We start from the raw sequence: 71,112 nt of genomic DNA on the forward strand, positions 1-71,112 counted from the left end.
TCTCAGGATATGTGTATGTACAGGTGGTTGAGCAGTGCCTGCTCAATGTGGTAGGCTGCTAGGCAACCAACTGAACCCCAGCCCTGCTCCACCTGCATTCTTCGAGGCAGAGTTTCTATAGCCCAGGATGGTCTAGAATGCAGCATCTACCTATGTCTTTTTTCCACTAATGCTAGGGTGAGGAGCATATGTCCTCCACACCCTTCTTTCCAAACAATGAACATGCTCATGGTCTGGTTATCACATGGCCATGAGGGAGGTAAATAACACTCAGCCAAAACAGAGGCGCATTCCACAGTCACACAGACAGCCTGGACAGATCTGACACGATCAGCACCAGGTTTGACTGCCACTACTTGAAGCAAGGTCCTCCAGTGTTAGGACAACCATTCAAACAGCAAAGAATGAACCTGTTCCCAGCATCCGAGGAGTGGGAGACCCAGAAACCCATGTGTCAATGTGGCCATTTGGAAAATGGAAGAGGGGAGGCAGGGAAGCAGGCAGAACTGGACACAGTTGCAGGGACCCAGGCAAAGAGGGAATATTGGGGCAGAGTCCATGAGATGTCAGTAGGCAACAGGCCAGCTGGGACTAGTGTGGGTACAGGGCTTCTAGTGTGGGTATGAGAGGAGCAAAAGTAGCAATGGTCAGATTCTGATGCAGCATAAAGATTGGAAGGAGCTTAGACCGTCTCAGTGTCGTATAGGGACATTATAGACACTGATGGGCAGTGTGGGGATTGCAGGGTCCCTTATAGTGGTCTCTGCAGGTGTCAGGACTCTGTCAGACCTATGACTATCAGGCAGGCTCTGAGTGCAAGTGAGAGTCACGGGACAGGCCCTGTGTACAGCCTGGTTTGGGGACATTTCCAGGTGCCCCATGGACTGCAAAATAAAGGCAAAGGACACAGGGAAGCCAGCAGTTCCCATGCACAGGACATAAATACTTGTAGACCTTTCTAGAATTTCCATAGACCATCTGTCACTAGTCCTCACTATAGAAGGCACCAGCATTCTGCCCTCTACTTCAATTGGTGAGACAGCTAGTCTAACTCCAGCAGTAAGGCCTCAGGGAAGACAGTAAGAACTCACAGGTGACCTCTTTTACTATTGAAACAGGCTCTTCCTATGGAGCCCAGAGTGACTGTAGGGTCCTAATTCTCCTGCCTCACAGTGACTGTAAATTCAAATCTACCTTCAAGAGCAATTGATTAATAGTACAGGGGGGAAGATCAGATTAAGGCTATCTAAAGGCCCCAGGGTGGTAGGATTACCAGGGTCCTAGTAAGTTTCTCCAGCCTTAATTACAACCTGAGTCAGTCCTGCTGTATGGGATATCACCTGCTGCCCAGTGATATCACAACTTGGAATTCTTTGTCAAATATAAGCTGTTATGGGAATGAAGTAGCCACACAATAAACACTGGTCTGGATACTCCTAGGTCAAGAATCCCCTGTTGGAAATGCCTTGGACCGCACCATTTTACATTCTGGATCCTTCTGGCTTTTTAGCAGATTTATAAATACAAAAAAGAAAAATGGGCATAGTAATTTAAGCCTATGATCCCAGTCATGGGAAACTGAGTCAGGGTGATGGAAGACTGTAAGTTCCAGGGCAACCTGTGTTTCTAGAAAAAAAAAAGGCATGGTGAAGATTCCACTCAAGTAGAAACCAAAAGGCTTTCACATGGGGCCTGCATTCCACTGGTCAGCACTCCCATCGTCACAGCCACAGGGAGACACTGGGGAATTTTTCCCACTGTCTCGCTTTGGGATGCAGTCCACCCCATGATTCTATGTGAGGAATGCCCCAAAGGTTGCATCATGTGAGGGACCTAGATAGTTCCAGGATTGGGAGAATTCAGGAGTTTATTATTAGGGATGATCTACAGCTTTGGCAAAGCTTTTCCCTCCACATGGCAGCCCCAGGTTTGGCCCCAACAGTAAAAATAAAATCCCCCCCAAAATAATGCCAACAAAATATCACGAAGCCTAAATGTCTGACCAGTCTCCTCAAAAGTGCACAGGAACCTGACTCCACATTTAGGACCCACTATGGCCTCTGTGACCTGTGAGAAGGGATCTAATATGGGAATTAGTACAGTATGACTTATCCTTATGGATATCTTTGGTGACAATCACCACCTGACCCCTGAAAACCCATCTACCTGGGAGGCTCAGCACTCATGTCACCAAAAAAGCCCAGATCCTAGGGCCAGCATGGGCAGGAGGTGAAGAAAGTTTGTCCCTCGTGAACATCAGTTGCTGCTCCTGGCCTGACTCTATCCTCAGGAGACAATGTTGCCCCAGAAAGTGTGGGTGTCAATGGCTATTCCTAGGCCAAGGCTGGGATACTGCTGGTCATCCCCGCAGTGACACCTCACCCCTGCATTGTGTGGTCATCCCTGCAGTGACACCTCACCCCTGCAGTGTGTGGTCATCCCCGCAGTGACACCTCACCCCTGCAGTGTGTGGTCATCCCTGCAGTGACACCTCACCACTGCAGTGTGTGGTCATCCCCGCAGTGACACCTCACCCCTGCATTGTGTGGTCATCCCTGCAGTGACACCTCACCCCTGCAGTGTGTGGTCATCCTCGCAGTGACACCTCACCCCTGCAGTGTGTGGTCATCCCTGCAGTGACATCTCACCCCTGCAGTGTGTGGTCATCCCCACAGTGACATCTCACCCCTGCAGTGTGTGGTCATCCCTGCAGTGATACCTCACCCCTGCAGTGTGTGGTCATCCCTGCAGTGACACCTCACCCCTGCAGTGTGTGGTCATCCCCGCAGTGACACCTCACCCCTGCACTGTGTGGTCATCCCTGCAGTGACTCCTCACCCCTGCAGTGTGTGGTCATCCCTGCAGTGACTCCTCACCCCTGCACTGTGTGGTCATCCCTGCAGTGATGCCTCACCCCTACAGTGCAGACCTTTGGGCCTGTGGCCTTCAGGATCCGGATTATCTGTTAAACTCAGTTCATAATCAGAATGTTTTGTGTTCAGCCTCTGCCTTGACTGTACTCCAAGAAGAGTTCAAGGTTTTCTGTGGCAACATCTAGCGATCAAGCCTGAGCAAAAGGATTCTCACATCACCCTGCAGGCAGATTCCCATAGTCATTTCTAGTCCATTTAAGCTGCTGCTGAAGATGCCTTGAAGGCATAGCCACAGCGACCCTGTGTGTTCAGAGGTGATGTTTTCCTTCAGGAACCTGATGCTGAGTCTTCTAACCCAGCAGGCGGTCCCTGCATCAGGCTGGAGTCTTGAGTTTCTGTGTTGTCCTGATACCACCTGCTGTGTTCTCCTGGGGCAGAATGGATCTCAGAAGGTCTGGGCCAGTCTCACTGGTTGAGGATTCTTGCAAGGCCTCATCTCCAATTCCTGAGGGAAGGTGTAGGTTAGGAGAATGCCTGGATTTGAAATTCAATGTTTTCAGATTTCAGGATTGGATGAGGGGTACTCAGCATGTGCATGTGTCCATGTCTCTGTATGCATGCACATGCAGGCCAGGGATGGACACCAGCAAACTTCCTCAGTCACCCTACCCCTCTCACACAAAGGAGCTCTCACACAGAAGCTGTGGCTCACAGATGAGGTTGCTCAGGCTTAGAGTCCCAGAGATTCTTCTGCTGTGCTTCAAAACTTTGAGAGAGAGAGAGAGAGAGAGAGAGAGAGAGAGAGAGAGAGAGATTCTACCAGCTTGTACAACCATGCATGCACATATGGATGCCAGAGGGAAATATCCGGTGTCTTCCTTTTCGAACAGGGTCCTAATCAACTATCAGGTCTCTATATCTTAATATCTAGAAGGGGTCCCAGCATGAGCATAGCCAGGGCATACACATGCTTGGCTGTCAGTCAGGCAAGAGGCAGAGATCTTGTTCTATTTTTCATGGTTAATGCTCTTAGCACCCTTGAGGGCCTGGCAGAAAGCTGCCTGGAGACTGCTGGATCTGATGCTGGCCTAGACAGCCAGGGCTATTGATGATGGATGTCCAAAGTGGCCCTCATTCTTGGCAAACTTCTCTCTTCTAGTCTAAATGTGCTTGGGTGTTTAATGCAAGGACTGGGTTTTAGTTTTCCTCTTCCATCCTGCTGCCTCCTTGTTTTCTTCAGCGGGTCACCTGCCCTAGTGAGGAAAGAGAAGTGTGTGAGCCACAGCACCACCCTCCCATGCTTCTGCTTGCTGATCTGTGGTATCTGTTGATGTAGAACCGTTCCTGTGGCAGTCCTGTTGATGTTTGTGAGTTTTGAGGATTTACGCCAGTGTAGTAATGTGCATAGTCACCCTGGGAAACCCCACAGGAAGTTGGTCCCCAGGTTTCAGCACACAGAAGCACAGGCCATAAGAGATGCCCAGGTGTTGAAGGAGGTCCAGTAGATGTGCTGTTAGTTTCCTGTGTCTGATGCATGATTGTCCCTTGCTTAATAAAATGTATACACAAAACTCTTTAAGTGTCCCACTGACCTCTGAGAAAGAACATCAGTGGGAAGATGGCTTTGAACTCTTAACTCCCTGTTCCTTTCCTCATAACAGGTTTCTGTAGCAACCAAAGGAGAGAAGCCACCTGAGGGAAGGAAGTCCAAGACAGTGCCTAGGAGCAGAAGTAGGGTCTGGCTGTAGAGGGGACAAGTGGCTGGGTATAGGGACTCTAGGATCAGAAAAGATGTTGCCTGGCATCTCCCACAGCAACGAAGACAGTCACGCATAGTCATGCTCAAAGGCCAGTCTGATCCAGACTGTCCCTCATTTCCCAGGCGATTATAGATGGTGTCAGGTAGCAGTTAAAAACTGGCCATCAGGGCATGATTCAAGTGTTTATTAAGGTATCATGGCATCAAGAGTATATGAGGGAATAGCCATATGTACACAGAACGACTTGCAGATCCAGAGAGCAGGGAGGGAATAGTCAGGAGCTCCTGCTTGCTGCTGCCTTAGGGGTTCTACAGAAATCCCAGTGGCACTTGGGAAGTGGAGGCAATATCAATTAGGGATTGTGGCCACATGGGGAGATTGAGACCAGCCATGTGGTGTGGCATCAGAACACTGACCAGCGATGACAAAATGAAACATAAAACACTGGTTGCTCAGCTTTGATACTGCTGACTGCTGACGTGGCCAGGGGCCATCCGGTTCACCAAAGGCTCAGCCAACAGTTGTCTCTCCACTCAATAAAAGTCAAAGAGTGGCCCAGCTCCACAACCAAATGTGTGCCCACATTGCAATGGCTCCGGTACTGTTTCACCTCAGCTGCGGAGATCTCAGGATCCATGAGTGTCCAGCACGCACACACCCAAAAGAGACAGTCTTAGGGGTCTTAGGCAGCACTGAGGGTGGTGAGCCTCTGCCTCACGGCTCAACGGCCCTGACCTTGGCATTGTTTGGGCACAAGAGAGCAAAGTGCTGGGGACAGACAACCTGCAGTCTACCATGCTGGAAGGGCATGACTAACACTGATTGATCACATCCATGTGACTACTGAAGCTTTTCCTGCTCTCTGTAGTGGTGACCTTACAGAAACCATGCACACCCGGTTTAGACTGTATTAAAGTAGCACACCATTTCAGGGTTCCCTGCAAGGTGCCATGGGACAGTAGTAGCATGAGTCTGCATGTATCTCGACAGTTTTCACTAGGGACTACACACACACACACACACACACACAAACACACACATACACACACACTTACTGACATGGTGCACATTCTTTGCACACAGAAGAAAGTGAGTAGTAGTGAAAACACACCAATCATGGAATTGATGGAGGGAGCTGTGGGCAGAAGCTGGGGTTTAGAGTTACTTAAAGGCCCTATGCAGGCTCTCCTTTTGTTGGATGAGAAACTTCAACTGCAATGTGGTTCTTTATTTTCTTTCTCTAAAGCACAGAGGGCTAGGGTGGATCTCAGGGCTTTGAGCATGTTCGGCAAGTGCAGTCACACTGAATTAAATCCTAGGGCTGGAACCCTATTAATCTTCTACAGAATTATAGAGCAGCCTGGATGAAGACTCTCAACTGAAAATGTGGACAACTCAAGACAGGTACTGGACAATGGCTGTCAGACTTGACTGAACACTAAAATGTTTTGCTATCTCACAGGAAAAGAAGGCCCCTCCCACTACACTGTACTCTAAGGACATTTTATTCAGGATAGGATGACATGAACTATTGTCTCATGTCACAGATGTCAGCACAAAGTATCCAAGGTATTGTATGCCAATGGTAGCATCAACAGAACAAAGCACACAGTGTCATGAAGACATAAATTATGAGTTTGTGTAGCAAGACCCAGGCTTCTTCCAGATTCTTAGATAGCAACTGAGAACCTCAAATACGGTAGTGATGTGATAGTGTGGTGTAAATCTAGTTACAACTAGTTTTGACACTGATGACACTTTTTGTGTCATGGTCAGCTTATAGTGAATGACTAGACCTAAGCATGAGAATAACCAAATACTACATTGCTTCTCTAGCTGCTGAGCTTCTAAAAGCCCTGGGGTGACAGCAAGCTTTTGTGGACATACTGGATTGGTTCTTCTGTACTTTAACACTCTGAGTCACCTCCACTCTCAGTAAGTTAGATCAATTCCACAAATTGGAAATCAGTCACCTGGAAAAAATACATTCTCAATACGATCCCAGATTGGCCATGGAAAAAGGGCAGCTTGAACTGTCCCACCTAGGTCCTGGGCCTGCACAGGCCTGCTCTCCAAAAGAAACCTGTGTTCACAGCTGCAGGCTACATTCACTATGGATGCTCTTGAGGTTCCTTCCTAAACTGCTTAGATTACAATAATTTTCTTGCTAACAATCAAAAAACTGATTATGCCAACCTGGCCTACAAGAAGCTAGTTTCTATTCTGTATTTTATCAGATGTGCAGAATACATATGGTCATCATTGATAACAGGTGAATGATCTGCTCTAATATGGACACTAAGTGATGCTGGAGGACGATCCTGACCCACAATGAGCAGTGGGGACACCAGAGCCCTGTAGGGATGCCTGGCAACCTAACACGTTGAGCACGCACAGCTCAGTAAGTTCCCTGTGAACACACATCTCCTGAGATCTCTCTATTTAATCATAGGTGATCCTTTCCACCTAATACAGCACCTCATGTGGAATAACAAAAGCCACCTGCAGGAGATGTGGTGATGACTCACAGGGTAGAGCACCTGCTGCTCTCTCAGAAGAACCACATGGACCCTAACAATTGGGTAAAGTGTGTCAGTGATTACATCATAAAGTGTGTGTCCGAGGAACAGCCACATTCTCCACACAAAAGACACTGTCACACTGAGTACCCCTTGGTGACTTTGAATTCACTTATTAGCCCAGGATCCATGGAACATGCAGAGATCCATGTGTAGCTGTCAGTTCTAAGTCCACAGGAGGGGACAGAACCCTTGAGTAAGAATGATGGTCTTAAGAGTCAAGAGATAGAATTCAATTTTTATTCATAACAAATACATTTTTACAACAAAACAGGATTAAAATGAATAAAAATATTTAAAAATATTTGAAAGTAAAAATAGTAACAAGAACATATAAATATGAAACAACAAAAAGAAAACTTCAATTAAAATCATAACAAAAATATTTCTAAAAGCATATTCTTAAGGAACATTTAGAAGCACAGATGTATTGCTGTTTCTCCTCTAGCCCACATAATGAAAGGCAGTCCCCCAAGTTGTCTCTCAAGTGCTGTTTTCTGAGAAGAAAGTAAGACTTCAATCAGTCAGGCTGGGTTAGTGGTATATAAATTTAGAGTCTCTAAGAAATGACAAATTAACTCAGAGGATGAATACTCATCCAAAAAATGTTGTTACCATTCAGGATGTTGGTCATCAGGGACTCCTGAGAAAGCAACTTATTCTTCAGGAAGCTCTCTTACTGCTGTGTGTCCAATTCCAGCTCTCTTGCACTTTCTGAGACCTGGGAGAGGAAGGCAGTTTTTCAGACACTGATTTGGTGGGGAAATGCAAGCCAGCTGTCAGAATGCTGCCTTCTACCACCTCAGTTCTATTGGACAGTCGACATGGACATTTTAAGTGATATCATTGTTGCTAACTCTGTGGGCAGGGCAAAATCTCCAGAGAGCCTCAAAGTAATGTGGGCTGACAATATGGGACCCAGACTTATACCAGTGCAAAACAAGAACAGGGCAATGGCAAGAGACCTCATCAGGTTGCAGGAAGAAAGGAGATGTCCATATGTCACCAAGGATAAAGCCAATGACAAGTACTAATTTGACATTTGCACTTGGTTCTTATCCCAAAGGTGCTTCCTACAGAAGAGATCACATGACCACAGAGTGTCATTTGTCAAAGAACCAAGAACTTGTTCAAAACTCTACATAGGATCCAATGTATCACATGGATATGCAATAATATGATATGTTATTCATCTGTCACCATTTCTAGACTGCAGCTTCAAAAAGAGCAGCAAAATATGCTTGCACAATAATTCAGTTTCTGAAAAGTGGTTAACTTCCCAGAATACTTGTGCATAGGCAGAGCAATGAACAATTCCATTACATGAGGTGGTTGGCTGGTTGTGAGTGTAAATTAGAAAGGTGGTAAGAGAAGCAAAGATGTATCAAATTGGCAAATTTTATCAGATATTGTTAAGCTAACAGGTCCCTACCTGATAATGCTGGTTCTGGCCGTTGATGGTCTTTATCTTTCTTGTTAAAGTCAACCAAATATTTCTGGTTCAGTGCACAATCAAGATGTACCTCCTTGCTCTCCTGCTTCAGTGGGACCAACTTCTTCCTACATGTGTTCTCCATCAGGAGCTGGCTGAGCAGGTTTCTGGAAATACAGTCTGCATAGTAAGATCATGCTGCCCCTTTCTCCCATTCCTACTCCCAAGTCCCACTAACTCTACCAGGTCCCAGATACCCATGAAGACTTAATAAAATGCATCTTGATACATATAAGGCTGCTGCACAAAACATAAAGAGTTAATTCGGGGAAGAATAAATTGTTTGCTTGGCCTGACACCAATTAGTGTCCACACCTCTGAGAAAGAACATGGATCCACAACTATCCATGAAAGCCCAATGCATGGGGGCAACATGAATTAGTACTGGGCCAACACCCTCAAAAGAGGTTAGTAGAACCAAGAGAAGGTCATGCTAACCATGTGGTCCACGCACTGAGTGTTGTAAAACCTGGTGTGACACCATAGGTCCAGGTCAGCCTAATAAACTTCTGCTGACTTCAATCAGTGCTGTTCTCTCTAGAGCCTTTTGAAGATGCCTCGACAATCCTGGGATGAGGAACAGTCTTTTATGGAACTGAAAACTGAGTCCTAATGACCCTGGAACACTGATGGGTAAATAGCACAAGAGATAGAACCAGAGCTGAAGACCGTCCAATCCAGAACAAAGAAAGTCAGAAATGGCCATTCCACAAGTGATAGCCTTTCTGACCAGGACTTACCGAGAGAAGGTAATCTCCTTCTTCAGCTTATGGTTGTTCTCATGGACCTCAGTGTTCTCCATCTCTAAGTTGTGCAGAATTGACATGACCGCCTCCTCCATTCTCTCCAGGTCTTCATAATATGGATTTGGCCTGAAGTGTGACCTGGCCCCAAATGATAGAATACAATGAACATCGGCATTTAGGAATATATGAACTCAGGGTGGGTCCTAAATTACCCCAGGCTGCTGCCTGGATCTTCCAGCACTCAGTCACCTGCCTAGCAAGTACAGAGACTCACCATAAACTCACTGCAATTACAATCTTGCAAAGCCACCAGCTGTCAAGGGCTTTGCAAATGCACACTGGGAACTCACTCTCCCTGACTTTATCCCTGAATTCTTCATTCAGACCACAAGTTCTGCTATAAAATAAATGGAAACAGATGAGTCCATTTTCAATCTCACTCCTCAGGAAGGGTCAGGTTCTGAATCTCCACTATATGGGAGGTGAGGTTTAGCACAGGGTGGTTAGGGAGGCACAGCTTTCTAGAACCCAAAACCTTAATAGGATAAGAAGGTGACCTTGCAGACCCAGGAATGAAACAAGAGCATTTGGAGCGATTCATACCTGTTCTTCATGGATCTCTCTGTCAGAAACCTCAGGCGATCTCTCAGGTCATTTCTCTCCTCGGTAATGAGCTGCAGCTCTTTAATCAGCCTCTCCTTTTCCTTCTTGGCCTGATTCTCGCTTAGTTCAGTGCCAGGGGATGATGTTTCTCTCCCAGCGTCTGTAGGTAGAAGAACACAAGTGAACCTGCATGGGGAGAATGCATAGAGTGTTCATAGACCTCAGTGAGGCCTAAACAGGAGAATAAGCCAGGAACCCAGTGTCACTGCTAGGCGATTGGTCTATGCTTAAGAGGCCTCCTCAGTGGATCTCAGTTCTCCCACTACTCTATAGAGACTAAGAGATGTAAGCAGCCAGGTGTGCCCTATGCCGGACATCACGTGCCTACATGTACCACGGAGATGGCTTCTCCAGGATTATCATCAGCTGAACAGGGTACAGCTTGGTTTCAGGACCCTCACTCCTGTGGCTTCAGAACTCAGATGATAAATTCACCATCCAGAAAACTTGAGTGATTGGAGACACTCAGATGCCCTACCCTGATACTCTAAGCCAACAACTTTGGATTTAAAACGCATTTCCGGGGAGGATATGTTCAACAGACTTATCAGTGTCTCTATGTGAAATACCAAATGCCCCAGAAGTGCGAATAGGGTACAGGCTGAATCTTAGTCTACACGATCCAAATAGTTTTGGTATTTTAGAAACATGTTTGTAACACACACTCTAATATATAAAGCTAACGATGACCCTGCCAGTTAGAAGAAATCAGAGAAGGTCTAAGAACATAAGGTTATTGCCTGGAGCACAATCTCTCCCTGTTACTACTGTCAGATACCCACTGTATTTAAAGAAGCAATGAGAGTGAAATACATTGCTGCCCTGTCTAAACTCAGAAAAGGTGGTCCCTCCATGACCACTGATGGTGTTATTATATCAATGTAACAGAACAAATGAACTGAAAAGTAAAGACCAGAAGTCCACAGTATAATAGCATTGGCCTTACCATATCCTCCCAGTGGGGATGGGGAAACTAAAGTTCTGAAATCCTGACTTTCAGGAATTGTGATATTCATGGAAATTCAATTCCTTTTCAGATGCTCCAGTTGTTGTGGCCCATTGCTAGAAAGGTCAGTGTAAGCCTGCAGCCACCCTGGCAGGAAGCTCAAAATACACTGCCCAGAACTTACTCCACATTCCCCAGAAGTGCTGTCTTTGTCCATCATTACTTTGAGATGAAAGGTCAGACTCCTTCACTCTAGTCTCTCCAGAATCGACGTTCCCCCTCCCAAAACGCTTGCGAAGACAGGAAAACATACATGTCTTAGCTTGTAACTGCCAGACTCAGACTGAGAGAAACTAGGGCACTGGTTGTCACTACAACACTGGTGACATCACAGAGGATGCCAGAACTCTCTAGGAGACAATAGAATGTCCAAGAAGGGACAGCAGATGTCATGGGGAGCAGACTTTGCCTCCCTGCTAATAATCTCCCTGTACTGAGCATAAGCTGAGGTGCCCTTTCCAGGAGACTTTCCTGGGGCAGAGTCACTGAGCATCTCCTGCTTCCAAAGCCAAATTTTCCTCAAGGCTTGATTATAAAAAACCTTAGTAATTCCTATGCATCTAAATGAATGTTTCCTTTCAAATCTTTCCCAAAAAATGTCTCATCCTAACTCAAATTGTCCTCATTCACCAATGTTAGCCATTAAAACTTCCTGATATTTCACACCAGCTTGAATATGCAGTCAAAAGTTCTCTTGTCTCATTATGTACAGGTGCTTTATATCACATCAAGAAATAGTCTACATGGTAGGTTACAACATGCGTGTGTATTAGGGGAACACTCATGAAGTCATGTGCTTAGCAATCGACAATTGCCAGAAAATTCCTTAGGAGAAAGAGTTGAAGTCTTTAAGGTGCTAGGAAAAGTGTGGAGACCAGTTGGCAGAGGAAAATGCAATATTGGAGACACCAGTGAAGGGAACCTCATGCTGCTTGTGGGGTTCTGCTCTCTGCACCAATGTCGCTAAAGGAGCACTGATCACAGGCCTGAGTAAGATGTACCATGAGCTTCTATCAGAAAAATAAAATAAACAAGAGATATAGAGGGTGCACAGAAATGTCTAAAATGAGGCTATAAACATCATTAAGTGGATAGAGCAAGGTCCCAGCACCTGTACACTGGGAAATGGCCACCACACCAAACACAAAAGTAGTAACACATTTATCATAGTAAAACACATTTATAATAGTAAAAAATGAATACTTTATAGAATGCACCCACTAACACTGATTGATCACATCCGTAGTTCAAATTTTGGGGGCAAATTCATGGCCTTAACTACCTTTGTCTCAACTTATATAGCAAAAAATAAGAAAGAACGAGAAAAGACAAAGTCAAAACTAAAAGCTCAAGCTTCTCATATGAGGATTGCAGGAAGTGTTATATGGGAGTCAGTTCTGATTAGGCCATTTTAGATAGAACAGTGCATAGTGACCCTTAATGTGATGGGCCCTATATAAAGCTTTTTGCAATATTGGAATTTTAACAAACCTCATCCAGTATGTACGGAAGAGGCAAAGATGTGATCACCATGTCCTTACTCTGTATCAGGTTATTTTTCTGCATCCTTGATTGTCAGGCATAGAACAGCAACAATCTGAAATAGCTGGTAGACATGGAAAAACATGGCTAAAACTATAGTTGTGGGTTACACACCTCAACTGTGAAAGGCTAATGCTGTGTGCACAGTCCTTGGAAGCCACTCTTTTAAGCCTAATTATTTCAAACTGAAAGGAGGTTTATCTGAGCTCAAGGTGATCCTGGCCAGCCAGGTAGAGGGCAACATGTGATACTTGAGACCCTGTTTTAAACCAGCACAGAAATCCACACTTCATTCAAAGCATCATCTACGAATTCTCGATTATTTACCATTCTCTCCCTACCAGTCGTTCTGTTTGGAATGGTAGAAAACAACTGGAACTGATCTTTCTATTTTAAGGACCTTGATCTCTCTTTTTTTAGGTCCACATTAAGAGTGCATACAAATGGACATCACCATCTGAACATCTTAGTATTATCTACTCTGTATATATAGCATAATACTGTGCCTATGACAGTCTTAAGCTTCCTTGAGTGTAGTTGCCCCATCAAGAAGTGTGAAGTTCTGAGTTCAAACCCCAGTGATGCTTTAAAGGGACTAGAAGAAAGCCATCAGAGATACTCCACTTCTTTGTCCTTAGATTAAATCAAGTTGACACAATGTGAACCTGGTGGGCTATTTAACCATGCATCTTTCTCCCAACCCCACTTCCACGAGTTCAGTCCATGGCAGAATTCATCCCCCACCATCCTAAATATTTCTTTATATATTTCTACAAGAGCCAGGTTTCTTTTTTTTTAATAGAATTAGTTGTAGGCAATCAACTGCTGCCCTATGTGAGAAATGATTAGTATCTATTGCAACTTACCACAGTGTATTTGTGTATACAAGTACATTATTGGAAATCCAGCATTACTGAGGGATTGGAAACCAGTGCTGTGGCCTTGCCTTTCTGTGCCTCTTCCTGGCTCACAGGCAGCAGGGGGCAGACCTTGAGTTCCTCTTCAGGGACAGAGTGATGTTGAATGGGCACTGAGCAGGCAGAGAAACACAGCTGAGGCAGCTCCTTTCAGTTATTAAACACATCATCTCCTTCCGATCTTAAGGGCTATTGCTGAGGTCTTGCCCCCATACCTACCTTATTAGCAGTGAATTTGTTACACAGCAGCCAGCTCTTTCCTATTGCTCTGTAATACGCCTCCACATCATGGATGCCAAGAAAAACACTAACAAAGAACAAAAAACTCTGACGTTGAACTGTGTGGTGCTGGTCACATACCCTGTTATGTTCTGTATGTTATGAGGTTTGTTAATCTTAACAAGTTCCCCAAGTGTATTCTTCACATAGGACCCAATAGATTCAAGGAAAATAGGAACAATTATGTGTAAAATGGCCTGAGTCAGGGCCCACAGACCGAAGCATTTCCAACACTTGTGCACCAGCCCATGTGGATTTTGCAATGAGCGGGGCCTAGCAATGTCCAGTACACAGTTGTGAGCTGTTGCTCTGGTTGAACTGTATTGGTGTGTGCATTAATAAACTACACCTATTTACATGAATTCAGTGTCCTGTGGTTTGAATCCAGACCCCTTGACACCAGGTCTTCCCTTCTGCAGCACTCGGGAAAAAGGCTAAGTTTAGGAAAGGTGACCTCTTGTCATAAGTTATGTGACAAGAGGGATGGTGAATGATCCCTTGTGATAAGAATCAAGGTTTCCTCTGTGGTATTTAGGTCTATACTGGCCCTGTGCAACAGCTTCAAGAACCCATTTCTGATTTTCCTTGGGATTCCCGTGATGATGCACTCAGACAGGATTGGAAACAACCAAAACGGTGGTCAGACTTGATTTATAAAATGTAGGTAACATTGCAAACTTATGTTGTAGGATATTTGATCATATTGTCATCCCCAATATTGTGTTATTTACTTAGAAAAATACCTTCTGGCTGTGTAGTTCAGTACTAGCACCAATATTTAACCCTAGAGCTATTTTGTTTGTTTGTTTGTTTTTTGTTTTTGTTTTTGGATGAACAAGTACTTTCCTATTTTGTGGCCCAGCCCTATCTCTTACTTCTTTGCACAGTCATAGAGAGACCTCAAACATATACTCAGACAAAGCCAGGGGAGTGTATAAAAGGGCCTAAGGCAATACCACATAATGACATTGAAAGTGGGCTCTCTTCTTCATGCACGCCTCCAGCTCTCCTGACATCTACATGAATTATAACTCCTAATGCAGTGTAAATGATGTCTGCGCTATTGCTGAAGGAATCATGAGAATAACAACTGTAAACATTCCACCATGGATAGAATTTGTGGAAAGAGGCAACTGGCAGCCAATGAGAGGGCTCTACAGTTAAAGGGGCTTGCTGTCAAGTCTGATGAGCTTGACTCAATCCCCAGGACCCACGTGGTAAAAAGGAGAGAACCAAGGGACAAGCTGTCCTCTGGCTTCCACTCATGTGCTTACATGTATGTGAGTATATATGTATATGTCTGTATGTACGTGTGGATATGAATGTGTGTATGCATGTATGTGTATACGTGTATATGTATATGTGTGTATATGTCTGTCTATATGTGTGTATAGGTGTATTTGTATGTGTGTATATGTATTGTATGTGTGTGTATGTGTGTATGTATATGTGTATGTGTGTATGCATGTATGTGTGTATGTGTGTATGTGTGTGTATGTATGTGTGTATGCATGTAGGTGTGTATATATCTGTGCATGAGCATGAATGTGTATAGTCATGTATATGCATGTGTTTTCAGGTACGTGTATTCGTGTTTATGTACGAATGTATGTGTGTATATGTATGTATGGACACACAAACACACACAATGTTAAAACATAAAAAGCTCCTTGGAGTATTCACCGTGCCTGGATAAGTGGTGACCATGTGGGGGAAACACATGTCCATGTAAGCACACCTGTTCACGTGCACTGAGCAATGCCCAGCCTGGTCTTGAGCTCACTACCTGCCCAACGATGAGTTTCTGCCCACCTGGTCTTCTCAGAGCCAGGCGACGATTGTTCCTGCCATTCCAGTTCTGTTCCAGTTTCTCATGCCACAAACCTTCTAGCTTGAATCGCACCTACTGACGCAGGAACCTAACAGCCTCCAACCCAGTGAAGTAAGTAAACTTCTTCCTGACATCCTCAGGCTTGGTGTCCCCCATGAGTCACAGGGAGGAAGGATGGCATGCACCAAGGAGAAGGGCCATGGGCAAGGAAGACAGGATCATAAGTCAGTCATCCCTGACACCAGCAAAGTGTGTGCTTCAGAGCTGGCTCTGCTCACTCTTGTCCCAGTGGCAGGACTTAAGAGTGGTGCATACCTGTCACCCAGCGCTCAGAGACGTCTGAGGCATGAGAACCAGGAGTTCATGGCCATCGTAACTAATGGTGAGATCAAAGCCAGCCTGGGCTGCATGAGACTCAGTCTCAAAGCAGGCAAGGAGGAACTTGCTATATTTGAGCAAGGAAGCTGCCATCCTCCTGGGTTCTAAACATTCACTGCAATACAGAAAGATGCTAGGGCTAGTGTGGCAGAAAGTAGGAGACAGAGAAGCCAGGTTAACCCTCACTAATCTTCTCATGCTGTGTGAGCTATGAGTAGATGGTGCCCTATACACTGTGGACAGGATGGTCTCTCAGACAGTTCAGAAAGCCATGGAGGACTCCAGCAATTCTCCACTTGGGTGTCACTTGAGTCTTATATGTGTGTGCTTACAAGCCAAAACATAAAATCCATAGGTGACTGTGTGAATTCAACATGGCCCAGCCATGTGCTGGAATATTATTCAGCCTTACATAGGATTCAGATTCTGATCCTTGAACAGGAATGAGAATGGTAGCCATTCTCCTAAGTCAGACCTCCAGGCAGTGCAAAGACAAACTAACACTGTATGACACCACTGAGGGCTGCAGTGTCACCAGTTATATAAAGACAGAAAGCAGGAAGGTTTACAGAGCCCCAGGGGTGACATGGAGGGGGGAGGTTGGAGGGTAGGTGTGTAAGTGGGACTGAGCCTCAGAGGAGTCAGACATGGCTGCAGAATATGCATGTGGTTGCCTCCCATACCTGTGGGTCCTGCCTCCTCAGAAAGGCAAATACAGCAAAAGAAAGGACCAGAGGGGACAGGCTCTGACCTCCTGTAGACACACACAAATGACGTGACAGAATGTGCACACTGCTGCCTTGCTGCAGGAGCAGTTGAGCTTCCAGAAGGGTTGAAAGAGCCTGGAAGGGCTGAGCATGGCACTGAGTTCAAGGACATAGCTTTAGGTCCTGGGGAACCTACGGTGCCCAGGCCCCATCCTGCTGATACTGAGGGACACAGCTGACATTCAGGGTGATGGCTGGGCTGGGCTGGGGAATAGGTGTCCACTCTCACCTGCTCCAGCTTGAAGATGTGCTGGGTGAAGTAGGACTGCAACTACTTGTTGGATTCATTGATGCAAATCTGCTGGAAGCTATTCTGTTCAAAGTCCTCAAATCTGAAAATGGCCAAGACACCAATGGGCAAGCACTGGGAGACAAGGTTTTGATATAGCTGGGGCCTCCTGGGAAGACTAGCCCTCCTGAGAGGAGTTGCAGCAGAGGGGTGTGTTTTCCTGACCTGTTTGGTACCCAGTGTTTTTTTACCAAGGGTTCCTTTATTACTTCTTGATGGAACCAGGCATGCACATATCCAGGAAGCATTGGGGTGGAACCTAGGCTTGGTGCCCACATGCTGGCATCGCTGAGGGTGAAGCCTAGCCTATCACACTTCCAGCAATGAGTGCAGATGCCTGGGTTCCTATATAATGGCGGTTCTTACCGTTCCTGAAATTGTGACTCTTTATTTCAGTTCCTCATGTCGTTGTCATCCCAACATAAACTTATTGGAGAGCTACTTCATAAGTGTCACTTTGTTACTGTGAGTAACTGTAATGTAAATGTCTGGTGTGCAGGAGCTCTGATGTAGAACCCACAGATTGAGAGCAGCTGCTGTAGAGGATGAGAGTCCCCTGCCAGCCCTGGTGTTTGCAGAGATCCCGTGGGTTCCTAGTCTCCATGGCTTTCCCAAGGACAGGGTTTATTCTTGGCCGTCTCAGGGCCTGGGACCTCACAGAAACAGCCTCTCCCATGTCCTTCCTGTTGAGAGTGTGGTTGGTCCTCAGCACAGTCCAGTCAAACAAGGCGCGGTATAGACACTTGGCCAGGGGTCTCCTGCAGTTATGGCCTCTGGACAGAGGGGTTTCTTACCTGGGGTGGGGCAACCGTGCCAGGTACAGGCAGTGATGCTCAGAGTCAAGACCTAGTTTTGTCTTATTTTCATAGACAAAGTTGCCCAGGCTGGCCTCGAACTTGCCGTGTAGCCAAGGATAATTAAACAACTGATCCTACTGCCTCTACCCCCCATGGCCTGGCATTGCAGATGAGTGTCACCAGAGCTGGCTTGTCACAGCTGCTATACGGCTCTAAGTCAGGGGCCTCATGTGCAGGAGTTTTATGACTGTGCCATCCCAACCCCGCAACCAGGGTTTTCACCTTTCTCCTGCTGAAGTCTGCTTAATCCTACCCTGGCCCCAGGACACAGCAGCTGTGGGAGACTCAAAGTCTGGGGCTTAAGCACAGCATGGGTACACAGCATGGCATGCAGCCTACACGGCTGTGAAAAAGCCAAGGAAGTGCTTCTCAGCTCACCCCCTGTAGGAGTGTCTAGCCCATCCTTCTCTCCATGGACGCAGACATCTGCTTCCAACTGCCCGACATGTCCCTCTGGTTTTGACTTTCCTGGATACCATGTCAATGCCACCACACAGAGTGCTGCCTCTACTGGGGACACTCACACAACCTCTCTGGGGGACATCTGAGCCAAGCAGGGATTGGGTGCACTGCAGAGAGGTCAAGTCATGTCGTGAAGTACCTTGTCCCACAAAGGCTCACTGTTCAGGGAGTTGACTGGAAAAGTAAGCTTATGCCCCTGGGCAGGGTCCCCATAGGGAGTGTCCCACACCCTGCTATCAGGTCTATTCCTGGTGCCATGCAAATTCAATTTGCAAGACCCAATGCTCTGGAAATGTCAAGAGCTAACGGATATGTACCAGGAAGTGCACACCACAGCTAAGGGAGAGGATGGCACAGAGACCTATGCTATGGGTTAAGGGGCACGGAAAGGCCACCTCGAGCACAGGGGTCAGTCACCTCTTTCACAAACAAGGCAAAAGGTCAGTGCTCTCAGCTCTGGGAGCCTAAAGGGATCTGTGGCTCCTAAGCCCTGCAGCTGCAGCCAGAAGCAGCACTGAAGAGGATGTAAATGCTGAGTATGGCGATGTCAATAAAACTTTATTTACAAAACCAAATTGGTAGTGGTGGTGGTGGTGGTAGTGGTGGTGGTGGTGGTGGTTGCGGACTGGTTCATTTCAAAGCATGCTGGAGTGGCATGTCCACTGAGCATCGGGAAACACAGAAAGGAATGCGACCGGACGCAGGGCTCCCAACACCCTAGACGTCGACCTATGGCACTGGAACAGGGTCCCTGAAGGTAAGTCTGGACAGTCAGATAAGGTAAGTACTTTTTATTAAAGGAAATGGGACAAGATAAATCTTCTCTTCATCTCGCTATGCTTAAGCATCTTTAAGAGTGCAGGGAATTCATGTCTATCAGTCTGGTTTAGAGAAGTGTTTAGAGACAGCAAGAGTAACCTCCATGGTTCCCTGACAAGGGTTCCAGGGATTCTGATATCTGGGTCAAAGTGAAAGTTAAGGTGAAAAAGGCTGTCAGGCAGGGCAAAAAGATTCCAATTTCTGATCTCTTTGGGCTGTAATTTTTACTGTGTTCAAGGACATGAATGCAGACAGGGTAATAACGAATACAGAACAAGAAGCTAGAGCTTCATTAAGACAAAACGAAAGTAAAAGTTTTGCCCTCTGCTCCACTGCCTGAAGCAGGTTTTTCTAAGTCGTTTCCCGAGGATGGCATGTTGACCATTAGATTCACAGGATGATGATGACGAATTCACCTGCTTTTTCTTTTCCTATAATTAGGCCAGCATTGATTCAAGGTGTGGCCAACCGACTTATTATAAAGGATGATACTGGTTGGTTGAAAAAGGTAGTAGCTTTCTATGAACCATATATTAAGTTTTTATGTATATTAAAATTAACATTGGAAAGAACAATGGTAGGAGAGGAAGCAGGAGGACAACTGCTGCAAATGCTTGCTTTTGAAAATGCTAATGAAGAGTACAGGAGAGCATAATTATCTATAAAGGAGACGGGGGATATTAATGCTTATATGAAGGCATGCAAGGGTATCTTTTCTGAAAATGGAAAGATGCATATTTGGCACGTATTGATCCAGATAGAGTTATTAAATTATATGTTTAAATACTCTTGAATATCCTACAGGCACTTTCGCTCAGGATGAGTTGCCTTTAGAATGGGTTTATATTAAATAAAACTTTAACCAAACATTAACAATTAATGAGGAACAAATTTCTTTAATTATTCAGCAAGGCATACAAAGACCTGTTACTCTGTGGGGATATGATTGTGCTGCTATTGTTTTCCCATTAAGCAAAGATAAAGGGGAATATTTAATGCAGATGTCTGAGGTTTTTCAATTAGCCATGATTTCTTACACTGGAAATGTTGAATTTCATCCTCTCCATAGTAAATTGTGGGATTGCTTTAAAAAACAAAAAAAATTTGATAAATACACTAATTTCTGTTGATCCATTACCATCAGCCCTTACTGTGTTTACAGATGGCTCTAAGACCAAGATGGCTTATTGGACCAAAGATTAATTTTGGGGACAAGAATTTTCTTTTGGGTCAGTACAACAAAATGAATTATTAGCGGTAATTAATGTATTCCAGGATTTTATTCATGATGTAAAAATATTATAGCTGAGTCCGCTTATGTTGTAGGAGTAGTACAGAATATTGCGACTGCTGTTGTTTCTACATCTAAGCCTATATTAAATGTTATTCTCACATATTAAAGGACTATTGTTATTATGAAACTCTAGAATATTCATTACACATACTAGATCACATTCAAAATTTCCAGAATCTTTAACACTTGGCAATCATATGGTAGATCAATTAGTGGCATTTGCTACCCCAGAAGAACACAGTCATAATCATGCCAATACAGGATATTTACATATTAAATATAAGATTCCCTATTCTCAAGCCAAACAAATTATTGCTAATTGCCTATGTGTCAGTCTTCACGTATAAAATGTATTCCATCTCAAATTAATCCCAGAAGGATGCAACTTAATACATCGTGTCAGATCGATATAACCCATATTTCTGAGTTTGGTCGCCTTTCACATATAGATGTAAGCATAGATAATTTTTCAAAATTTATGTGGGCTACACCATTGCCAGGAGTACGCACTGCTCATGTTATACAGCATCTATTGGAAACTTTTGCTGTTATGGGACTGCCTTCTAAAATTAAAATTGATAATGGACCAACATATATTTCTTATCAATATAAACAATTTTGTCAACGATATCATATTGTACATATTACTGGTACAGAACACAATACACAAGGACAAGCTTTTGTTGAAAGAATTCACCATATCCTGAAATGACAAATTATAAAATTAAAAAGGGGGAAAAGAGATGGCCTTATGCAACCTGAATGGAGTTTGCAGACCAGTCCCAGGGCTATATTGGCACAAGCATTATACGTTATTAATTTTCTTAATTTACCACAAGGTGAAGTTATATCAAGAGCCAATAGACACTTTGTTGAACTTCCCCCAAGAAGGCATGGAAAAGACAGTATGGATAAAAATTGCCCGGGATGCTGAATGGCAGGAAAGGACATCATTGTATATAGGGGAGAGGGTTTTGTCTCATTACAGGATGGGAGACTATTCTGGTTACCCGGGAGATGGATCCAAGCACAGAATAATAAGAACTGCTCCCTACCCTCAAAGGAATCCAGTTAAACCAGCTACATTTTCTCCTGATGGATGTTCTCAGGAGATGAGGAGGTGTCCTCCATTACTGAGGCCCTGGCTTCTCTTAGTGTCCACAAACAACAATGGATAAGGATCCGTGCAGTGACAACCCTATTACCTATGTGGGGTCAGGTGAAGCGATTAAGCACTGAAAGGAATAATTTTGTCTCCTTCAGGAAAGTCCTTTACGGCTGAGCACTTATTCTTAGCAATGTGTGTTTTACTCATGGTTTCTTCTGCTGCGGACAATGCCAGTTATCGGGCTTATATTGCTTATCATGATGAAATCCTACTACTTTTCTGTTAGTAAATATATGGATAATGACACAGAACATGATTGGAAGTTAATTCAAGCCTATTTAGAGGGTAATGAAAGTGCTTCAAAAGTAATTAATGCCTTGAAATATGATGTTCGAATGTCTTTTGGTAAACAGCTAGAAGATATGGAATAGCGAAATTATTGGCTGATCAATTGACAGGATTAGATCCCAAGGCTTGGCTTCAAAGGATTTTCCATAGCATGGGAGGAGCTAGTTTTGCCATAATCTTATGTACATTATGTATTATGTTGCTTTATTTTTACATGACTAAACCCCTACAAGGACCTTTAGCTATGTTATGTAAAGTGTTACTTTAAAACAAAAGAAAAAAGAAGGAATTGTTAAGACATAGAGATGCAGCTCCCAGGCAGGGTCAAGAAAGGCCTGGTGCCAGATTCAAGTAGGGGCTGGAATGCCGCCCTGGAGAAGAAAATGTTTTTCTCACTTGGCCTTAAATTATGTTCTGCTGTGTCCCGTTTTGTGGAAGTGGTTCTAACGCTCTCTTGGTAATGGTGAGTATATTTTGATTATAATAAGAGAGGTTATTTGTTATATGAATATTTTTAGAAGAAGCTTTCGTTTATTCGTCTTTCTTTGTTTAATCTTCCCTCATTGTTCCTGGTATCCAGGGAATAATGATCTTATGGTATCTTGACACAATGAAAATTGTAGTAATGCATATTCTTAGCTTAATAAGGATTAATAAAGCTTACAACTGCGTGCAGTTTCTTATGCCTTTGCTCTGCACCCCCTGTGTCCTGGGGGTATGCGACCATACCCAGGGCCCCAACTCACTACACATTGACAATGGGTCACCGCACAAAACACAGAAGCATCTACCTTAGTCAAAAATGGACATTTTATTGAATGCACACACTAACACTGATTGATCACATCCATAGCTAAGATACTAGGGGCAGATCCGTGGCCCAAAATACATTCTTCTAAACCTATGAAGCGAAAGAAAGAAAGAAAGAAAGAAAGAAAGAAAGAAAGAAAGAAAGAAAGAAAGAAAGGAAGGAAGGAAGGAAGGAAGGAAGGAAGAAGAAAAAACACAAAAAACTTAAGCTTCTCATAGGAACTTCGCAGGAAGTGTTGTCTGGCGGTCAGTTCTGATTAGGCCATTTTAGATGAAACAGTGCATAGTGACCCTTAATGTGATGGGCCCTATATAAAGCTTTTTGCAATATTGGAATTTTAACAAACCTCATCCAGAACATACAGCAGAGGCAAGGATGTGATCACCATGTCCTTGCTCTCTATCAGGTTATTTTTATGTGTCCTTGATTGTCAGGCATAGAACAGCAACAATCTGAAATAGCTGGTAGACATGGAACAAAGTGGCTAAAACTATAGTTGTGGGTTACACACCTCAACTGTCAAAGGCTAATGCTGTCCTCAGAGACCTTGGAGGCCCCTCTTGTAAGACTATCTATTGGAAAGTGGAAGCAGGTTTATCTGAGTTCAAAGTGAACCGGGCCAGCCAGGGAGAGGGCAACATGGGATACTTGAGACCCTGTCTAAAACCAGCACAAAAACCAACCCTTCATTCAAAGCATCATCTATTAATTCTTTATTATTTACCACTTTCTCCCTACCAGCCTTTCAGTCTGGAATGGTAGAAAAGGACTGGGAATGTTCCTTCTATTCTAAGGACCTTGATCTCTCTTTCCTTAGGTCCACATTAAGAACACATGCAAATGGATATCACCATCTGAACAACTTAGTATCATCTACTCAGTATATCTAGCCTAATACTGTGCTGTGACAATCTCAAGCTTCCTTGAGTTTCGCTGAACTAGCAAGAAGTATGAAGTACTGAGGCCACACCCCAGTGATCCTTTCAAGGGGTTAGAAGAAAACCATGGGAGATGCTCCACTTCTTTGTCCTTAGATTAAATCACATTGACACAATGTGGGTGGACTATTTAACCAGACATGTTTCTCCCAACCCCACCTTTCTGAGTTCAGACCATGGCAGAATTCATGCCCCACCACCCTAGATATTGAGTTTTGTGATATGTAATTATTATTTAAACCTATGTATTAAATTTTGTCATTTTGTTAATTTTTGTGGTTTTCCCAGTCTTCTTTGATTAACTTTCCTAGTTTTATTAATTTATCCCCTGTGTTCTCTGGTATTTTGTCCTTCCCTTCAAACTAAAGTATTCCTTTTAGGATCCTCTACAGAGCTGTCTTACTGGTTACTCATATTTTGTTAAATTTATTTTTAGTATGCATTCGTCAGCACAGTAGCTGGGCAGCTGCCTGCCCTCCATGGTATCAGATCTACTTTCCAAACAATAACGCTCAACTCTTACAGGCTGTGTAGCATCTTGACTGTTTTTGTTCCACTTGGACAGCCCTCAGGACCAGGCTCTCCTCTCCCTTAACCATGGCTGCTGTCCTCTTCCTCTCTTCTCTCCATCACACATGTTCTTCCTTTATTCTCTGGCAGCTTCTTCTTCCTTCTTCCCTCCTCATGATCCTCTCTAGCAAAGCCCTCAAAGCTCCCCTCCCCCATCTCTCTGCTGTGCAGCTGTTGGCTGTTGGCTTCTTTATAATCACAGTTAACTTGGAACAGGGTCAGTTATTTGGGGTTAACCAGTCCTGAGTTCCACAAATTAGCATTAAAATACAAGCAGAATTAGGCCAATCCACTACAGGGATTTTTGTTTGTTTGTTTGGTTGGTTTGGTTTAATTTTCATTTACCTTTTTACTTGTTATTTTATTTTTGGCTATTTTTTATTAATCGGTTATTTTATTTATTTACATTTCAACTGTTGTCCTGCTTTCCAGACTCCCCTCATCAAACCTTACATCCCGTTTCTGCTCAGCTTTGCCTATGTGACAGTGCTCCTGCACCCACACATATCCATCCCCACCTCACACCTCTAGGATCTGCCTTTGGTGGGGCTACAGGCCTCACCTTGAACCATAGAGCATCCTTGCATACAGTTTGGCTGGCAGTTTGGCCCCTGGGAGCTTGGGGATTAGGGAAATAGATCTGTTCAGATATTAAAGCCAATGTTTGCTGCATTCTCTTCTTTTTCTGGTTATAGGTGAAATTATGTTTGTGTGCTTCTCTTTTTTTAAATTATTGAGAGAAGATTAATTTCTTCGTTTTTCTTGGGTATAGTTTAGTTCATTGTCTTGGAGTTTTCCTCCTATTAGCCTCTGTTGTGCTTTCTTACAGAAAAGAATTCTTTAAATTTGGTTTTGTCATGAAATATCCTGGTTCCTCCTTTTATGGTGATTGATGATTATGCTGGATATAGGAGCCTGTGTCTGTATTACATCTGCCCAAGATTTTCTGACTTTTAGAATCTCTGTTGAGAAGTCTGGTGTAATTCAGATACGTCTCAATTTATTTGTTACTAGATATTTATACCTTACCCCTTTTAATGTTCTTTCTTGATCTGTGCATTTAGCGTTTTAATTATTATGTGAATGGAGGAATTTTTCTGGTACAAGTAGTTTGATGTTCTGTAGGCTTGTTGTACCTTTATTGCCTTTTCTTTCTTTACCTTATGAAAGTTTGCTGCTATGATTTGTTGAAGGTGTTTACTGGATCTATGAACTAGAAATCTTAATTCTCTTCTCTATCTATTATCCTTAGGTTTCAACATTTAATTGTGTCCTGAAATTCATGGATGTTTTGGATTCAGTAAACCATACATGTTTATCTGAGATGGGTGTTTTGTGCTTTGTGGGATGACCTCCTTGACCCCAGGCTGCATGAAGAATCTCAGCTGACAATGGGGACATAAATCATGAGTTTGTGTAGCAAGACCCAGGCCTCTTCCAGGTTCTTAGATATTAACTGAGAACCTCAAATATAGTAGTAATGTGATAGTGTGGTGTGAATCTAGTTACTCTTCTCTATTTTGATATAGATGACTCTTTTTGTGTCATGGTCAGCTTATAATGACTAGAAGACCTAAGCTTGAGAATAACCAAAGACTACATTGCTTCTCTAGCAGCTGAGCTTTTAAAAGCCCTGGTGTGACAGCAACTTTTGGTGGACATTCTGGATTATTCCTTCTGTACTTTAACTCTCTGTGTCACTTCCACCATGAGTAAGTTAGTTCAATTCCATAAATTGAAAATCCATCACCTGGAAGAAATACTCTTTTTTTTTAAAGATTTATTTATTTATTTATCATATACAAGTACACCGTGACTGTCTTCAGACACACCAGAAGAGGGCATCAGATCTCATTACAGATGGTTGTGAGCCATCATGTGGTTGCTGGGATTTGAACTCAGGACCTATGGAAGAGCTGTCAGTGCTCTTAACCACTAAGCCATCTCTTTAGCCCAAGAAATACTTTCTGAATATGATCTGAGATTGGCCATGGAAAAAGGGTAGCTTGAACTGTCCCACCTAGGTTCTGGGCCTGCACAGGCCTGCTCTCCAAAAGAAACCTGTGTTCACAGCTGTTGGCTGGCTAAGAAAGATTTCACGAGACGTGATACACAGCCCTCGGACTTCTGCTCCAGTCATCTGCACAATTTTTCCCGGACGATATCCTCATACCTCCAGCAGGCGGGTGATGAAGCTGTCCACTCTCAGCTCCCCTTCAGCCATCTTGTGGGCACCAGACTCTCCTCCCTGCAGCAGGAACAAAGGCTTCTCCATGGTGGCTGCAGCAGCAGTGGTGGTTTGGCATTCTCACCTAGGAGGCCCTATGCCTTTCTACCCCAGTTCCAACTCACCTCAGGCCCGGGCCTTCCCCCCATCCACTTCCCACGGAGCAGGGAGAGCAGCACCCACTAGAAATAAAAGGGAAGCCCTTGGTCCTGCCAAGAGTGAACCCCCAGTGAAGGGGCTTGTTGGGGGGGGAGGGTGGTAATGGTGGGAGGATGAGGAGGGGAACACCCATATAGAAGGGGAGGGGGAGGTGTTAGGGGGATGTTTGCCTGGAAACCCAGAAAGGTATTAACAATTGAAATGTAAATAACCCAATTTAATAAAGATGGAGAAAAAAATAGAAAGAAAAGGCACACATTTAAAACAGAAGAATATGGACCCTAATTTTAAACCACAGCTCTGTCAATTAACTATACCTTAAGGAAGCTCAGAAAAGCAGGCCAAACAATTAATATTTTCTCGGTTTAAGTAAATAATAATGTTCGTTTCTTGCTATTGTGGAGGGAATTAAATAGATAATATGTAATCATGGAAGTTTTGAAGTACCATCCATTTTTCTGTTCATTAAATCAATCTTACTCATTTCATTGATGAAATATGTATGTTTTCCATTTCACAGTTATATGTATAATAAAACCAGTATAAAAACCTTCAGAATATTCAGTTATTATAGATATTTGTCATTTCTTACAGAGGGCAACTATGATTGACTACACCCAATTCTATAAAAAACAAAACTCAGGAAACCTGGCCCTTGGCAGCAATGAATCAAGAAATATCTCGGATGGTGGGGCATGAATTCTGCCAAGCAATGACCTCAGATAGGTGGGGTTGTGAGGAAGATGTGTGGTGGAATAGCACACTAGATTCACGTTGTATCATCTTGATTTAATCGAAGGACAAAGAAGTGCAGTATCTCTGATGGCTTTCTTCTAACCCCTTGAAAGGTTCACTGGGGATTGACCATAGAACTTCATTCTTCTTGCTGGGGCAGCAACACTCAGGGAAGCTTGAGATTGCCATAGGCACAGTATTAGGCTAGAAATGCTGAGTAGGTGATACTAAGTTATTCAGATGGTGATACCCATTTCATTTGTTCTTAACGTGGACCTAAGGAAAGACAGATCGAGGTCCTTAGAATACAAAGATCATTTCCAGTTCTTTTCTACCTTTCCTGAATGAAAGACTGGTTGGCAGAGAATGGTAAAAATTCAAGAATTGGTAGATGATGCTTTGAATGGAGGGTGGGTTTCAGTGCTGGTTTTAGACAGGTTCTCAATTACCCCATCTTGTTCTCTAAGTTGCTCGTCCTGTTCACTTTGAGCTCAAATAAAGCTGCTTCCACTTTCCAACAGGTAGTCTTACAAAGGGGCCTCCAAGGACTGTGAGGACAGCATTAGCCAATGAGAGCTGAGGTGTGTAACCCACAACTATAGCTTTATCTGAAAGACCCTCAGACAGAGGAGACTCTCGCTCCAGTCCTGAGGACAATCACCACCCCATGAACACACAGGACTCAGTCTTGATGTAAAAACAAGAGGTTTACTTTGGGATACCAATGCACTGGGGCTCGACACGGTCCTCACGCAGGAGGGATGTGAGGAGCCTCAAACAACAGAAATATACAGCTTAAAATGTCAGTTAAGATTACACAGTTTCCTTAGCTCAGCTATTTCGTGCCAAGGATCACTAGGCAGATGTTTCTCGTCCTGGAATTCCTGGGATAAGGCCGTAACCACATCAATGCAGCTATTTCAGTATGAAGGACGTCTGACTTGATATATGTTTTCTTATCCTGGGGTTCCCAGGACAAGGACCAAGGATATCTGTCTTGGCAGGTATTTCTCTTCTGGAGTTCCCAGGACAAGGGTATAGCTATGTCAGCCTATAGCACAGCTGCATTCAGTACCAAGGATATCTCACTTCTATAGTGGTCAGTCAGCTTCCCAGAGATGTTTCCTGTCTTCTAATTGCCCTGCAGTAAATATGTTCTGTACCCTCTGTTCTTATGGTCCGGCAGCTTCCTAGAGAGTGGGTGGGAATGTGCTTTCTGTACTTTCTGGTCTATTGTCTAATGTGTAGGGGCTAAGCGAGGGCCAGCTTAAAAGATTCTCATTCGTAAGAAATGGCTGTACTGATATCAAACGGGGATCTTTCATATCCACTTTCTTCCAAGTCTACCAGCCATCTCAGATTGTTGCTGTAATATGCCTGACAATCAAGGACATAGAAAAATAACTTGATACACAGCAAGGACATTGTGATCATATGCTGTGTTGTTATGTATGTTCTAGATGAGGTTGGTTAAAATGACAATATTGCACAAAGCTTTATATAGGACCCATCAAATTAAGGTTCACTATGCACTGTCATAGCTAAAATGGCCTGGTCAGAAGTGACCACTGGATCACTCTTCTGTAACTTCACATGAAAGGCTTGTGCTTTTTGTGTTTTTTTATTTTTCTGTTTTTTCTTATTTATTCATTTATTTATTTATTTATTTATTTATTTATTGTTTTATATGTTGTCAGGAAGATAGTTCAAGTCATGGATCTGCCCCCAAAATCTGAGCTTTGCTACCAATACTGTAAACAATATTAGTGTATGCATTCAATAAAATAACTTGTTTTTTTTTTTTTTAGTAGGATAGATGCGTTTGTGTTTTGTGGGGTGATCCATGAAACAGGAGTGAAGATGCTTGTTTCTTACTCTGTCCACTGAGTTATGTCTCTAGGCTTGTCCAACTCCTTTGGCTGTACCCCCCACACACACACACACATTGCTGACTATTTTATTTTTCAGATGAAATCAGACGTTATAGCTTAGAGAGGCCTGTAAGCAATCCTGCTTTTGTAACTTAGGTGCAGAGAGGAGAGCCCCACACTCAGCCTGAGGGTGCATCCACTGGTGGATCCAATATTTCAGTTTCCTCTGCTAACAGATCACCACATTGTTGCCAGGACCATAATGAATGCAATTCTTTCTCCTAAGGAATCCGGTGGCAACTGTTAAATGTTAAGCACAAAGCTTCAGGTTGTACCTATAATACACACCCACATCGCAACCTACCCTACAGGCTATTTCTGGGTGTGATTTCATGCACCTGCACATGATGAGACAGGAGACCTCTTTGGCTACTTATAGTAACTGGTGTGATTTCTCAGTAATCTTTAATGGGTAATATTGCTGACTGAGGAGAATTTGAGGTAGGATGAAACATTTCTGTGCAGGGATTGGGGAGGAAGCACTCATTTAGATATATAGCAATGACTTAGGTTTTTCCAATCAAGCCTAGAGCCAAATTTGGCTTTGGAAGCATGTGGTGCTCAGTGGCTATGCCACAGGGAAGTCTCCTGAAAAGGGCACATCAGCTTTTGCTCAGTACAGGGAGAACATTAGCAGGGAGGCAAAGTCTGTTATCCATGACATCAGCCGTCCCTTCGTGGACATTCTATTGTCTCCTAGAGAGACCTTGGAATCCCTGTGAGGTCACCAGTATCGTTGTGACAACCAATTCCCTACTTTTTCTCTTAGTGTCCAAAGGATATATCCACAGGCATGTTTGCCCGTCTTTGTAGGCGCTTTGGGAGAGTTGATGTTGATAGAGAAGAGTCTAGAGTGAAGCAAACGAAACCTAAAGGTAATGATGGACACAGGACATGGGGAATGTGGAGTAAGTTCTGGGCAGTGTATGTTGATCTTCCTCTCAGGGGTGAGTGTGGGGGCCTTCAGCTGGCCTTTATAGCAATGGGCCACAACCACTGGAACATCTCCACAGATATTGAATTCCATGATTATCACAATTCCTGAAAGTCAAGGTTTTCACATTATTAGTTTCTCCATAACCACATGGAGGATATGGCAATGCCTATGCTATTATTGGGTGAACTTCTAGTCTTTACTTTTACAGTGCATTCGGTATGTTAAATTGATATAATAACACCATAAGTAGTCATGGAAGGTATAACTTTTCTGAATTAAACAGGGCATCAATGTACTTCACTTTCATTGCTTCTTTAAATTCAGTGACTATCTGACAGTAGTAAGAGGGAGAGAACTGTGCTCCTGGCATGACCTTATATTCTTAGAACTCCTGTGACTACCTCTGGCTGACGGGGCCAATCTTACCTTCATATATTAGAGGTTCTGTGTGGCAGATATTTTTCTACAGTAGCCAAACTATATGGTGCAGGTAGAGAAAGAGCCTGTAACCTATTGGCACTTCTGGGGCATTTGTCATTTCAGTAGGGGGAATTAATAAATCTGTTGACCATGTCCTCCCCCTACATGACTTTTTAATGCAAAGTTATTGGACTAGAGTAACAGTGTAGGATATCTGAGTTTCCCTGATCAATCAAGTCATTGTGGATGCTGAATTGATGATCTGACTTCTGAAACCAGAGGGGTGAGGGTCCTGAAACCAGGTTGTAGCCTGCGTACCTGATAATAATCCTGGAGAAGGCATCTCTCTGGTACTTGTAAGCCTGTGTGGGCGGGCATAGGGAACACCTGGCTGCTTACATCTCTTGCTCTCTATATAGTAGTGGGGGAACTGTGATCCACTTAGGATGCCTCTTACACATAGACCAAACTCCTTGCAGTGACACTGGCTTCCAAGCATGTTCTCCTGTTTGGACCTCACTGTGGTCTGTGTATGCTCTATGCATTCACCCCATGCGGGTTCACTTGTGTTCTTCTACCTACAGCGGCCTGCAGACAGACGTCATCCCCTGAAAATGTCCTAAACAAGGTGCAGGCCAACGAGGAAGAGGAGAGGCTGAATAGAGAACTGGAGCTAACTACCAAGGAGAGAAATGAGCTGACAGATCGCCTCCTTTATGTGACAGGTGGATCCATGAGCAAGAGGTATGCATTGCTCCAAACAAACGACCTTGTTCTAAACCTCATCTCCCATAGATAGGAGAGTCAGAACCTACCCTTACTGAGGAGTGAGATTGAAAATGGACTCTCTGATTCTGCCTGTTGAAAATCTGAACTTGCAATCTGAGTGAAGATTTCAGGGATAAAGTCACTGGAGCATGAGTTCCCAGTGTACAATTGGAAAGCCCTTGACAGGTGGTAGTTTTGCAAGGTTCTGGGTGCTGTGAGTTTGTGGAGAGTGTTTGTGCTTGCTAGGAAGGTGACTGAACGCTATCATCTCATGGCAGCAGCCTTAGGTGACAGGTCCCACAGTGTTCATATCAATGCTTAAGTAGAAGGCCTGAGGCTCTGGCCTGCTCCTTCTTGTCTCTGTGCCTTACACTCTGAGACAGTAATGGTGCATGCATTTCTACTGATTCTCATTGTGCTCTTTCCATATTTGTCTCTCTTTCTCATTCTCTGAGTCTGTTTACTTTTCTTTTCTTTTTCTTTTTTTTTTTTTTGGTTCTTTTTTTCGGAGCTGGAGACCTTACTTTTCTTTTCTTGTAGGTGTGCCCCAGCTTGTGTGTCTGTGTGTGCACAGCTCTGCATGCCTGTGCACAACCTTTATATGTTTCTCTATCCCTCCACCTTTGGAATTTAGGGGTCTGTTTTTTGACCTCAGGATTTACCTTTATAATAGTTTCATGGAGGTGTAAGTGCTTTATTTTGGAAGCCCCACTTTCAACAGCACAGTTCTTTGCCTGTGTAGTCACATTTGTCTATACATTTGTATGCCTTGGGCAGATTATAAGTTTGTGGCAATATCTGGTCTCATCTCCAGAATTATGTGTACTGTCGGCCTCTAGAATATTAGTTATTCGGCTTGTAGCATTCCACTTGTCAAAACAGGAAAAATGAAATCAGAGGTTTCTGGATGTGTGTGTGTGTGTGTGTGTGTGTGTGTGTGTGTGTGTGTGTGTGTGTGTGTGTGGTTGGGTAAGCTCTGTGGCCTAGGCTCTTGACAGCATAACAGGTTTGAATGCAGATCCAGCCCTCCTGATTGAAAAAAGTGAGCCAGGGAACCCTTTATCTGGGTGCTTAGCTTCTGTTGTCCTGGGCACACAATTCCAAGTTTCTGAAGCTGAAGAAGATCCAAATATGTAGAATTCAGAAAGTGTCCTTCCAGGGCTGGGGTAATACAAGACATAGCCTGAGTTCATATAATCCTAAACCTTGATGTTCATTGGGTTCTATCTTCCTGGGGCCAGCCCCTACTTCAGGCCAAATCCATTTTATGAAAACTTGAAGATAAAGGAGAAAGAGGTCATGTCATTACTGCACAACTTAGACACAAAGAACATTGAACATCGTGAGAAATTTCAGGAGCTCAAGAAGGAGATTAACTTCTATCGGTAAGTACTGGTCAAAAGGGCCCATCACTTGTGGAATATCCATTGCTGCCTCTCTTTGTTCTGGACTGGAGAGCCTGCAGCTCTGGGTCCATGTCTTCTGCTGTTTAAATATCACTGTGCCGTGGGTCTTTTGGACTCAGTTTCAGTTCCATAAGAGACTGTGACTTCTCAGCACAGTGTCTTTGCATCTTTAGAAGGCTCTGGATAGAACTATACTGATTCAGGCATCAGAGTGTTATCAGGCCGACCTGGGCCTCTGGGGTCATACCAGGTTTAACAAAGCTCAATGTGGGGACCACATGGTTAGCATGACCTCCCTTGGTTCTACTGTCCTCTTGTGGTTGTTTACTGCCTACTAATTGATGTTGCCCAGATGCATTGGGCTTTCATGGATAGTTGTAGATTCCTTGTTCTTTTGGAGAGACATGGACTGTTAGGTGCTTGGGTCACAGAAACAATTTATTCTTCCCTGGATTGGCCGTTTGCTGTTTGTGCAGCAGCCTTACATGTATGGAGATGTATTCTATGAAGTCTTTATGGGTATCTGGGTCCTGGTGGAGTTTGTGGGATTTGGCAGTTGGAATGGGAGGAAGAGGCTTCAGGATCTTACTATGCAGAGTTTGTTTCCAGCAACCTGCACAGCCGGCTCCTGATGGACCAGGCATGTATGAAGAAGAAGTTGGTCACATTGAAGCAGGAGAGCAAGGAGTTAGAGCGATATTTGTTTGAGTTGAACCCGAATGCTGAAGACGAACAGGAGAAGACCAGCAACCTCCAGACCCAGCAAAATTTGGTAGGAACGAGCAGCTGAGTCAGATTAACAATGTCTGATACCATTTGCCTATTGGATACATCTTTGCTTCCCCTATCATCTTTCTAATCTCCCCACACCCAATCAGTCATCCACCTCATGTGATAGAGTTATTCATTGCTCTGTCTATGCACAAGTATTCTGGGATGTTAACCACTTTTCAGAAACTGAATTATGGGCAAGTACACTTCTCTGCCCTTTTTGAAACTGCAGTCCAGAAATGGTGACAGAGGAATAACATATCACATGACTGCATCTCCCTGTCATAGATTGGATGCTATGAAGAGTTTTGAACGAGTTCTTGGTCGTGTGACAAAGGTCATACAGGGGTCATGTGATGGTTGGAAGCACCTTGTAGGGATAAGAACCAAGTGCAAATGGCAAATGAGTCCTGGTCATTGGCTTTGATCTCAGTATCATGTGGCCTTCTACTTTCTTCCTGCAACCCAGTTAGGTCTCTTCTCCTTTCCCCGTTCTTGGTTTTCACTGGTAGAAGTTTGAGGAGCAGCTTGTTCTCCCACAGTACTGTGAGGGTTGTTGGTGACTTTCCCCAGGCTGCAGAGATATCAGCAATGATTTCAGTGAAAAGATCAGTGCTGTCTGTCCAATGCAGCTGAAGGGACAGAAGGCAGCAACTTGACACCTGGTATGCGTGTCCCCACTAAATCAGTGTCTTAATAGCTGCCTTCTCCTCCCAGGTCTCAGGAACTGCAGGAGACATGGAATAGGACAGATCCCAAGAAGACAGCCCCCTGAAGAGTGAGTTTCTCTGTCAGGAGTTCCCTGCTGACGACAATCCTCAACAGTCAAAGACTTTTTTGGGGAGAATATTCTTCTTCTCAGTTAATTTCCTCATTGTATAGAGACCCTAAATTTATGTATCCGTATGCCAGCCTGTCTCATTGAGGTCTTTCTCCTCTCTCATACCGACAACACCATTTGAGATTCATCTGAGGGGACTGCCTTGACATCTCCCTAGAGGAGAAACAGCACTACAACTGTGTTTCTAAATGTTCATTAAGAAAATGCTGTTAAGAAATATTTTTGGTTATGATTTTCATTGAAGTTTTCTTTTTGTTATTTCATAGTTATATATTCTTGTTACTGTTTTTCATTTTTTATACCATTTTAGTTGTTCATTTTATGCCTGTTTTTTGTAAATTGTATTCCTTATGAATAAAAATTGATTTGTAACTCTTGACTCTTAAGACCATCTTATTCAAGGGTCCTTTCCCCTCCTGTAGACTTAGAACTGACAGCTGGATATGGATCTTTGCATGGTCCAGGCAGCATGAGTAAATAGGGAATTTAAAGCCACCAAGCTGTACACAGGGTGATAGTGTCTTTTGTGTGGATAATGTGACTTTTTTTATGGACACACACTTTATGATGTAATCACTGACATACTGTATCCATGCTGTCATGTATTCTGCTCATCCTAATCTATATCAGTCTACAACACACATTCCTTATTGACTGTTTGCCCAGATATTGAGTAACACACACTCATGCCTGTAGAGCTGCAGAAAAAATGACAACTTTCACAAAGGAATATAGAATAATCCTAATCGAGAACCATGTGCCTCGGTTTTTCTTACAATACAGCATTAGTATTAAACCACAAAGATAATGACCATCAACGTCATTTTGGGAAATAGGTTTTTATAGGTGCTGTTTCACTTCATCATTCATATGCTGTGTTTTTTATTGTTGCTGATTATATTTATTTTTATCATTTAACTCAATGGATCTTTTTTTTTCAAATGTATGTCTGGGCCACTCCTGAGTGCATTTCCCTCATGATCCAAAAGAGGGAATAGCATTCCCCATTGTAGATGATTGTTAGGGACCATGTGGCTCTTCTGAGAGAGCAGCAGATGCTCTAACCTGTGAGCCATCACCACAGCTCCTGTAGGTAGCTTTTGTCCTTCCAGGGCATGTGCTATACTAGATGGACGCCATCATCTCCCATTAAGGAGAGAGATCTCAGGAGATTTGTATGTACAGGTGGTTGAGGGGTGCCTGCTCAATGTGGTAGCCTGCTAGGCATCCACACCGGGCTCTGGTGCCTCCACTGCTCATTGTGCATTCAGCATCATCCTCCAGCATCACTCAGTTTCAATTCCAAACAGAGCTTTCACTTACTATCGATGATCATATAGATTATGCACATCTGATAAAATACAGAAGAGACTAGCCTCCTTCTACAGGCCAACTTGGCATAATGAATTCTTTTGATAGAAAGCAAGATAATTATCTTAATCTATGCAGTTTAGGGAGGTCCTCAAGAGCATCCATAGTGAATGCAGACTGCAGCTGTGACCACATGTTTCTTTTGCAGAGCAGGTCTGTGCAAGCCCAGAACTTAGGTGGGATAGTTCATGTTTCACCTTTTACATGGAAATCTGTGATCGTATTGAGAAAGTATATTTTCCACGTGACTCATTTACAATTTATGGAATTAAACTGACTTACTGAGAGTGGAGGTGACTCAGAGAGATAAAGTGCAGAAGACTTATTCAGTATGTCTGCAAACAGATGCTGTCTCATTAGTGCTTTTCAATGCTCAGCAGCTAGAGAAGCAAGGGAGAGGCATTGGTGACTCTCAAGCTTAGGTCCTCTAGTCATTATAAGCTGAGCATGACACAAAAAGTCATAGGTATCACACTAGAATCTAGTAACTAGATTTAACCAACCTATCACATTAATGCTATGTTTGGTGGTATTTTTTGGCCTCTTAGGACCTGGAAGAGGCTTGGGGTTTTCTAATCCTACTCATAATTTATTATCCTTCCCAACACTATGTGCTTTGTTCTGTTAATGCTAACAGCGGCATCCAATACCTAGGATATTTTCTACTGACATGTGTGACGTGAGACAAAACAGTCCCTGTCATCCCTCACCTGAATAAACTTCCTTAGAGGACAGTGTAGTTGGAGGGTCCTTCTTTCCTCTCCAAGATCGAGAAACATTTCCAGTCTTCAGACAAGTGTGTCAGCCATTGTCCAGTGACTGTCTTGAGATGTCCACATTGTCAGCTGAGTGTCGTCATCCAGCCTGCCCTGTAATTGTTGTCGATGATTAATAGGGTTCCAGCCCTAGGATTTAATTCAGTGCTACAGTACTTGCCAAACACACTCAAAGCCCTAGCTGCCACCCTAGTCCTGTGTGCTCTAGAGAAAGAAAATAAGAACCACATTGTCTATCCAGTTTCTCCTCCAATAGAAGGAGAATGTGCATCGGGTCTTTTAAGTAACTCTAAGCCCCAGCTTCCCCACAGCTCCCTCCTTCGATTCCATTATTGGTGCATTTTCAGTAACGCTCACTTTATTTTTGGTGTGCAAAGAATATGCACCATGTCAGTAAAGTGTGTGTGTGTGTGTGTGTGTGTGTGTGTGTGTGTGTTCATCCATGAACTCACTATAAATTATTATCAAATGACCCATAAGACTGTGGAGAAACCTGTCGATGTGCATGCAGAATTATGTTACTACTGTTCCATGGCACCTTGCAGGGAACACTGAATTAGTGGGCCGCTTTAATAGAGCCTAAACAAGGCTCTGCATGGTTTTCAGTGAGATTGTGATGTGCAACACCACAACAGAGATCAGCAGAAGCTTCATTTATTCCATGCTGCTGTTACCAAGAGGAGGCAAAGCCTCATCCCATAGAGAGTCTGGTAGGATCTGATGAAAGGAAATAAACTCAGGGTTGAAATCAAGCCTTTAGAAACAAAGAGAAAAATACAAAGTCAAGGAAAGCAAGAGCTGTCTTTTCTTCCTCTTTTTTTTTTTTTTTGAGAAGATCCACAATAGAGACAACCCCTTCCTCAAACTAACAATGCACAAGAGAGACAATACATGAATTAAAAATCAGAAATGAAATGAGGGACATAACAATAGACACCGAGCAAATTCCAAAATCATTAGTTCTTACTCCCTAGGACTTTATGCCAGAAAACTGGAATATTTATTCGATATTGTTGATTTTGTAGACAGATAACAATTACCAAAGTTAAATCCAGATCTGGGAAGGTATCTGAATAATACCCCTAAGAAAATAGATACACTCATTAAAGGTTGCATACATTATATATTATATTGCTTTCTTTTTGCATGATTAAACCCCTTCAAGGACATTTAGCTATGTTATAGAAAGTGTTACTTTTAAAACAAAAGGACAAAGAGAGAAATTGAGGAATCATTGAGATACACTTCCCTGACAGGATCAAGGAAAGACGGCTGAGAGATGCAAGCAGGGGCTGCAATGCCGCCCTTGAGAAGAAAATGTTTTTCTCACTTTACCTCACACTATGCTGTACTGTGTCCGTTTTTTGTGGAAGCGGCTCTCATGCTCTCTGGGTTATGACAAGTATATTGTGATACTAGGAAGAGGGGTGATTTGCTATACAGATATTTTAAGAAGAAGCCTTTGCTTAGTCTCACTTCTTTGCCTAGTCTTGCCTCGGTCGTTCCTGGTATCATGGGAATAACGATCTTATTATATCTTTCCAAAAGGGAATGTGAGGTAATGCATATTCATGCCTGTATAAGGGTTAATAAGCTTGCAGCTGCATGCAGTTGCATCTGCCTTTGCTCTGCATCCCCTGTGTCCTGGTTATTTGTGACCATACCTGGGCCGCTAACACACTAGATGGTGACACGCATCACCCTTCTCAGTGTCAGGTTTATTTTCTTTCTTTTTTGAAATCTATGATGTGGAGGCGTATTACAGCAACAATATGAAATAGCAGGCGGGCATGTGTGAAAATTACTGTGTTTAAGCTAGGTGTGGGGACAAGTCCTCAAAAGGAGCTGTTAAGATGGGAAACAAATAATGCATTTATTGCTGGAATTGAGTTGCCTCAGCTGTGTTGCTCTGCCTGCTCAGTGTCCATTCAACATCACTCTGTTTCTACAGAGGAACTCAAGGTTTGCCCCAGCTGCCTGTGAGCTGTGATATGGGCAGAGAAAGGCCAGGACACAGTGGTGATTTCCCACTCCTCAGTTATGCTGAATTTTCCACTACTGTACTTGTATACACAAGTCCAGTGTGGTCAGTTATTATAGATATTTGTCATTTCTTACAGAGGGCAACTATGATTGACTACACCCAATTCTACAAAAAACAAAAACAGGAAACCTGGCCCTTGGCAGCAATCAATCAAGAAATATCTAGGATGGTGGGGCATGAATTCTGCCAAGCAATGAACTCAGATAGGTGGGGGTGTGAGGAAGATGTATGGTTGAATATCCCAATAGATTCACGTTGTATCATCTTGATTTAATCTAAGGACAAAGAAGTGCAGTATCTCTGATGGCTTTCTTCTAACCCCTTGAAAGGTTCAGTGGGGTTTGACCTCAGTTCTTCATTCTTCTTGCTGGGGCAGCAACACTCAGGGAAGCTTGAGATTACCATAGGCACAGTATTAGGCTAGAAATGCTGAGTAGGTGATACTAAGTTGTTCAGATGGTGATACCCATTTCATTTGTTCTTAACGTGGACCAAAGGAAAGACAGATCAAGATCCTTAGAATAAAAAGATCATTTCCAGTTTTTTTCTACCTTTCCTGAATGAAAGACTGGTTGGTAGAGAATGGTAAAAATTCAAGAATTGGTAGATGATGCTTTGAATGAAGGGTGGGTTTCTGTGCTGGTTTTAGACAGGTTCTCAATTACCCCATCTTGTTCTCTACGTTGCTCGTCAGGTTCACTTTGAGCTCAAATAAAGCTGCTTCTACTTTCCAAAAGGTAGTCTTACAAAGGGGCCTCCAAGGACTGTGAGGACAGCATTAGCCAATGAGAATTGAGGTGTGTAACCCACAACTATAGCTTTATCTGAAAGACCCTCAGACAGAGGAGACTCTCGCTCCAGTCCTCAGGACAATCACCACCCCATGAACACACAGGACTCAGTCTTGATGTAAAAACAAGAGGTTTACTTTGGGATACCAATGCACTGGGGCTCGACACGGTCCTCACGAGGAGGGATGTAAGGAGCCTCAAACAACAGAAATGTACAGCTTAAACCGTCATTTATGATCACACAGTTTCATTAGCTCAGCTATTTCGGTGCCAAGAATAACTAGGCAGATGTTTCTCGTCCTGGGGATAAGGCCGTAACCACATCAATGTAGCTATTTCAGTAGGAAGGATTTCTGACTTGATATATGTTTTCTTATCCTGGGGTTCCCAGGACAAGGATCAAGTATATCTGTCTTGGCAGGTGTTTCTGTTCTGGAGTTCCCAGGACAAGGCTATAGTGATGTCAGCCTATAGCACAGCTGCATTCAGTACCAAGGATATCTCACTTCTATAGTGGTCAGTCAGCTTCCCAGAGATGTTTCCTGTCTTGTAATTGCCCTGCAGTAAATATGTTCTATACCCTCTGTTCTTATGGTCGGGCAGCTTCCTATAGAGTGGGTGGGAATGTGCTTTCTGTACTTTCTGGTCTATTGTCTAACGTCTAGGGGCTAAGCGAGGGCCAGCTTAAAAGATTCTCATGCTTACGAAATGGCTGTTCTGATATCAAACGGGGATCTTTCATATCCACTTTCTTCCAAGTCTACCAGCCATCTCAGATTGTTGGTGTAATATGCCTGACAATCAAGGACACAGAAAAATAACTTGATACACAGCAAGGACATGGCAATCATATCCTGTGTCGTTATGTATGTTCTGGATGAGGTTTGTTAAAATGACAATATTGCACAAAGCTTTATATAGGACCCATCAAATTAAGGTTCACTATGCACTGTCATAGCTAAAATGGCCTGGTCAGAAGTGACCACTGGATCACTCTTCTGTAACTTCACATGAGAGGCTTGTGCTTTTTGTGTTTTATTATTTTTCTGTTTTTTTCTTATTTATTTATTTATTTATTTATTTACTTTTTGCTTTATATGTTGTGAGGAAGATAGTTCAAGTCATGCATCTGCCCCCAAAATCTGAGCTTTGCTACTAATACTGTAAACAGTATTAGTGTGTGCATCCAATAAAATAACTTGGTTTTTGTTTTTTAGTACGATACATGCTTTTGTGTTTTGTGGGGTGATCCATGAAACAGGAGTGAAGATGCTTGTTTCTTACTCTGTCCACTGAGTTATGTCTCTAGGCTTGTCCTACTCCTTTGGCTGCACCCCCCACATCTGCTGACTATTTTATTTTTCAGATGAAATCACACGTTATAGCTTAGAGAGGCCTGTAAGCAATCCTACTTTGGTAACTTAAGTGCAAAGAGGAGAGCCCCACACTCAGCCTGAGGGTGTATTCACTGGTGGATCCAATATTTCAGTTTCCTCTCCTAACAGATCACCACAATGTTGCCAGGACCATAATGAGTGCAATTCTTTCTCCTAAGGAATCTGGTGGCAACTGTCAAATGTTAAGCACAAAGCTTCAGGTTGTACCTATAACACACACCCACATCGCAACCTACCCTACAGGCTATTTCTGGGTGTGATTTCATGCACCTGCACATGATGAGACAGGAGACCTCTTTGGCTACTTATAGGAACTGGTGTGATTTCTCAGTAATCTTTAATGGGTAATATTGCTGACTGAGGAGAATTTGAGGTAGGATGAAACATTTCTGTGCAGGGATTGGGGAGGAAGCACTCACTTAGATACATAGCAATGACTTAGGTTTTTCCAATCAAGCCTAGAGCCAAATTTGGCTTTGGAAGCATGTGGTGCTCAGTGGCTATGCCACAGGGAAGTCCCCTGAAAAGGGTCCATCACCTTTTGCTCAGTACAGGCAGAACATTAGCAGGGAGGCAAAGTCTGTTATCCATGACATCAGCCGTCCCTTCGTGGACATTCTATTGTCTCCTAGAGAGACCTTGGAATCCCTGTGATGTCACCAGTATCGTTGTGACAACCAATTCCCTACTTTTTCTCTTAGTGTCCAAAGGATATATCCACAGACATGTTTTCCCGTCTTTGTAGGCGCTTTGGGAGAGTTGATGTTGTTAGAGAAGAGTCTAGAGTGAAGCAAATGAAACCTAAAGGTAATGATGGACACAGGACATGGGGAATGTGGAGTAAGTTCTGGGCAGTGTATGTTGAGCTTCCTGTCAGGGGTGTGTGTGGGGGTCTTCCGCTGGCCTTTATAACAATGGGCCACAACCACTGGAACATCTCCACAGATATTGAATTCCATGATTATCACAATTCCTGAAAGTCAAGGTTTTCACATCATTAGTTTCTCCATAACCACATGGAGGATATGGCACTGCCTATGCTATTATTGGGTGAACTTCTAGTCTTTACTTTTACAGTGCATTCGGTATGTTAAATTGATATAATAACACCATCAGGAATCATGGAGGGTATAACTTTTCTGAATTATACAGGGCATCAATGTACTTCACTTTCATTGCTTCTTTAAATTCAGTGACTATCTAACAGTAGTAAGAGGGAGAGAATTGTGCTCCTGACATGACCTTATATTCTTAGAACTCCTCTGACTACCTCTGGCTGATGGGGCCACTCTTACCTTCATATATTAGAGGTTCTGTGTGGAAGATATTTTTCTACAGTAGCCAAACTATATGGGGCAGGTAGAGAAAGAGCCTGTAACCTACTGACACTTCTGGGGCATTTGTCATTTCAGTAGGGGTAATTAATAAGTCTGTTGACCATGTCCTCCCCCTACATGACATTTTAATGCAAAGTTATTGGACTAGAGTAACAGTGTAGGATATCTGAGTATCCCTGATCAATCAAGTCATTGTGGATGCTGAATTGATGATCTGACTTCTGAAACCAGAGGGGTGAGGGTCCTGAAACCAGGTTGTAGCCTGCGTACCTGATAATAATCCTGGAGAAGGCATCTCTCTGGTACTTGTAAGCCTGTGTGGGCGGGCATAGGGAACACCTGGCTGCTTACATCTCTTGCTCTCTATATAGTAGTGGGGGAACTGTGATCCACTTAGGAGGCCTCTTACATATAGACCAAACTCCTTGCAGTGACACTGGCTTCCAAGCATGTTCTCCTGTTTGGAGCTCACTGTGGTCTGTGTATGCTCTATGCATTCGCCCCATGCGGGTTCACTTGTATTCTTCTACCTACAGCGCCCTGCAGACAGATGTCATCCCCTGAAAATATCCTAAACAAGGTGCAGGCCAACGAGGAAGAGGAGAGGCTGAATAGAGAACTGGAGCTAACTACCAAGGAGAGAAATGAGCTGACAGATCGCCTCCTTTATGTGACAGGTGGATCCATGAGCAAGAGGTATGCATTGCTCCAAACAAAGGACCTTGTTCTAAACCTCATCTCCCATATAGAGGAGATTCAGAACCTGACCCTTACTGAGGAGTGAGTTTGGAAATGGACTCTCTGATTCCGCCTGTTGAAAATCTGAACTTGTGATGTGAGTGAAGAATTCAGGGATAAAGTCACTGGAGCATGAGTTCCCAGTGTACAATTGGAAAGCCCTTTACAGGTGGCAGTTTGCAAGGTTCTAGGTGCTGTGAGTTTGTGGACAGTTTTTGTACTTGCTAGGAAGGTGACTGAACGCTATCATCTCCTGGCAGCACCCTTAGGTGACAGGTCCCACATTGTTCATCTCCATGCTTAACTAGAAGGCCTGAGGCGGGGTTGGGGATTTAGCTCAGTGGTAGAGCGCTTGCCTAGGAAGCGCAAGGCCCTGGGTTCGGTCCCCAGGTCCGAAAAAAAGAACAAAAAAAAAAAATTAAAAAAAAAAGAAGGCCTGAGGCTCAGGCCTGTTCCTTCTTGTCTGTGTGCCTTAAACACTGAGACAGTAATGGTGCTTACATTTCTACTGATTCCCATTGTGCTCTTTCCATATTTGTCTCTCTTTCTCATTCTCTGAGTCTGTTTACTTTTCTTTTCTTGTGGGTGTGTCCCAGTTTGTGTGTCTGTGTGTGCACAAGTCTGCATGCATATGCACAACTTTTATATGTTTCTATGTCCCTGCACACTTGGAATTTAGGGGTCTGTTTTTTGACCTCAGGATATACCTGTATAATAGTTTCATGGAGGTTTAAGTGCTTTATTTTGGAAGCCCCACTTTCAACAGTACAGTTCTTTGCCTGTGTGGTCACATTTGTCTATACATTTGTATGCCTTGGGCAGATTATAAGTTTGTGGCAATATCTGGTCTCAACTCCAGAATTATGTGTACTGTCTGCCTCTAGAATATTAGTTATTCAGCTTGTAGCATTCCACTTGTCAAAACAGGAAAAATGAAATCAGAGGTTTCTGGATGTGCGTGTGTGTGTGTGTGTGTGTGTGTGTGTGTGTGTGTGTGTGTGTGTGTGTTAGCGTAAGAGCTGTGGCCTAGGCTCTTGACAGCATAACAGGTTTGAATGCAGATCCAGCCCTCCTGATGGAAAAAAGTGAGCCAGGGAACCCTTTATCTGGGTGCTTAGCTTCTGTTGTCCTGGGCACACAATTCCAAGTTTCTGAAGCTGAAGAAGATCCAAATATGTAGAATTCAAAAAGTGTCCTTCCAGGGCTGGGGTAGTACAGGGCACAGCCTGAGTTCATATAATCCTAAACCTCGATGTTCATTGGGTTCTATCTTCCTGGGGCCAGCCCCTACTTCAGGCCAAATCCATTTTATGAAAACTTGAAGATAAAGGAGAAAGAGGTCATGTCATTACTGCACAACTTAGACACAAAGAACATTGAACATCGTGAGAAATTTCAGGAGCTCAAGAAGGAGATTAACTTCTATCGGTAAGTACTGGTCAGAAGGGCCCATCACTTGTGGAATGGCCATGTCTGCCTCTCTTTGTTCTGGACCGGAGGGTCTGCAGCTCTGGGCCCATCTCTTCTGCTGTTTAAATATCACTGTGCCGTGGGTCTTTTGGACTCAGTTTCAGTTCCATAAGAGACTGTCATTTATCACCACAGTGTCTATGCATCTTTAGAAGGCTCTGGATAGAACTACACTGATTCAGGCATCAGAGTGTTATTAGGCCAACCTGCGGCTCTGGGGTCATACCAGGTTTAACAAAGCTCAATGTGTGGACCACATGGTTAGCATGACCTCCCTTTGTTCTACTGTCCTCTTGTGGTTGTTTACTGCCTACTAATTGATGCTGTCCCGATGCATTGGGCTCTCATGGGTAGTTGTAGATCCCTTGTTCTTTTGGACAGACATGGACTCTTATTGGTGCTTGGGTCACAGAAACAATTTATTCTTCCCTGGATTGGCCGTTTGCTGTTTGTGCAGCAGCCTTACATGTATGGAGATGTATTCTATGAAGTCTTTATGGGTATCTGGGTCCTGGTGGAGTTTGTGGGATTTGGCAGTTGGAATGGGAGGAAGAGGCTTCAGGATCTTACTATGCAGAGTGTGTTTCCAGCAACCTGCACAGCCGGCTCCTGATGGACCAGGCATGTATGAAGAAGAAGTTGGTCACATTGAAGCAGGAGAGCAAGGAGGTACAGCGATATTTGTTTGAGTTGAACCGGAAAGATGAAGACGAACAGGAGAAGACCAGCAACCTCCAGACCCAGCAAAATGTGGTAGGAACGAGCAGCTGAGTCAGATTAACAATGTCTGACACCATTTGCCTATTGGATACATCTTTGCTTCCCCTATCATCTTTCTAATCTCCCCACACCCAATCAGTCACCCACCTCATGTGATAGAGTTATTCATTGCTCTGTGTATGCACAAGTATTCTGGGATGTTAACCACTTTTCAGAAACTGAATTATTGGCAATTATACTTCTCTGCCCTTTTTGAAACTGCAGTCCAGAAATGGTGACATAGGAATAACATATCATATGACTGCATCTCCCTATCACAGATTGGATGCTATGAAGAGTTTTGAACGAGTTCTTGGTCGTGTGACAAAGGTCATACAGGGGTCATGTTATGGTTGGAAGCACCTTGTAGGGATAAGAACCAAGTGCAAATGGCAAATGAGTCCTGGTCATTGGCTTTGATCTGGGTATCATGTGGCCTTCTCTTTCTTCCTGCACCCCAATTAGGTCTCTCCCCATTTCCCCATTTCTGGTTTGCACTGGTAGAGTCTGAGGAGCAGCTTGTTCTCCCACAGTACTGTGAGGGTTGCTGGTGATGTTCCCAGCATGCAGAGATATCAGCAATGATTTCAGTGAAAAGATCAGTGCTGTCTGTCCAATGTAGCTGAGGGGACAGAAGGCAGCAACTTGACAGCTGGTATGCATGTCCCCACCAAATCAGTGTCTTAATAGCTGCCTTGTCCTCCCAGGTCTCAGAAACTGCAGGAGACATGGCATAGGACGGATCCCAGGAAGACAGCCCCCTGAAGAGTGAGTTTCTCTCTCAGGAGTTCCCTGTGACGACAATCCTCACAGTCAAAGACTTTTTGGGGGAATATTCTTCTTCTCAGATAATTTCCTCAATGTATAGATACCCTAAATTTATGTATCCGTATGCCAGCCTGTCTCATTGAGGTCTTCCTCCTCTCTCCTACCGACAACACCATTTGAGAGACAACTGAGGGGACTGCCTTGACATCTCACGTCCTAGAGGAGAAACAGCACTACAACTGTGTTTCTAAATGTTCATTAAGAAAATGCTGTTAAGAAATGTTTTTGGTTATGATTTTCATTGAAGTTTTCTTTTTGTTATTTCATAGTTATATATTCTTGTTACTGTTTTTCATTTTTTATACCATTTTAGTTGTTCATTTTATGCCTGTTTTTTGTAAATTGTATTCCTTATGAATAAAAATTGATTTGTAACTCTTGACTCTTAAGACCATCTTATTCAAGGGTCCTTTCCCCTCCTGTAGACTTAGAACTGACAGCAGGATATGGATCTTTGCATGGTCCAGTGAATTCAAAGCCACCAAGGGGTATACTGGGTGATAGTGTCTTTTGTGTGGATAATGTGACTTTTTTTATGGACACACACTTTATGATGTAATCACTGACATACTGTATCCATGCTGTCATGTGTTCTGCTCATCCTAGTCTATATCAGTCTTCAACACACATTCCTTATTGACTGTGTGCACCAGATATTGAGTAACACACACTCATGCCTGTAGAGCTGCAGAAAAAATGACAACTTTCACAAAGGAATATAGAATAATCCTAATCGAGAACCATGTGCCTCAGTTTTTCTTACAATACAGCATTATTATTAAACCATAAAGATAATGACCATCAACGTCATTTTGGGAAATAGGTTTTTATAGGTGCTGTTTCACTTGATCATTCATATGCTGTGTTTTTTATTGTTGCTGATTATATTTATTTTTATCATGTAACTCAATGGATCTTTTTTTTTCAAATGTATGTCTGGGCCACTCCTGAGTGCATTTCCCTCATGATCCAAAAGAGGGAATAGCATTCCCCATTGTAGATGATTGTTAGGGACCATGTGGTTCTTCTGAGAGAGCAGCAGGTGCTCTAACCTGTGAGTCATCACCTCAGCTCCTGTAGGTAGCTTTTTTCCTTCCAGGGCATGTGCTATACTAGATGGACGCCATCATCTCCCATTAAGGAGAGAGATCTCAGGAGATTTGTATGTACAGGTGGTTGAGCAGTGCCTGCTCAATGTGGTAGGCTGCTAGGCAACCAACTGAACCCCAGCCCTGCTCCACCTGCATTCTTCGAGGCAGAGTTTCTATAGCCCAGGATGGTCTAGAATGCATCATCTACCTATGTCTTTTTTCCACTAATGCTAGGATGAGGAGCATATGTCCTCCACACCCTTCTTTCCAAACAATGAATATTCTCATGGTCGGATTATCACATGGCCATGAGGGAGGTAAATAACACTCAGCCAAAACAGAGGCGCATTCCACAGTCACACAGACAGCCTGGACAGATCTGACACGATCAGCACCAGGTTTGACTGCCACTACTTGAAGCAAGGTCCTCCAGTGTTAGGACAACCATTCAAACAGCAAAGAATGAACCTGTTCCCAGCATCCGAGGAGTGGGAGACCCAGAAACCCATGTGTCAATGTGGCCATTTGGAAAATGGAAGAGGGGAGGCAGGGAAGCAGGCAGAACTGGACACAGTTGCAGGGACCCAGGCAAAGAGGGAATATTGGGGCAGAGTCCATGAGATGTCAGTAGGCAACAGGCCAGCTGGGACTAGTGTGGGTACAGGGCTTCTAGTGTGGGTATGAGAGGAGCAAAAGTAGCAATGGTCAGATTCTGATGCAGCATAAAGATTGGAAGGAGCTTAGATCGTCTCAGTGTCGTATAGGGACATTATAGACACTGATGGGCAGTATGGGATTGCAGGGTCCCTTATAGTGGTCTCTGCAGGTGTCCGGGCTCTGTCACACCTATGACTATCAGGCAGGCTCTGAGTGCAAGTGAGAGTCACGGGACAGGCCCTGTGTACAGCCTGGTTTGGGGACATTTCCAGGTGCCCCATGGACTGCAAAATAAAGGCAAAGGACACAGGGAAGCCAGCAGTTCCCATGCACAGGACATATACTAGTAGACCTTTCTAGAATTTCCATAGACCATCTGTCACTAGTCCTCACTATAGAAGGCACCAGCATTCTGCTTCAATTGGTGAGACAGCTAGTCTAACTCCAGCAGTAAGGCCTCAGGGAAGACAGTAAGAACTCACAGGTGACCTCTTTTACTATTGAAATAGGCTCTTCCTATGGAGCCCAGAGAGATCATAGGGTCCTAATTCTCCTGCCTCACAGTGACTGTAAATTCAAATCTACCTTCAAGAGCAATTGATTCATAGCACAGGGGGAAGATCAGATTAAGGCTATCTAAAGGCCCCAGGGTGGTAGGATTACCAGGGTCCTAGTAAGTTTCTCCAGCCTTAATTACAACCTGAGTCAGTCCTGCTGTGTGGGATATCGCCTGCTGCCCAGTGATATCACAACTTGGAATTCTTTGTCAAATATAAGCTGTTATGGGAATGAAGTAGCCACACAATAAACACTGGTCTGGATACTCCTAGGTCAAGAATCCCCTGTTGGAAATGCCTTGGACCGCACCATTTTACATTCCGGATCCTTCTGGCTTTTTAGCAGATTTATAAATACAAAAAAGAAAAATGGGCATAGTAATTTAAGCCTATGATCCCAGTCATGGGAAACTGAGTCAGGGTGATGGAAGACTGTAAGTTCCAGGCCAACCTGTGTTTCAAGAAAAAAAAAAAAAGGCATGGTGAAGGTTCCACTCAAGTAGAAACCAAAAGGCTTTCACATGGGGCCTGCCATCCACTGGTCAGCACTCCCATGGTCACAGCCACAGGGAGACACTGGGGAATTTTTCCCACTGTCTCTCTTTGGGATGCAGGCCACCCCATGATTCTATGTGAGGAATGCCCCAAAGGTTGCATCATGTGAGGGACCTAGATAGTTCCAGGATTGGGAGAATTCAGGAGTTTATAATTAGGGATGATCTACAGCTTTGCCAAAGCCTTTTCCCTCCACATGGCAGCCCCAGGTTTGGCCCCAACAGTAAAAATAAAATCCCCCCAAAATAATGCCAACAAAATATCACGAAGCCTAAACGTCTGACCAGTCTCCTCAAAAGTGCACAGGAACCTGACTCCACATTTAGGACCCACTATGGCCTCTGTGACCTGTGAGAAGGAATCTAATATGGGAATTAGTACAGTATGACTTATCCTTATGGATATCTTTGGTGACAATCACCACCTGACCCCTGAAAACCCATCTACCTGGGAGGCTCTGCACTCATGTCACCAAAAAAGCCCAGATCCTAGGGCCAGCATGGGCAGGAGGTGAAGAAAGTTTGTCTCTCGAGAACATCAGTTGCTGCTCCTGGCCTGACTCTATCCTCAGGAGACAATGTCGCCCCAGAAAGTGTGGGTGTCAATAGCTCTTCCCAGGCCAAGACTGGGATACTGCTTAAGTTTCACAATGCACAGCAGTGCTCACTCTAGAGCTAAATGTTCTACAGCTAAAAGGGGTGGGTGCTCTGTTGGCCATGCCCCTCCCCAGCAGTGTTTAGTGCACTCTGAGTGGAGCTTCAAATGAGAGGGACTTCTTGAGGCTACTCCCATGGAGAATGGCAGATTCATCAGAACAGGGAACAGGGTGAGTTCAGAGCACAGCTGGGAGGAATTTAGGGGTGTCAAGCCATGACTAAGACCAGATCCTGTGCTGACAGGCAGTTGAGCTGGAGAACTGGCATCCAAAGTGTGACTACCTGAATTCCTCTTAGACCAAAAGCCCTGGATCTGAGCTACTTTGCTGCATTCTCCTGAGCAGGGTCCCAGACGCAGCTCAGAATCAGGGTTGTGCATGGACTTTGGTGCTGGCAGCAGGTGGCTTAGCCACAAAGTGCCCAGCTTTCCCATCTGTGCCCACTCAAACTCCTCTGTCTCATTTTAGGTGTGTTTGGTATAGTTTTGAGACAGGGTATCTTGTAGCAGCCCAACTCGCTTTGAGCAACACTGTAACATAAAAATAACCTTGAATTCAAGATCCTCCAACCCCTCTGTCCCAAGTCCTGGAATTAAGACCTCCAGCTGTGACCATTTTACTTCAGCATAGGATACATCTGTGTTAGAGTGAGCTTTGGAAATACTGGAGTTCCTTAGAATTCAGGTTTCCTTAATTCTTGACAGGAGTTTTGTGATGATGCTGATGAGAGAGTCAGGAGTTAACACTGGGAGAGGTAACAGTCATGGCAGCCCTGAGTGCTCAGTGAAAGTCAAGACAGAAGCCAGCTGATTAGCACCTGAGTGAAAGTGGGAGGATTCAGAGTTCAAGAACAGACTCAGTTACATACCTAAGACCATATTGCAACATTTTTGTTTCATTTTTGGCTTGTTTTCTTTGAGACACGGTTTTAATTTATAGCCCTGGCTGTCCTGGAACTCACAATGCCTCTACCTCCCAATGGATTGAATTAAAGGCATGTGCCAACATGCACTGCCACTAAATAATTTTTAATTAAACTTTCGGGCAAAATCCAGTAATCCCAGTGCTTAAGAGGCCGAGGCAGGGAGATATCTGGTTTCCTGACAAGTCTGGTCTACAGAGAGCATATCAGAACTGCCAGGGCCGAACAGAGAAACCTTGTCTCAAAAAATAAACAACAAAATGTGTTTTTTTTTTTTTAAAGAAAAGAGGACGGCAGGGGGTTGGGGATTTAGCTCAGTGGTAGAGCGCTTGCCTAGGAAGCACAAGGCCCTGGGTTCGGTCCCCAGCTCCGGAAAAAAAAATAGGAACGATTTGTCAGAGAATTAGAGGCAGAGATCCAAAAGATATTGGGCAGTTCAGAGTCTAGCTTCTGAGATGAAACTGGACACCCTGGGGTTAGAGTGGGGATTCGCATCTTGGACTGGTAGACAGAGGGTGGCTTCAGGGATGGAAGGCTCAGTCAGTCATTAGTCAGGATTCTCAATCAAGAGGGTGTTGTAAGATCCAAAATGTGTGAGCAGTGTTCGGCATGAGACTAGAAGAACCCGCCTACCCATACAAAACAGCCAATGAAGAGTAATCACAAGCATACATCTGGAGGTCCATGGAGAGGTTAACGTCCACCTTAGTGTGGATTATTCACACCACAAGTGGAGAGGAGTAGAAGAGCTGATGGTGGCTGAGGCAGGAGAGGAGTTCAGGTGTGAATTTGAGCCAGTAAAACGAAGCTTGGAGGTCGGGCAGAGCAATGAGAGGTCTAACAGGATAGCTGTTGATATCCTTCAGATTAATTTGTCTTAAGAGCCCCATGCCATAGCCAAGGACAGGAATAGATCTGACTATTGAGTGGCTGGGCTCACATAGCCCAACAGGTTTGGCCTTGCCTCTGTGGGATTCCAAGTCTCTCCCTTTAGACACAGCCATGGTGAAGGTGTAGTAGTAAAGGTGCAGTTTGCTTTGCAATGCTTGGCTTATGGTGTTGAGTACTTCATGCTCCACAGAGCTAGGGAATGTCCTAGAAGCCAGGGAGGCTGAGCCATGCGGAAGACAGGTCTCTGGGAGAGAGAAATGATAACCAAAGTCACTAAGAACTTCCTGAATCACAGTGTCTGTTAACCATATATTTTATTTACTTATTTTATGTGCCTGAGTGTTTCACCTAATAAATGCTTGTGTACCATGTGGTATGTGTGGTGACCGTGAAGTCCAGACTGATTCCCTAGAATTGCAATTACAGGTTAATAGGAGCCACCATGTGGCCACTGGGAACTGAACCTTGGTCTTCTGCTCTTAGCCACTAAACCAACCATCTCTTCAGCACCACCCCCCAATTGTATAGTCATTAAGATTTACCCATTTGGCCTTCAGTATTTGAATTAATACAGATGTGACAAGAGTTATAGTTAACATGGTGGTTCAGGTATAGACAGGCAGGCATCTCATTGTATACAAAATATGAATCCTTCCTTCCTTCCTTCCTTCCTTCCTTCCTTCCTTTCTTTCTTTCACTTCTTCCTTCCTTCCTTCCTTCCTTCCTTCCTTCCTTTCTTTCTTTCACTTCTTTCTTCCTTCCTTCCTTCCTTCCTTTCTTTCTTTCTTTCTTTCTTTCTTTCTTTCTTTCTTTCTTTCTTTCTTTCTCTTTTTGTTTTACTCTTGGAGACAGTGTTGTTTTTTGTGTAGCTGACCTGGAATTAGCTCTGTAGAGGAAGCTGGCCTAGAATTCAGAAATCTGTCTGCCTCTGCCTCCCAAGTGTTAGGATCAAAGGCCTGTGCTACCACCACCACACATCGTTCTGTTTAAAGGAAAAATGTAGTCTTACAGGTCAGCATGAATTTAGCCCCGGTATATACATTTTCCTAGGCCTCAGGAGTCTAGAGTTCATGAAGGATTTGCTGCCTTCCCCTTTAGCCCTGGCTAACTATGAGAGCTCCACACACATGGGTGTTTGCTTCATTAGAGTCTGGAGGATGAGGGTCACAGGCTGATGTAACTGTGTAGAGCAAAGGATGCCTGGTGAAGGTCAAGTGGGTAAAATGCTGAAATGCTAAGGGAAGAGGCCTATGGTTGGCGCCTCCTACACCTGAGACTTCCAACCCAGAAAAGCAGGGGGTAGAGAGTGAGGATGCAGAGTGCACACAGGTCAGGACAAGGCCATGTTACTGAAGCCTCCATGTGTGGTGAGCAGGCTCTGGGGCACCATGAGGGACATCAGGAGCTTCTGCACTTTGTAGAAGTACAGGGTTCCATGTTACCTCACATGCCCATGATTTGCCCCCTACTGCAGGGAGAAGCCAACACCAGAAGCCTTCAGCTCCCAGCCCTGATTTTGCCAGGTAGCTTTATCCAGAAGAGCTTGGAAGTCCCTGGACCTGGAGTCTCAGGTGGTTGTGAGCCACCTGACCCTGGTGCTGGAGACTGAACTCAAGTCTTCTGCAAGAGCAGCAAAGACCCGTGTGCTGCCTGGCCCAGCCAGGGCTGTGAAATGGTGTTTATTTTCATCTGAACAAGCCCAACAACAGTTTAGGTCCCTAGAAGCCACATGAACCTGGATGCAGTAGTGTCTGTCACCAGCCCTTCCCACAGGGAGACAGGAGCCTAAAGTGGACAGTCTCTAGGATTAGGGGGAAGGGTAGCCTAGCATACACAGCCATGGACGAGAGGTAGAAGGTGAGGACCTGTGCTCAGGTTGTCCCTGACCTTTACACAAGCACATGAGCACCTGTACTCACAGAAACGCCATACAGAAATAGGTGAGAAAAGAAATAAAAACAAACAATATTGAAAATACAATATACTGGGGCTGGAGGGATGGCTCAGTGGTTAAGACCACTGACTGCTCTTCCAGAAGATCTGAGTTCAATCCCCAGCAACCACACTGTTCTTATAACCATTTCTAAGCTCATCTTCTACCCTCTACTGTTGTGTCTGAAAACAGGGACAGTGTACTCACTCATATGGACAAAATAAATAGTTTTTGTTTTAATCCTTTTCTAAAAAAAGAAACCCATCTGTGACACATGATCATTGTGTGATTCCAGATGTCCCTAAGTCAGTACAGTCCTATTGCAACATGGTCACCAGTTGTGTCAGCCTTGGTAGTAGAGTGGCACAGTTGAAAAGATGCTGGTCACAGTGACCAGGCAGCCTAGAAAGCTCACCATGTGCAGAGAAGGCTGTGCTGTGTCCTAGTCCTCTACCCCACACTGCCACCTCATCCCTACGAATAGAGCAAAAAGAACAGATGAGGAATCTTCCAGGTTTCTTTCCTCTTTGATTTCTTTATTAACCTAGCCCCTGTGCTACATGTAACCCTGTCACATCCTCTGTCCCATCCCTAAGCCCTCATACCTGTCAGATAAGACAGGGATCTTGCTTTGGGGAGAAGCTCTGGTCCCTCTCTGTCCTAAGAGGCTCTGAGCCATCTCTGAAAGAGAGTCCTCTGAGGATTGAGGGAAGTCCATAGCCAGTGCTCTGACTTCCAGGAAGGTTTGAGGAAGGTGGTCCTCTTCTTGTGGTGGCTCTAGTAGGAGCACCCCACACTTGGGCCCAGCTCCCACTATCAGGAAAAGGCAGGTGGCTCTGGTCTTTGCACAGCTCCAGCGGAATGAACAGTGCATCTCTCCTCTCTCTCTTGCAGGAAGTCTCAGCCTCTGGTGCAGGTGATGTTCCCAAGGCAAAGGAAAGGGAAGTGCAGAGTGAGGACTCCCAGGATCCTTTAAAACATTGTCTGCATTGTCTTCATTAATTTTTCTGTTTAATTTTTATTCCATGTGTATTGATCTCATTGTAGGGATGTGCATTCCAAAGCATGAGTGTTGAAGGTAGAGGAAAAAGCATGGGAGTCACTTTATCCTACCGTGTGGGGTCCCAGGCTCTGAACTGGGTTGTTGAGCTTGGCAAATTTCTTCAATTATTCAGCAAGGCATACAAAGACCTGTTACACTGTGGGGATATGATTGTGCTGCTTTTGTTTTCTCATTAAGCAAAAATAAAGTGGAATATTTAATGCAGACGTCTGAAGTTTTTCAATTAGCCATGATTTCGTACACTAGAAATACTCAATTTCATTTTCCCCATAGTAAATTCTGGGATTGCTTAAGAAAACAAAAAAAAATGTGAAAAAAACACTAATTTCTGTTGATCCATTACCATCTGCCATTACTGTGTTTACAGATGGCTCTAAGACCAAAGATCTAAGACAGATGGCTTATTGGACCAAAGATAAATTTTGGGGACAAGAATCTTCTTTTGGGTCAGTATAACAAAACGAAGTATTAGCAGTAATTAATATATTGCCGGATTTTACTCATGATGTAAAAATATTAAGGCCGAGTCAGCTTATGTTGTAGGAGTAGTACAGAATATTGCAACTGCTGTTGTTTCTACATCTAAGCCTATATTAAATGTTATTCTCACATATTAAAGGACTATTGTTACTATGAAACTCTAGAATATTTATTACACATATTAGATCACATTCAAGATTGCCAGCATCTTTAACACATGGCAATCATATGGTAGATCAATTAGTGGCATTTGCTACCCCAGAAGAAAGCAGTCATAATCATGCCAATACAGGATATTTGCATATTAAATATAAGGTTCCCTATTCTGAAGCCAAACAAATTATTGCTAATTGTCGTATTTGTGAGCCTTCACTTATAAAATGTATTCCATCTGAAATTAATCCCAGAAGAATGCAACCTAATACATCGTGGCAGATGGATGGAACCCATATTTCTGAGTTTGGTCGCCTTTCATACATACATGTAAGCATAGATAATTTTTCAATATTTGTATGGGCTACACCATTGCCAGGAGTACGCACTGCTCATGTTATACAGCATCTATTGGAAACTTCTGCTGTTATGGGACCGCCTTCTAAAATTAAAACTGATTATGGACCAACATATATTTCTTATCAATTTAAACAATTTTGTCGGCTCTTCTGGGAAAATGGCGACTCCTGCACGTGCTCCAGAGTTGCGGCCCCCACGCAGCCTGCGACCTCCATGGGCCCTGCTGGGGAACCCTGCCTGCGGGGCCAGCCTCAGCCCATGCACAATGTGCTCCCTGCCCAGAGGCTTCGAGCCCCCAGTTCCTGAGGACGTGGGGCGGCAGAGTTTGGCGGAGCTGCGGGAGAGGTTGAGGCGCCAGGAGAGACTTTTGCGCAAAGAAAAATTCATTTGCAAATTGCCCTACAAAGGTAAAAAGATCTCAGACACCACTGCCAAACTGAAAGCTGCCATTTCAGAAAGTGAAGAGGTCAGAGGGAGAACTGAACTACTTCATCCTGTTAGTGTTGACTGTAAGCTAAGGAATAAAGCAAACACAAGAGTTGATACCGACATAGACAAGGCCCAGAATTCTGACCTGATGCTTGATACTTCATCATTAGTTCCTGAATGTTCGTCAGTAGACATTGAATCATCTAAAACAACCTCAGAAACACAGGGACCAAACAGCTCACTCACAAAGGCAATGAAGAGACTTTGGAGACTGGCTGCACAGTGAGTACCAGCCCATCTGTCCGCATCACAGCCCAGGCTCCCCCATCTGAAGTTAATGAACATCTCCCCCAGCATTCAAGTCAAGCGGAAGAGGTTTCCAGCAGCGTCTACAGTCTGTTTATCACTAAATTGCAAAAGATCACAACTGCAGACCAGACTGAACCCTCAGAAGAAAACACCAGCACTGAGAACTTTCCAGAACTGCAGAGTGAGACTCCTAAGAAGCCTCATTACATGACAGTGCTAGAAATGCGAGCTAGAAACCCAGTGCCCCCTCCTCATAAGTTTAAGACAAATGTGTTACCCTAACAACAGAGTGACTCAACAAGTCATTGTCAGAGGGCTCAGTCTCCTGCTTCCTCAGAAGAGCAGAGACGCAGGGCTAGGCAGCATCTTGATGATGTCACAGCAGCTCGCCTTCTTCTGCTCCACCCCCTGCCTGCACAGCTGCTCTCCATAGAAGAGTCGCTGGCTCTGCAGAAAGAGCAGAAGCAGAATTATGAGAAGATGCGGGCAAAGCTCGCAGCACAGAAACTAGCTGAGAGACTGAATATTACAATGCAGAGCTACAATCCAGAAGGGGAGTCTTCAGGGAGATACCGAGAAGTGAGGGATGAAGATGATGCCCAGTCCTCGGACGAATGCTGAAAATGAGCGCTGGGAGATCCCGGGAGTTGACTGTTGAGCTTAAATTGTCTCATCTAACTTCCTAACAAGTACCAAGACAGTGTCAGACCTTGTTGAGGGACACCAGTTGAAGTTACACAAAGGTAGCTACAAAATAAGAACCCAGTTTGTCTTTCAGAAGATGATCTTCACATGCTTGAACAGTTCAATATCTGAACATTGTGTTTGGCCGTATTGTGTTACAGTTTTGCAGTATATTGTGCATTGGTCTGATATTTTAGTGTGAGTAGAACACACGTTTTCTTTAAGATATCTGCTTTTTCCTTCTTCGTATTCTTATCAGATAGCACTGCTTACACCCCTTCTGGTGAAATACTTTGTTATTCCAGGCACCTAAAGTGAATTAGGAAGGCCTGGTCCCCTCACTCAAGAAATGAGGGGAGCAGTCTAAAGAATGGTACGCATGCTTGCATGGACACGTTCCTGAGACGCTGGATATGAAATGCCGCACACAACACTCGGGAACCACCACCACTGTGTCTGCTGCTCTGTCCTCTCTTGGGGCGACTGCTGTCACCTGTGATGAGGTTAAGGAGCACTTGGAAGAAGTGCTAGGTGGGGAGGGTCTTCTGAGCTGGTGTGGGGAACTGCTCCTGGCTGCCCTAGGCTTGAACTCATTGCCATCTGGGATGATAGGCCCTGTACAGGACACTGGTGCTTGGTAAGGAAACCGGTGTTTTTCTAAGAGTTACAGTTGAATTGTCAGTTAATTGCTTTTTTTCCTTGTTAAACCCACAGAGGTGTTTACAGGCTGCAGAAACCTCAGTCCTGTATGTGCACATTTGTGCTGTTTAAAATGATTATATGATCATTTCCAGCAAAGTTAACAATGTTATCAAAAAGCCTTTTTCTATTATGTGGAATTTGTAAAGGAGAAATAAAATACCAATCAGAGCAAAAATAAAAACCATTTTGTCTATGATATCATATTGTATATATTACTGGTATAGAATACCATCCACAAGGACAAGCGTTTGTTGAAAGAGTTCACCATACCCTGAAATGACAAATTATAAAATTAAAAAGGAAAAGAGATGACCTTACACAGCCTGAATGGAGTTGGCATACCAGTCCCAGAGTAATATTGGCATAAGCATTATTTTTTATTAATATTCTTAATCTTAAATTTCATAATTATAAGCTTCATGTAGGACCAATAAAATTAAAGGTCCATATGAGGGCTGCAGACATGACTCCATGGTTAAGAGCACTGACTTCTCTTCCAGAGGTCCTGAGTTCAAATCCCAGCAACCACATGGTGGCTCACAACCATCTGTAATGAGACCTGATGCCCTCTTCTGGTGTGTCTGCAGACAGCTACAGTGTACTTATATATAAATAAATAAATCTTTAAACAGATAAAAAGTCAGTATGAACCTTTGTTGTCTAAAATGGCTTGAGTCAGGGCTGACAACCAGACAGCCCTTCCAGCACCTGCCTATGACCTCACAGATTTAGGCTTTATAAACTGACATAGAAAAATGTCCAGGGTCCTAGCCTGACAAATTCTCAGCTACGTCTCTGATGATCAGTCTTAGGGTGGGCATTCAAAAAACCATCCCTCTCTAAGTGAGGTCAGAGTTTGTGTGGTTTATGGGGCAACTCCTGGACCCCATAAGGCTGGATATTTCAGCTGCTCTTCAGTACATGCAGGAATCCTGAAGAAGTAGGCAAATTAATATAGCAAACTTCCTTCTTCCATGTCCTTGATATGAGCTGCCAGCAGAAGGTGTGGTCCAAACAACAACCAACGGATTGGGTAAAGATCTTTACCAATCCTACAACAGATAGAGGGCTTATATCCAAAATATACAAAGAACTCAAGAAGTTAGACCTCAGGGAGACAAATAACACTATTTAAAAAATGGGGCTCAGAGCTAAACAAAGAATTCACAGCTGAGGAATGCCGAATGGCTGAGAAACACCGAAAGAAATGCTCAACATCATTAGTCACAAGGGAAATGCAAATCAAAACAACCCTTAGATTTCACCTAACACCAGTCAGAATGGCTAAGATCAAAAACTCAGGTGACAGCAAATGCTGGCCAGGATGTAGAGAAAGAGGAACACTCCTCCATTGTTGGTGGGATTGCAGACTGGTACAACCATTCTGGAAATCAGTCTGGAGATTCCTCAGAAAATTGGACATTGAACAACCTGAGGATCCAGCTATACCTCTCTTGGGCATATACCCAAAAGATGTCCCAACATATAACAAAGACACATGCTCCACTATGTTCATAGCAGCCTTATTTAGCCAGAAGCTGGAAAGAACCCAGATACCCTTCAACAGAGGAATGGATACAGAAAATGTGGTACATCTACACAATGGAATATTATTCAGCTATCAAAAACAATGACTTTATGAAATTCATAGGCAAATGGATGGAACTGGAAAATATCATCCTGAGTGAGCTAACCCAATCACAGAAAAACACACATGGTATGCACTCATTGATAAGTGGATATTAGCCCAAATGCTCGAATTACCCTAGATGCACAGAACACATGAAACTCAAGAAGGATGACCAAAATGCAGATGCTTCACTCCTTCTTTAAAAGGGGAACAAGAATACCCTTGGCAGGGAATAGGGAGGCAAAGTTTAGAACAGAGGCAGAAGGAACACCCATTCAGAGCCTGCCCCACATGTGGCCCATACCTATACAGATATTAGATAAGATGGATGAAGCAAAGAAGTGCAAGCCGACAGGAACTGGATGTAGATCTCTCCTGAGAGACACAGCCAGAATATGGCAAATACGTAGCTGAATGCCATCATTAAACCACTGAACTGAGAACGGGGCCCCCGTTGAAGTAATCAGAGAAAGGACTGGAAGTGCTTGAAGGGGGTTAAGACCCCATATGAACAACAATTCCAACCAAAGCCACTACCCAAAGACTATACATGGACTGACCCTGGACTTCAACTGCATACATAGCAATGAATAGCCTAGTAAGAGCACCAGCAGAAGGGGAAACCCTTGGTCCTGCCAAGACTGAACCCCCAGTGAACATGATTGTTGGGGGGAGGTCGCTAATGGGGGAAAGATGGGGAGGGGAACACCCAAATAGAAGGGGAGGGGAAAGGGTTGAGGGATGTTGGCCTGGAAATCGGGAAGGGGAATAACAATCAAAATGTAAATAAGAAATACTCAAGTTAATAAAGATGAAAAAAATAAAAAGAAAAAAGAAGGTGTGGTCCAGATTAGAGGTGGGCCTTTCCATCTCAAAAGATCTGAATTGAAGATATATCTTCTGATCTCCAAGATTTGGATTACAAGTAGGTCTTCTTGCTTCAGAAAATTTAATTAAGAAAAAAAAATCCAATGGTGCTAATGCCTTTAGCCTCAGCATCCAGGAGGCAGAGGCAGGTGGATCTCTGAGTTCAAGGCCAGCCTGGTCTACAAAATGAATTCCAGGACAGCCAGAGCTACACAGGGAAACCCTGTCTCAAAAAAAACAAAGAAGAGGAGGAGGACCAAGAGGAGGGGGTTGAAGAGAGGAAAACAGAAAGAAGGAAGGAGAGAGAGAGAGAGAGAGAGAGAGAGAGAGAGAGAGAGAGAGAGAGAGAGAGATCCCCCTCACAGGGCGTCAAGTCATTTGGCATTAGTTAATTCCAGGTACACTCAAGTTGACAACCAAGAACAGCAATCACATTACCCGTGGTTGTGATCTCACCCTGGTAGGCTCCTGAGTAGGAGGCTGAAGCAGGAGAATTGCCATAAGTCTGATGCCAGCATGAACTGCACACGTGTTCCAAGCCAAGCCAATCTCAGCTACAGTTTGAGATTCTGTCTGAAAAATATGAAAGAGAAAGAAAACATAATTTCCTAGAGCAGTGTTTCTCAACCTTCCTATGGCCTCAACCCTTTAGAACAGTTCCTCATGCTGTGGTGACCCCAACTACAAAATTATTTTGTCGCTACTTCACAACTGTAAATTTGCTACTGTAATGAATCTTTATTGTAGTGTTAACTATCTGATAGGAGACCCCGTGTGGGTCACGACCCACAGGCTGAGGGCCTTTGCCCTAGAGGCGGTCTTGGCCTAGTTCATATAGTTCATATTATAATGGGCTCTCTCAGCGTTTGAAGGTCAAGTATATTCACTTGTACCATCAAAACTTAAAAATTCAGTTGAGCTGCTGGCTGGTACGGTGTGACATCCCCCAGAATAGCTTTGCCATTTTGTTCCAGGCCTGCCAGCCATTTCATATTGTTGCTGTAACACGCCTGCTGTCACTTAGGAGGAGAAGGGACTTGGCTCAAGGACATGCTGACCACACACCTTGTTTTGTTCTGAATGTTCTGTATGCGGTTTGCTAATCTAGAGAAATTCTACACCTGAAGGAGTGGTTCCCTGAAGTGGACACAGGTGAAAGGCTAAGGCAGATGTGTGAAGGAATGTTTCACTGAGGCAGATGCAGGTAAAAGGATGTTCTGCTAAAGCACGCATGTGAAAGGACACGTGATGAAGGGTTCTGCACTAAGGACACACATGCATTGGTCTGCCTTGCATTCTGTAGTTGAGCTGCATTTGTTGGGACTTCATAGAACCACAGCAAAAACCCTTCTGGTGGGCTGTGTGGTTTCTCGCTGTTTCCTTGGGCTCGCGCTGATGGGCAGAGTGATGTCAGCTGAGACAGACACATGTGCTGATGCAGGACACACGCTGAGGCCAGGCCCATGGAGGACCCGGGATATTGAGAGGGAGTTTGGATAGAGTTATGCTTGAGTAGCTTGTTGGTCTGGGGTCTCTGCTGATCTCTGCTTGCCTGAGAGCTGCTCTTACTGACTGTGTAGCATCTTGACTGTTTTTGTTCCCCTTGGACAGCCCTCAGGACCAGGCTCTCCTCTCCCTTAACCATGGCTGCTGTCCTCTTCCTCTCCATCACACATGTTCTTCCTTTATACTATGGCAGCTTCTTCCTCCTCCTTCCCTCCTCATGATCCTCTCTAGCAAAGCCCTCAAAGCTCACCTCCCCCATCTCTCTGCTGTGCAGCTGTTGGCTGTTGGCTTCTTTATAATCACAGTTAACTGGGAGCAGGGTCAGTTATTTGGGGTTAACCAGAATTGAGTTCTACAAATTAGCATTAAAATACAAGCAGCATTAGGCCAATCCACTACAGGAGTTTTTGTTTGTTTGTTTGTTTGGTTTGGTTTAATTTTCATTTACCTTTTTACTTGTTATTTTATTTTTGGCTATTTTTTATTAATTAGTTATTTTATTTATTTACATTTCAAATATTGTCCTACTTTCCACACTCCCTTCATCAAACCTTACATTCCATTTCTGCTCAGCTTTGCCTATGTGACAGTGCTCCTGTACCCACACATATCCATCCCCACCTCACACCTCTAGGATCTGCATTTGGTGGGGCAATAGGCCTCACCTTGAACCATAGAGCATCCTTGCATACACTTTGGCTGGCAGTTTGGCCCCTAGAAGCTTGGGGATTAGGGAAAGAGGATCTGGTCAGATATTAAAGCCAATGATTGCTACATTCTCTTCTTTTTCTGGTTGTAGGTGAAATTATGTTTGTGTGCTTCTCTTTTTTGAAATTATTGAGAGATGATTAATTTCTTGGTTTTTCTTGGGTATAGTTTAGTTTATTGTCTTGGAGTTTTCCTCCTATTATCCTCTTTTGTGCTTTCTTAGAGAAAAGTATTGTTTATATTTGGTTTTGTAGGGTTGGGGATTTAGCTCAGTGGTAGAATGCTTACCTGGCAAGCTCAAGGCCCTGGGCTCGGTCCTCCGCTCCGGAAAAAAAAAATTATTCATTAAATTTGTTTTGACAAGAAATATCTTGGTTTCTCCATTTATGGTGATTGAGGATTATGCTGGATATAGGAGCCTGGGTCTGCATTACATCTGCCCAAGATTTTCTGACCTTTAAAGTCTCTGTTGAGAAGTCTGGTGTAATTCAGATACGTCTGAATTTTTTTTGTTACTGGATGTTTATACTGAAAGAACCCCAAATTTGGGGAGACTCTCGCTCCAGTCTCCTTATGGCTTGCCCCAGGAAACATGCATAGCCGATCTTGATGTAACAACAAGAGGTAGCTTTATTAGCAAGATCTCGGGCCGACAGGTATCTCACGGAGCCGACCTCGAGCCTCTAAAGGCAGGGGTTTATATAGGGAAAGCCAGGGGATTTCGCGCTGTTACACATGATTGGCTGATTCAAATGGTGCACAGTTACTTTTAGTGCGGAGTTACATCAGCAAAGAATACGTGTAATCTAGCATCTCAGCAATGTGGGTAGGGTGACTCATCTCACTCAGCAGGGGGATGACTCATCCTCAGGGAGTGAAGGAAGGGGAGGGGGTGGCTCCAGATGGCCAGTGTCCTTGGGGGCTGATAGCCGGGTCGGTGAACCCTATCTCAAATTCTCTCAGGCATGTCAGCACTTTGTTTGTGACTGAATTTTTGAAATTTAGCTCTTCAATACCTTACCCCTTTAAATGTTCTTTCTTTGATCTGTGCATTTAGTGTTTTAATTATTGTGTGAATGGAGGAATTCTTTCTGGTATAATTAATTTGATGTTCTGTAAGCTTGTTGTACCTTTATGGTCTTTTCTTTCTTTACCTTATGGAAGTTTTCTGCTATGATTTGTTGAAGGTGTTTACTGGACCTATGAACTAGAAATCTTAATTCTCTTCACTATCTATTATCCTTAGGTTTCGACATTTAATTGTGTCCTGAAATTCATTGATGTTTAGATTCAATGAACCATACATGTTTATCTGAGATGGGTGTTTATGCTTTGTGGGTGACCTCCTTTACCCCAACTGTTCTATTTAGTAGCACGTTGGATAATGAGACATGGTCAGCAATGGTGACCTCTTCCCATAAACTATATGAAAATAGGGAGGGGAATTGATGTGTGTCAAGTATCAGTAGTCTCCTGGGTGGTTTTGATTCCCAGTTGGCCACATGCAACAGTTTCAAAAGCCCAGGTTTGATGTTCCTTGGGATTCCCATGATGATGTACTCAGATATGACAGAAAAAGACCAGAATACACATGTGAGAACTTGATTTCTATAATAGAGAGAACATTACTAAGTTATGTTACAAAATATTAGATCACACGGTGATCTCTATGAATGTATTATTTAGTGAAAAACTAGTGTGTGGTATAGCATTGCCATGGCACAGACATTTAAAGAAAAAGTTGTTTGTTTACTGCAAACATGGACTTTATTACCATATGACTCACCTACTACACACCTTCATTGCAAAGGTAAAACGTGCACTTAGGTCCAGAGGAGATCAAGGCATATCTTGAAAGGAAATGAAGATGACTAATGCAATGGAAAGTCTTTGAATTGAAGGATTTTTAAGAAAGTGTGCAGAGGGAACAAGAATGCTTTTCTTCTGAGAGGTCAGTGAATTAGGAAGGATAGTTGGGAGCTTTACTTGACTTCAGCATCTGATTCCTGAGACTTCATTGGTAAACTTAATGTCTGGAATTTTGTGTTGTAAAACAACACATTGGCTCTGCAGCTTTTGGGAAGGCCCATGGACAGAGAGATCACACCCGCTGGGAACCATTTGTGTGGCCATCACATTTTGGAAAGACACTTGAGAAGTCCTCAAGGAGAAAATAATGAAAAACTAAATGTCTTCACAGGAATTACCTCAATTCTGACTATGATTTTTTCATATTAGTAATTTATACTTGATTCTTTTTTTTTAATTTAAAACAAGAGCCTTCGGTTTTAATCTGTGGTGGTCGTAGAGTCACAAAATGCTTACAATACCTGTATGGCACCGGTGTCGTCTCCGTCTCCGTCCTGCAGATAGGAGAGACACCACGAAGTTCTTCTCAAAGCAGTTTATTCAGGAACCTTTCTTTCTGCATGCAAGCAGCAGTCTCCTACCCCCAAGGACACTCCCTACTAAAAAACCAGTAACCACGCCCCATCAGTCCAGTCTACATAGTCTCAGTTCATAGGTCCAGGCCAAATGGCCTGATCTTGTGTCATGGTGCGCCTGCGCAGCTCTCACGATGGGCGTGGCTTACTTTTGGATGTATGAGGAAGTCAGGTGCTAGTCATAAGACTTGGCAGCAGTCCCGGGCGCCATCTTGGGATTGCTGCCTCACCCGCTCCCCACAACCCGGGATCTAACACTATGGGGTTAGAGATTCTTCTTTTAAATGCATCACCATGAACAAATTCCATTTAACCAGCATGTGTCCATGCCAGGCAGACACTGAGCAGGTTGTATGTTCTGTTAATCTCCACAACAACCCAATTCAGCAGAAACTCCTCCATTTTACAGGTGAAGAAACCACAGCTCAAAGCAAATGAGTATCAGGGTCCCCTCAGTCTCACTGTCTGTCACTCAGACCCACATCCTTCTCTGTAAAGGGAAGCCATGGGCCTGATGTGGCTGTGCAAGCTGACTCTGCTGAGATGATCAATGCTATTCTTGACCCTGGGAGAATTTAAGACAAGGTGACCCACAGACTCCTGGGATAGATTCTGCCTCTGGGTTCTAGGGTGTGACACGGTATCCCTTGTCGTGGGTCTCTACTCACATGAGGAGTCTGCTCCCATGTGTCAGCTTCTATGGCAGTGGCTCAAATCACTCCTAATGATGCAACCCTTTAATACAGCTCTTCATGCTGTGGTCACCCCCACCATAAAATTATTTCATTGCGACTTTGTAACTAATATTGCTGTTCTTGTAAGTCATAATATGCAACATATCTGATAGGCAAAGTATCAGAAAAAAAGGGCCTGGGAAGGGGTCTCGACCCACAGGTTGAGAAACATTGCTCTGTGAAATACTTTTAAAGTAAGGCCTTCTTCTCAGGAGAACCCGGAACAGTTGTCAGACCAGAGATGCCCTGAACTAGTTACATGTTTTAGCAGGCCTTAAGGACAACAGAGATTCCTGGCTAAAGGCACAATCTGAAATCACTGTCCCCAGGACATTTCTTGCCTCAGGTTTTCCCCATAACAATGTGAGTCTGCTTGAACATGTCTGTCCAGGAAGCCAGTCCCTGTAGACTGTTATACAGACAGAATGCTAAAGTCAAGAATGGTTTCCCTCTGACGGCCCATAGTCACTTCTCTAGAAGTAAGTTCAAGTCCCCTGTGTGTAAAGTCACATAGTGTGTGAGACTTGAAATGTCATCCGTTTGAGTTGACAAAAAACAATTCTCACTTCAGATTTACAGCTGACCAACAGTTATTTTCAGGAGAACACAGAGGGTGGCCAGGCCTGCAGAGTCAGATCCCCTCCCTGCCTGGGACAATCCCACCCACAGTAGACTTCTGCTTCTCCTAACAGTGTTATCAGAAAATGTGACCTTAAGGTTCTGAAGTACACAATATGCACAAACCCTAAAGTTGTTAGATGGCCGATATGGGGCTTTTCTCTGCTTTAAATCATTCTGGCCTCTCCTCTCCCCTGGACTGCGTTCTGTTCTCTCTGGTCCGTTGATCTTTAAGTACCTGGGTTCAACTCAAGGCCTGGGTGGGGAGGAGGACCTTTTCTTGTAGGAATGAGCATGGATCAAGAATGTATCCCCACTGTGACTGGGCAATAAAGTACCAGAAAATCTCCTCCAATCACAGAACTGGGTCATGTGGGAGCCACCACTGTTTCAAAGGGACAGCTGGTTGCTTTCTCCTGGAAGAAGCACTTGGGGGTTGACTGTCACTTCTGAACTTTCTGTTCTAAGGTCACTTCTCAGAAGGGGCACTTTGCTCTAAGTCCTTTGGGGGACTCACCCAGCACTGGGGCTGGAGGATCCTATGGTGTTGCAGCTCTGAGCTGGGAGGGGGAGCTCACACACTGACTTGAAGAAGCCTGTTTTCACAGCTGATCTATGTCTGAGGAACAGGTGCTTTTAAAGAAGCATGTGAAAGCATCTCCTGCAGGAGAGCCCAGTCTGCAGGGAAAGTCACACAGGACATCGAAAAGTGGATTCCCACCTTCCACGGGGTGGGTGAACCAGGGAGGGCACTGGATGGTCAGAGAGTTTGAGAAAAGCCTGAATTTTCTGAAAGACTTCCAGCACTTTACATCCCACCACTATCCCAGGCTCACATGTGAGGCTCAGCAAAGAGCGCCACCTGCTGGGGTCCCTGAAAACTAAACTTGGAGTGGAGATGCACGACTCCAGGGTCAGGCCTGGGGTCTGTCCCTTTGGGTCTCCTTGCTTCCCAGAGGCTCTGAGTGCAGGGCCAGGGAGCCCAAATCTCAAATTCTTTGGCCTAAGTAGTGAGAGTCAACAGGACAGGGCAAGGCAGGGCAGGGATGGGCAAAGGAGGGCCAGGCACAGGAAAGCCAAGCCCAGCCAGCCAATGCATAGGCTCTGGGCATGAGGGACTGGGGACAGCAGGACCGACCCTCACTCTCCAGGCTGGGCATGGCACCCCAGCAGGGATGTGGAGAGTCCTGGAACCGACAGCCCCTTGTCCTCTGGCTGCATCTGACAGTGCATGGGGGGCTAGAAGTCAGAGAGGCTCCTGGGATCCCCCGATTTCCTAATCTCATTGTGCTCACTAGAACACTATTAATCTTCTACAAAATTACAGAGCAGGCTGTATGAAGACTCTCAGCTGACAATGTGGACATAAATTATGAGTATGTGTAGCAAGACCCTGGCCACTTCCAGGTTCTTAGATAGTAACTGAGAACCTCAAACACGGTAGTGATGTGATAGTGTGGGGTGAATCTAGTGACAACTAGTTTCTATTGTGACACAGATGACACTTTTTGTGTCATGGTCAGCTTATAATGAATGACTAGACCTAAGCTTGAGAATAAGCAAAGACTACATTAGTTCTCTAGGTGCTGAGCTTTTAAAAGCCCTGGGGTGACAGCAACTGTTTGTGGACATTCTGGATTATTCCTTCTGTACTTTAACTCTGTGAGTCGCCTCCACTCTCAGTAAGTTAGTTCAATTCCATAAATTGGAAATCTGTCACCTGGAAAAAATACATTCTCAATACGATCCCAGATTGGCCATGGAAAAAGGGTAGCTTGAACTGTCCCACCTCGGTTGGGCTTGCACAGGCCTGCTCTCCAAAAGAAACCTGTGTTCACAGCTGCAGGCTGCATTCACTATGGATGCTCTTGAGGATCCTCCCTAAACTGCTTAGATTAAGATAATTTTCTTGCTAACAATCAAAAAACTCATTATGCCAATCTGGCCTACAAGAAGCTAGTTTCTCTTCTGTATTTTATCAGATGTGTATAATACATATAGTCATCATTGATAACAGCTGAAAGATCTGCTCTAATATGGACACTAAGTGGTGCTGGAGGATGATCCTGACCCACAATGAGCAGTGGGGACACCAGAGCCCTGTAGGGATGCCTGGCAACCTAACACGTTGAGCATGCACAGCTCAGTAAGTTCCCTGTGAACACACATCTCCTGAGATCTCTCTATTTAATTGTAGGTGATCCTGTCCACCTAATACAGCACATCATGTGGAATAACAAAAGCCACCTGCAGGAGCTGTGGTGATGACTCACAGGGTAGAGCATCTGCTGCTCTCTCAGAAGAACCACATGGACCCTAACAATTGGGTAAAGCATGTCAGTGATTACATCACAAAGTGTGTGTCGGAGAAACAGCCACATTATCCACACAAAAGACACTGTCACACTGGGTACCCCTTGGTGACTTTGAATTCACTTATTAGCCCAGGCTCCATGGAACATGCAGAGATCCATCTCTAGCTGTCCGTTCTAAGTACACAGGAGGGGACAAAACCCTTGAGTAAGAATGATGGTCTTAAGAGTCAAGAGATCAAATTCAATTTTTATTCATAACAAATACATTTTATAACACAAAAGGATTAAAATGAATAAAAATATTTAAAAATATTTGAAAGCAAAAATAGTAACAAGAACATATAAATATGAAACAACAAAAAGAAAACTTCAATTAAAATCATAACAAAAATATTTCTAAAAGCATATTCTTAACGAACATTTAGAAGCACAGACGTATTGCTGTTTCTCCTCTGGCACACATAATGAAAGGCGGTCCCCCAAGTTGTCTCTCAAGTGCTGTTTTCTGAGAAGAAAGTAAGACCTCAATCAGTCAGGCTGGCTTAGTGGTATATAAATTTAGAGTCTCTAAGAAATGACAAATTAACTCAGAGGATGAATACTCATCGAAAAAATGTTGTTACCATTCAGGATGTTGGTCATCAGGGACTCCTGAGAAAGCAACTTATTCTTCAGGAAGCTCTCTTACTGGGGTGTGTCCAATTCCAGCTCTCTTGCACTTTCTGAGACCTGGGAGAGGAAGGCAGATTTTCAGACACTGATTTGGTGGGGAAATGCAAGCCAGCTGTCAGAATGCTGCCTTCTACCACCTCAGTTCTATTGAACAGTCGACATGGACATTTTAAGTGATATCATTGTTGCCAACTCTGTGGGCAGGACAAAATCTCCAGAGAGCCTCACAGAAATGTGGGCTGACAATATGGGACCCAGACTTATACCAGTGCAAACCAAGAACAGGGCAATGGAAGGAACCTCATTGGGTTGCAGGAAGAAAGGAGATGTCCATATGTCACCAAGGTTAAAGCCAGTGACAAGTACTAATTTGACATTTGCACTTGGTTCTTATCCCGGAAAGGTGCTTCCTACACAAGAAGTCGCATGACCACAGAGTGTCATTTGTCAAAGAAACAAGAACTTGTTCAAAACTCTACATAGGATCCAATGTATCACATGGATATGCAATAATATGATATGTTATTCATCTGTCACCATTTCTAGACTGCAGCTTCAAAAAGAGCAGACAAATATGCTTGCACAATAATTCAGTTTCTGAAAAGTGGTTAACTTCCCAGAATACTTGTGCATAGGCAGAGCAATGAACAATTCCATTACATGAGGTGGTTGGCTGGTTGTGAGTGTAAATTAGAAAGGTAGTAAGAGAAGCAAAGATGTATCAAATTGGCAAATTTTATCAGATATTGTTAAGCTAACACATCTGCTCGTCCCTACCTGATAATGCTGGTTCTGGCCGTTGATGGTCTTTATCTTTCTTGTTGAAGTCAACCAAATATTTCTGGTTCAGTGCACAATCAAGATGTACCTCCTTGCTCTCCTGCTTCAGTGGGACCAACTTCTTCCTACATGTGTTCTCCATCAGGAGCTGGCTGAGCAGGTTTCTGGAAATACAGTCTGCATAGTAAGATCATGCTGGCCCTTTCTCCCATTCCTACTCCCAAGTCCCACTAACTCTACCAGGTCCCAGATACCCATGAAGACTTAATAAAATGCATCTTGATACATATAAGGCTGCTGCACAGAACATAAAGAGTTAATTCGGGGAAGAATAAATTGTTTGCTTGGCCTGACACCAATTAGTGTCCACACCTCTGAGAAAGAACATGGATCTACAAGAAATCCATGAAAGCCCAATGCATGGGGCCAACATCAATTAGTACTGGGCCAACACCTTCAAAGGAGGTCAGTAGAACCAAGAGAAGGTCATGCTAACCATGTGGTCCACCCACTGAGTTTTGTAAAACCTGGTGTGACACCATAGGTCCAGGGCAGCCTAATAACCTTCTGCTGACTTCAATCAGTACTGTTCTATCTAGAGCCTTCTGAAGATGCCTAGACAATCCTGGGATGAGGAACAGTCTTTTATGGAACTGAAAACTGAGTCCTAATGACCCTGGAACACTGATGTGTAAACAGCACAAGAGATAGAACCAGAGCTGAAGACCGTCCAATCCAGAACAAAGAAAGTCAGAAATGGCAATTCCACAGGTGATAGCCTTTCTGACCAGGACTTACCTAGAGAAGGTAATCTCCTTCTTCAGCTTATGGTTGTTCTCATGGACCTCAGTGTTCTCCATCTCTGAGTTGTGCAGAATTGACATGACCGCCTCCTCCATTCTCTCCAGGTCTTCATAATATGGATTTGGCCTGAAGTGTGGCCTGGCCCCAAATGATAGAAAACAATGAACATCGGCATTTAGGAATATATGAACTCAGGGTGGGTCCTATATTACCCCAGGCTGCTGCCTGGATCTTCCAGCACTCAGTCCCCTGCCTAGCAAGTACAGAGACTCACCATAAACTCACTGCAATTACAATCTTGCAAAGCCACCATTTGTCAAGGGCTTTGCAAATGCACACTGGGAACTCACTCTCCCTGACTTTATCCCTGAATTCTTCATTCAGACTACAAGTTCTGCTTTTAAATAAATGGAAGCAGATGAGTCCATTTTCAATCTCACTCCTCAGGAAGGGTCAGGTTCTGAATCTCCTCTATATGGGAGCTGAGGTTTAGCACAGGGTGGTTAGGGAGGCACAGCTTTCTAGAACCCAAAACCTTAATAGGTTAAGAAGGTGACC

At 43.8% G+C, this 71,112-nt stretch overlaps 4 protein-coding genes and 1 pseudogene across 5 annotated transcripts in view; 3 read left to right on the forward strand and 2 right to left on the reverse strand.

The window, feature by feature from the left end:
* Positions 1 to 7,815: 7,815 nt before the first annotated feature.
* Positions 7,816 to 11,502, reverse strand: LOC134483430 (uncharacterized). Its single transcript, XM_063278700.1, has 5 exons — positions 11,244 to 11,502; positions 10,054 to 10,213; positions 9,445 to 9,588; positions 8,645 to 8,811; positions 7,816 to 7,933 (listed from the first exon to the last, which is right to left on the reverse strand). The coding sequence occupies exons 1-5, from the start codon at positions 11,368 to 11,370 to the stop codon at positions 7,869 to 7,871; spliced, it is 663 nt and encodes a 220-aa protein (XP_063134770.1). The 5' UTR covers positions 11,371 to 11,502; the 3' UTR covers positions 7,816 to 7,868.
* An 18,649-nt stretch (positions 11,503 to 30,151) lies between these two features.
* LOC134483221 (disks large homolog 5-like) lies at positions 30,152 to 34,640 on the forward strand. 2 transcript variants are annotated; one of them, XM_063278498.1, is made up of 4 exons: positions 30,152 to 30,256; positions 31,323 to 31,482; positions 32,748 to 32,891; positions 34,401 to 34,640. In XM_063278498.1, exons 1-4 carry the CDS (start codon positions 30,175 to 30,177, stop codon positions 34,456 to 34,458), a joined length of 444 nt encoding a protein of 147 aa, XP_063134568.1. In that variant the 5' UTR covers positions 30,152 to 30,174; the 3' UTR covers positions 34,459 to 34,640. The 2 variants fall into 2 exon arrangements, with proteins under 2 accessions (XP_063134568.1, XP_063134567.1); XM_063278497.1 differs by lacking the exon at positions 34,401 to 34,640 and adding an exon at positions 33,522 to 33,802.
* A 7,954-nt stretch (positions 34,641 to 42,594) lies between these two features.
* Positions 42,595 to 45,713, forward strand: LOC134483431 (disks large homolog 5-like). The gene is made up of 3 exons (XM_063278701.1): positions 42,595 to 42,936; positions 44,263 to 44,406; positions 45,039 to 45,713. The coding sequence occupies exons 1-3, from the start codon at positions 42,725 to 42,727 to the stop codon at positions 45,217 to 45,219; spliced, it is 537 nt and encodes a 178-aa protein (XP_063134771.1). The 5' UTR covers positions 42,595 to 42,724; the 3' UTR covers positions 45,220 to 45,713.
* Positions 45,714 to 55,617: 9,904 nt separating this feature from the next.
* LOC134483432 (DNA-directed RNA polymerase II subunit GRINL1A-like) lies at positions 55,618 to 56,731 on the forward strand (annotated as a pseudogene).
* Positions 56,732 to 68,627: 11,896 nt separating this feature from the next.
* LOC134483222 (disks large homolog 5-like) overlaps positions 68,628 to 71,112 on the reverse strand; it is a 3,899-nt gene continuing 1,414 nt past the window's right edge. The window contains exons 3-6 of the mRNA XM_063278499.1: positions 70,549 to 70,692; positions 69,748 to 69,914; positions 68,922 to 69,027; positions 68,628 to 68,803 (exon numbers count right to left, since the gene is read on the reverse strand). Coding sequence (XP_063134569.1) covers positions 68,963 to 69,027; positions 69,748 to 69,914; positions 70,549 to 70,692 — 376 coding nt within the window. The 3' untranslated portion in view covers positions 68,628 to 68,803; positions 68,922 to 68,962. The remainder of the gene's footprint in view (positions 68,804 to 68,921; positions 69,028 to 69,747; positions 69,915 to 70,548; positions 70,693 to 71,112) is intronic.

The sequence above is a fragment of the Rattus norvegicus genome, chromosome 19, assembly GCF_036323735.1.
Source record: "Rattus norvegicus strain BN/NHsdMcwi chromosome 19, GRCr8, whole genome shotgun sequence".
NCBI lineage: Eukaryota > Metazoa > Chordata > Mammalia > Rodentia > Muridae > Rattus > Rattus norvegicus.

Bases quoted from the DNA above. Each gene is read 5' to 3' on its own strand.
- LOC134483431 (XM_063278701.1), top strand. From the start codon at position 42,725: ATGCTCTATGCATTCGCCCCATGCGGGTTCACTTGTATTCTTCTACCT. The intron at 42,937-44,262 runs GTATGCATTGCT...TCCTGGGGCCAG, and splicing joins GGTGGATCCATGAGCAAGAG to CCCCTACTTCAGGCCAAATC. The intron at 44,407-45,038 runs GTAAGTACTGGT...GTGTGTTTCCAG, and splicing joins AAGGAGATTAACTTCTATCG to CAACCTGCACAGCCGGCTCC.
- LOC134483430 (XM_063278700.1), bottom strand. From the start codon at position 11,370: ATGTTTTCCTGTCTTCGCAAGCGTTTTGGGAGGGGGAACGTCGATTCT. The intron at 10,214-11,243 runs GTAAGTTCTGGG...TTCTACCTACAG, and splicing joins GCACTTCTGGGGAATGTGGA to ACGCTGGGAGAGAAACATCA. The intron at 8,812-9,444 runs GTAAGTCCTGGT...CTGTATTTCCAG, and splicing joins AAGGAGATTACCTTCTCTCG to AAACCTGCTCAGCCAGCTCC.
- LOC134483221 (XM_063278497.1), top strand. From the start codon at position 30,175: ATGTTTGCCCGTCTTTGTAGGCGCTTTGGGAGAGTTGATGTTGATAGA. The intron at 30,257-31,322 runs GTAATGATGGAC...TTCTACCTACAG, and splicing joins GAAGCAAACGAAACCTAAAG to CGGCCTGCAGACAGACGTCA. The intron at 31,483-32,747 runs GTATGCATTGCT...TCCTGGGGCCAG, and splicing joins GGTGGATCCATGAGCAAGAG to CCCCTACTTCAGGCCAAATC.